General features: G+C 37.3%; 3 protein-coding genes across 3 annotated transcripts; 1 reads left to right on the top strand and 2 right to left on the bottom strand.

The window, feature by feature from the left end:
* Positions 1–16,873: 16,873 nt before the first annotated feature.
* On the bottom strand, positions 16,874–24,168 carry LOC120330241 (uncharacterized). Its single transcript, XM_078118866.1, has 4 exons — positions 24,006–24,168; positions 23,092–23,324; positions 18,995–19,126; positions 16,874–18,102 (listed from the first exon to the last, which is right to left on the bottom strand). The coding sequence occupies exons 3-4, from the start codon at positions 19,077–19,079 to the stop codon at positions 17,279–17,281; spliced, it is 909 nt and encodes a 302-aa protein (XP_077974992.1). The 5' UTR covers positions 19,080–19,126; positions 23,092–23,324; positions 24,006–24,168; the 3' UTR covers positions 16,874–17,278.
* Positions 24,169–25,475: 1,307 nt separating this feature from the next.
* On the top strand, positions 25,476–34,157 carry LOC120330246 (large ribosomal subunit protein eL18B-like). Its single transcript, XM_078118928.1, has 6 exons — positions 25,476–25,529; positions 25,725–25,811; positions 30,750–30,857; positions 31,889–31,987; positions 32,968–33,091; positions 33,945–34,157. Exons 1-6 carry the CDS (start codon positions 25,527–25,529, stop codon positions 34,088–34,090), a joined length of 567 nt encoding a protein of 188 aa, XP_077975054.1. The 5' UTR covers positions 25,476–25,526; the 3' UTR covers positions 34,091–34,157.
* Positions 34,158–35,812: 1,655 nt separating this feature from the next.
* Positions 35,813–62,271, bottom strand: LOC120330220 (uncharacterized). The gene is made up of 24 exons (XM_078118745.1): positions 62,172–62,271; positions 60,044–60,230; positions 59,254–59,426; positions 58,290–58,455; positions 57,233–57,420; positions 54,592–54,711; positions 53,435–53,560; positions 52,844–52,966; positions 51,737–51,865; positions 51,180–51,326; positions 50,316–50,458; positions 49,505–49,601; positions 48,876–49,000; positions 47,792–47,871; positions 47,382–47,466; positions 45,977–46,091; positions 44,920–45,021; positions 44,168–44,284; positions 42,582–42,704; positions 41,898–42,023; positions 40,047–40,116; positions 38,939–39,111; positions 38,134–38,246; positions 35,813–36,924 (listed from the first exon to the last, which is right to left on the bottom strand). Exons 1-24 carry the CDS (start codon positions 62,212–62,214, stop codon positions 36,874–36,876), a joined length of 2,922 nt encoding a protein of 973 aa, XP_077974871.1. The 5' UTR covers positions 62,215–62,271; the 3' UTR covers positions 35,813–36,873.
* Between the last annotated feature and the right edge of the window lie 9,818 nt (positions 62,272–72,089).

Raw genomic sequence — 72,089 nt, 5'->3', positions numbered from 1 at the left:
TTGCTGGAGGCTTTAGATGGTGACATAATATCTTTTTATGCAAAAGATGTTGCAACGAATGTGAAAGATTTTTCCCTGGAGGCGGTAGCAAAACTGAACTACACGTCCACTGGGGGGTTGCCTCATTCATTGCATGTAAAAATTGGGTGTCCCATTGCACTAACCGTAAATATCAACAAAAGTGATGGATTGACGAATAGTACACGGGGTTATATCACCGACATAGAACAGACTAAAGGTATCATATGGGTCAAGTTTGCAGACAGTATCGGAAGAAAAACTGCTGCAATGAATAGATCGAAATATGGAGCAGGTCCAGATGGAAGCGTGCCTATATTACGCTCGAAAACTACATTCAAGCTCGGTATACGAGAAGGTGGAGTTCGTATACAGCGCTCACAATTCCCTGTTGTTGTCGCCTATGCCATAACTGCTCACAAGGCACAGGGACTGACTCTAGAGGAGGTAATCATTGACTTTCAATCATTAAGCAATAGAAAGTCTGCACCATCCGGATGCTTCTACGTTGCAATCACACGAGTCAAAAGGTTATCGAATGTGTACCTCAAATCCTTTAACCGGTCAATGATATCGAGCAGCACGGTCGTACGGGACGAACTCGTTCGGCTGCGAAAAAATGCACCCTACACATTCTATAAACAACCATTATGCATGTATGAGAATCAACTTAAAATTATTTATTTGAACATAAATGGTTTTAAGCATGCTGATCACTTGACTGACCTTAATAACGACCTCAATTTAAAAAATGCTGATATAATCTGCTTGGCTGAAACCAAACTTTGCAAAGGTGACGAAGATCCAGTCGTTAGCGGCTTTTCAATTTGGCATCGCCTAGATCATAGGTTCTCAAAGTGCTCCGTACGGAGCCCCAGGGCTCCGTGAGAGAAACCCAGGGGCTCCGCGAGCTATTCGATTACTTTTTTAAAATACTGAATTGGCTAATTTTACTATTAGTATTACTGAAATGAAAGACTACTATTCTGAAATAACATAAAATACGCGAAAAACTGCCAACTATTCATAAATTGCAGTCGTATTTTTGCGATCTTGGGATTTGTCAAGCTTGATTTTGTTCTTTCGCACTCACGAGCAAGATGTCGCCGTTTAAAAAACAAGAGGTCGGGGCAAAATACGAAAGATGGAAATTTATTTCATTGCATGCGGCTCCGTCGGTAGTTTCAGAATGGAAAAATAGGTACATCGCGCGCACAATTGACTGTGTTTCGGTTTCGCAGTTACTACGACGAATAACCAAAGAAAACCCAACATAACACCAAATTTTTGATTCACAATGTCTATGAACGTGTTTTTAATCTGACGTGAGTCTGCTGAAACAAAACTTATAGTGTTATCTCCCATTTTAAGTTTTAGTTTTAATATTTCAGTATGCCGCTTTTCAATCAAGAAATTTGAGTTGCGGATTTACCTTTTAATATTTATTATTTTTAGCATTTCGTCTCCGGTGACTATAATATGGTAACATATTTTTCACATTGAACTCATAATTCCCCACGAGAACAAAAAAGCAATACTCGTCGTCATTGTGGAACAATACATCATACATGTATATGTCGAGGAAAATTTTTGATTTAGGGAGAATAAACACCGCCATGCTGACGAAAACAATCGGCGATCGTAACAAAATGCAATCGAGTACGTTATTAGCGGCCTTTTAAGTCTTTCAAAAATATCTAAAGGTAAAAGATCCGACCCCTAATTTATTAATATGTTTGTCAAGTATCAAGTTTACAGCTTTAGTATATATAATTCATCTTTTACATTTAGATTCATTTATGACTTGTATTAACCCTATTAAAAGAGGTTAAGCATTTAAAATAAGTACATTACTTTTGACTCACTCAGAAATATTATTCGGAAAGTAACAATTTTAACATTTATTTTGGGGCTCCGTGAATAATAGTCAACTTTTTCAAGGGCTCCGCAACACAAAAAGTTTGAGAACCCCTGGCCTAGATCACGAGGCGAATACCATGGGAATGGCAATTTATATTCGAAATGATACTACATACCTTCCCTCCTTAGAATGCTCTTCTACATGTTCCCAACGCAAGACACAGCGAATACAAGTCGATGTTGGCGAGTATTCGATTTGCTTTACATACTTGCATCCTTATTTTGCTTCTGCAGAATTGTCACTATTATATCAGATAATCAGAAGTAACGATATCATAATAGGTGATTTGAACGTGGATTTCTATACCCAAACTGGTCATAAGAAGTTATCGGATTTTTGCCATTCCACCGGAAGAATATTACCAAACTATGGTGCCACCCATTCAGCAAGCATGATCGATCATATACTCATTCCGAATTGGTATGATTTCGACAATTTACGTGTCACAAGTTTCCTCAATTTCTATTCAGATCATCGTGCAATCGCCATTATTATTTGTTGTTGAATCATGGTTAGGTAGGTAAATAGCAATACTTTGGAAACGTAAATCCATTATATTCCTCCGTAGGCCTACAAGACTTGACCCCACACGAAAATGATTTTTTTTTCATTTCAGCAAGACTGACTTACTTCGCACTATTCTATAGGCCTATAACCTCCAAGCTTTTTTTGAAGAACACACATATATATAAGTACAGAAAAAGCACAAGAGCATGTATTGCATACTTTCAAAACTCGTATAGAAGTTAACCTACATCGCGCTGTCAAGAACATCGCACACAAACCAAGTATATATGCATGTACTACCTTTTATGCCATACTTTATGCAATAAAAGTAAAATGTCTTTATGTAATGAAAGAAATGTTCACTTAGGTTGTGTAGCCCCAATCATATCCGACTTGGGAAACGAAAATAAACTATGTCCACTAAACAAAAGCCAACCGATTTAATTGCTGTTCTCTATGCATGTCGCATCATCGACATCCGATTCGGAGCAGAGCTCAAACTCCGAATAACACCCTGGCTTTTCATCGATTCCACATGTACCTGCTTTCCGTGACGAGTCTTGCAACTCAGTCATTATGTCCTGGCTACCCTGAGTTTCAGAAAACTCTGATTGTGATGAAAAAGCTTCATCCATTTCACCCTTTTTAGTGGGACTTTTGAGGTCTGTTATAGTTCTGTCCATTACTGTTATTTTAGCGTTCCGTGCTTTTATTACACGCTCCTGTCGTTTGTAACTGCTTTCCATTCTTTCAATCAAATACGAGCTGCAGACGCTGATAGTTGTTGTGTCGCTAAAATAGCGTACTGGCTGTCGTACCCTTTTTTACGAAGGTGGTCGGCAAGTGCTTCTACGGAATCTTTTATGAATTCTGCATCACTGCATTACAATCTTTGAAATACGCCGTCATTGCCCCGCAACAAATAATCGTCAGCTAGTGCAAAACCTACTCGCCTCTCGCCTATTTCTTGCGAGGAAATTTTCATGAATTCACTTCCAAGCGCACAAATTAAAGAGATTTAAATCTGAACGAAGTTAGGCCGACCACTAAAGTGCTACAGAGACTAAAATGAATTGGATCCTCGCGATATACTGTATGCCGCGGGCCTGGGTGTCAGCGGAGATCCTGGACGCCTACCGGCTTGTCTGTGTATCTGTCTGTCTGTTTAGATGTAGCGTCTTAACGTCTGGACCAATCTGAATGAAATTTTCTACGTGGGTTGTCCTGCCACCTTAGTATTGTGCGTTTTATGGAAAGTTTGGATGGAGGTTTCGTTTCCATGGAAACAACGAAAAACGTGCCGATCGTTATGAAATTTCAATTTTTTTCACAATTTATCGCCGTTTTCACGCCAACCAAGCCGAAAATTAAAATTCCAAGAACGTGACCTTCCGCATAGCAAAATACTCTTTCCAATAAGTTATCTTTGGTCTCGATACTCCATAAACCGGAGGAGCCTTAGGGATTTTAGTGAAGATTATTTTTTAATTTTCAGCCACAATATACCAGTCACCCGAGTAAGACTACGAAACGCGCAGCGTTTGAAATGAACTCAGCGGAACGGCAGCGTTCAAAATGAACCGGCGTTTTTAGTAGTGTCTCCTATTATCCGTTAGTAAACTGAAATGATGCGGGCCTCGAGCAATGGCGGAGATCCAACTGGGCGTCTACCGGCTTGTCTCTTCTTTTTCCTACTTGCCTGGCCAAAACGAAATATTCGCCACTAGAGGGTTCAATGAGTGTGCATTAAGGTGCATTTCCCCGAACCCTCCTATTGGGCGGGAAAAGTTTAGTCGATGCCAGGCGTTCTGTTAATCTTTACCTTTTATTTTTCAGAAAAAGAAATACCATCTGAAAGCCTCCCCTGCACAAGTAAGTATAAAAAGGTAAGTATCGGTGGGTTGAGGCCTACCAAAAAAAGAATCCTAGTTAGCATCAAAACTTGGAAGATTGGGTAGAATAGCGGTATAGAGTGTTACTCTTATATTGCAGCACCGTGATGTATATGTCACAGCAAAATGTGCGTTTCATGGATATTTATAGTTAATACTAGGTCGATTTTATGTATGTGTTTTCTCGTAGCACAGACTGAACTAATCTATCTGTAGAGCCCGATACCGGTCTTCAATATAAGATGCTATACTGTTGGCGTCATTTAGCATACGGGGAAATATTTTTCACGTCTATTCGTACGAAATTATATTTTTCGCAAGTCTTCTTTCCCGCGTAAGAAGCCAATGAGCATCCAAAACAAAATGACGTCGGTTGCAATTAGCGTCTAGCCCGAAAAACAAGTGAGCGACGCTGAAATATACGGACAGCAAATAGTACATGTATAAAGTCTGTTACAACAGCCAACCGGTACCACAGCGTCCACGACTTGTCGGACCACAAGGTCGCTAACGCGAAAGCGGAACAAATCTTTCCAAGGCGACCAAGCAATAGTCTATTCCAGGGTGGTCCAAACTCGGGCACGCGGGCCACATCGCGGGCCTGCCGCTATATTATCTGTGGCCCGCGTCGCATTTGCGGAGGAGTAAACAAAAAACCGCATTCGGCGATGTTTCGGCATAATATAACCAGAAAAACTTTTCACATATTGCTACATCACTAATGTCACTGAATTGACTAGTGTTATGGCTATCTGAGGCAACTAGCAAAGCTTAATAATGTCCGGATAATAGATAGTCTAAATTGTTAACTGGCTGTCTATCTTTTTGGTCGGAAATATATGCTAACAAAATAGGCTTCACTAAAAATCGAATGAGGAATCTATTAGCCTAGGTTGGCTATGCCTGAAAACGAAATAATAATATTATGACCAAACAATATATTTACATCATGCCGGGTGTTTTTTGCAACCAGCCTAGAGAGGATTAGAAACAATGCTCCCTATATGTCATAAAATTTAGTAAATACCCTCCTGTATCTCAAATTTGGTAATCTATTAATCTGCAGTTAGTTGTAACTTGCGTCGGTGAGAGAGTATGAAATCTTACAATAAACTGACTAAATGTAAATATAGTAAGATTTTTGCACGTACTAGTACGCTTTTTTGTGGTTTTTGCATGTTTAAGCTTGATAAATGACAAGTAATGATTAATGTGTTTGCACAATAAAGGTGTTTGTTTTGTATTACACTGTTTATCTATTCTTGGCATTTTTGTGGCCCGAGAATAAAGAAAAAATAATAGTGTGGCCCGCGAGACCGACAACCTTGGACCACCCTGGTCTATTCTATACAACCTCACTACCACACACGCGCTCACCAAGTTTTTAACGGAATATGAGCATGAAGTTTTTAGGTGTATTTCCCATTGTATTTTTAGTGTGATTTAATTAAATAAATTTTAAAATTTAGTCTATATTTAAAAAGTACAAACCATACTTCTGAATCCATAGGCGGCAATGCAACAGGGGGCTTTCAACACAGGTATATACTCAATGTATCATATTGAAGTGAATTATTTTCTCGTTTATGTTTCCTAGTCTTGTCTACGAATAACTTTTTGTTAATCTACTGCTGTTTCTCTACATCTGACTCGTGGCAGCATGGGCCGTGGCTTGTTATCCTTGACAACGGTGATCCCAGCTCGAGCGATTCATAGGTGCATGGAATCCGTATTTTCCAAAATTGCAGCTTGGTTAACAATGGTTATGCCATTAGGTACATGGTATTAAAACACATTGCAAAAATTGTACGTTTATTGGATTTTTATCTACTTTTTTATGTTTAGTTTCCTTTTGAATTTTTCTTCCTTCATATATATACGTTTTCCTTCAGAAAAGTTTGTAAAAGCTATTTGGTGGTTTCCACATTTTTTAAATTTGTTATATACACATATATATTATTCAATTGTTTTGGTATCTCGTTTTTTTTTTTTTATAAATATTAATAATTAGAAGCATAGGCGTTAACTAAATTTAGTTACTAAGCTGAATCAGCATCGTAGGTGTCGCTGCTCAAAGACCTTTCGTGGTCCCTCTCGACTCCTGTCACACATATAAAGTTCGTCTTTTTTATTTACTTTATATCTTGCCATATTTCGTGATATATTTATATTGATTGTGTTGACGAATAAATGATGATTGATTGATACGTTTTCTGTTTAGGTTAGGTAACTTATCGTCTCACAGTTCTTCACCATCATAACCCAAAATAAGTAGAATAAGATAACGCAGATTTGCAAATTCGGTGTTGTGGCATTGACAGGATAGTACCGAGTCAGTCTCAATGTTTATCCCTGCAAATATCGGACAACAATCCGCCCGAGCATGGACGTGTGAAACCATATCAAGATTATATAGTTGTGGCTTTGAGATGTTTGTAAGGTGTAGCATGTTAGGCTTATATAATATAATGTGTCAAAATAATGATTTGTCATAATCAGAACGTATTGTAGTCCGAAGTTATATTTTAGTGATTCTATGGGTTGTCATAGCAAAGATCGAAACAATAATCGCCGCGGCTTTTAAGAATTCAAAGCAGACTGAGAAGTGAAGCAAAACCACTATAGTACATCATACGTATATTCCATGTACCGGTAGGACATGACACGCCATTGGAGTAGTAAACATCTCACCTGATTTTCATTCGTACTGGCTATGAATGTTTATGATAAATCCGAGAAACAAATAATCCTCGAGTAAAATCATACTTTAAAATTAGCATTGTCAACACGATACTTTTATTAATCTATAGTACAGCAAGTTGCCGACAGCTGACAAGACCTAGCTTAGAGAATTCATATCCTATAATCGCAAGGAATCACTGTACAACTGCTATTGGGTAACAATTAGGTGAATTGATAAAGGGTACTAGGCACTAGGGCAGGGGGGTCCAAGGTTGTTGGCTCCGCGGGCCACAAATTTATTTTTTATTGTTCGCGGGCCACAATAGTGCCTAGAATAGGTAAACTGTGCAATACAAAACAAACAATTTAATTGTGCAAACACATAGTCATCAGACGTAGCCATCCCAAGCTAATAGATTCCGCATTCGATTTTTAGTTTTCTATAGTGCCTACCTATATTGTTAGCATATATTCCCGACCCAAAAGGATAGAAAGCCGGATAATAATTTAGACTGCCAAGCACATCATTCAACTTCGCTATTTGCCTCGGCTAGGCATAACACTGGTCAATTCAGTGACATTAGTGATGTAAGAATATGTCAAAAGATTTTTCTGATTAATTTTATTACGAAACAACACGAAATGCGATTTATTGATTACTCTGCGAATGTGACGCGGGTCACAGGTAATGCAGCAGCGGGCCACATTTGGCCCGCGGGCCTGGGTTTAGACCACCCTGCACTAGGGCATGGGTCTCCAACACGCTGCCCGCGGGCCGCATGCGGCCCGCCAGGAATTTTTTTGCGGCCCGCGTCATGGTGGCATTTTTTCCACAAAAAAATAAAATAGTACGATGTCAACTAATTAGTCTATTAGTGGGTTTCATCGTGTCATTTATCATCAAAAGTTCGGTCCGACAAACTGTAAAAATTGTAGCAAAAATTTCACCCTGTTATTCCACTTTACCGCGTTCATGTTTCAGTCTGTTGTTATATTTCAATTATAAATACAATAATTTCATTTCGCTTGTTCATTGTGACGAAATAAACGAGTTCCGGTCAGTCCATTGTGTCCGAAGAAAGGTTTGCAAAGCTAATTTGTCATAGTTTATCGATGTCGACGGACTAAATGACACTCGTACTTGACGACAAACAGTCTATATTTCTTCATAATTACTATGTAATATTATAAATGTCAATATAAAAATTTGACAGCGAAAATAGCCAAATTAGATGAGCTAGTTTGGCTGATAAATAGCTAAAAACACGTGCATCCTATACTCTCGCAAGGGTGGGGACATGTATGGCTCATAGCTCACGATCTCTCGAGACAAAAAATAAATCAAAAAGTAGTATTCCAACTTATCTTTTAAAACATTCTGGACCATACCAAAAAGGTAAATATATCGGAAATATCGGCCCTAATCTAACCGATACCGATACTTGGCCGATACCGAATAATGGCCGATATTGCCGATACCGATACCGATACATCGGTACATCTCTACTCAAAACTTGAGACATCTAGTCGGGCCACACAAAATATTTAGGTTAACCATGTACACAACGAATTGAACAATTCCAACCGAATTAAACGATGAAACGAATAATGAAAATGAAATAATGAAATGAAAATGAAAAAAAAGGCATCGGCGAAAGATTTAACGAAGCGATACGAGCAATACGGCATTATGTATTTTTACCCCATCAGGAAAAATCAGTGGGTTGTCAAGGACCACACTAAAAGGCTCAGCGGGTCGGGTTTTGGCCGGCGAGCCGCCAGTTTCACACCTCTGCTTAAGTTAACTCATACTGTTAAAAATACAATAAAATCACTGGCATTTACACGTAACGATGACTAGGAATAAGCAATCAATTTACCACAATATATAAAGTATTGGGATTCAAACTAATCGGGAATCATTTCTAGTTTTTACGGAAAATTTACTTAAAAATTAATATTGAAAGCATACATACAAAAATAGCAATTCAAAAAATTAAAACCCTCAACCAAACGGTTATAAAGAGGTTTCTGCTCGGGTGAAAGTATAAACGCTGACAAAATTGGGTTTGGTGAAATAAATGCGGATCATGCAATAACCATCTCTAACAAGAACTTGTAATTTTGATTGAATTAATTATAGTTTGACAAATTGTGAACCTTTTCTTAGTCGTGCCCATATATTATACAACTGTTAAGATGTTGCAAAATTGCAATGTATGAGACTGTTCTGTTGTTAATCTAAAAACTTCGAAATATCAATTAACAAGCACTTATATAAGCTACGTTAATGCTATAAATAGCTTATACAAACAGAAGGTAAGGTGACGAAAAGTTATAAATTTGACCAAGTTTTAATCACTCCATATTCTGAATAATTCAGAGTTGATACTTCTCAATAAAAAGAACAGCCAACATCATATAAATCTGAACACTGAACGCAAACGATTGAATGTGAGTTTACTGAGCCTGGTTAGTGTAGAATTCTTTATTTGAATAATGTACTCCAGGTACAATTACATAAAGAAAATTTACAAATTAAATGTAACATGAAAATACAAGTTTTTGCTGCGATTTCATTAAAAATGCGTCCACAGAGCCGAGCTCGTTGGAAGCGGTGGATTTTTTTGTATTCCTGTGTTCAATTATCTGCATATTCAGCACTCAATTTGGTTTTTGTTTATCTTGTTCCCGCATATGAGTGACAATAGGCGTAGACAGGAAAAAAAGGGGGAGGGTTAAGCTGTTGATGGGCGCCATATGCTTCCAGTCACTTCTTTGCTACTGTTTTTTTGTTGGCCTTACTATGTTACGGGGCACAACGGTGGATAACTGGCAACCCTGAAACTGCATCCTAGCCCGCTAACCTAAACTCTTATGTAAGACCCATTCTAACTTATCAGTAAATTAGTGGTTAGGCAGTAATAGGATGGAAACCATAATTTTCAGCAGTTTAGAAACTTGTCTGTTTTAGTATAGGCATGGTGGTTAACCACATCGGCAATGTAAAACGTTATTCATAGCCCACAATGTGTTTTTTCTGTGCCGTGAGCATTGAATATTGAACACGAAATGGACGTTTTGTTAGTATTGTGTTGTTTAGTTGTGTTGTTCCCACCAGATATTCAAATCAAATCTAAAAAGACATTTAGTGTCTCAATATATACTTTAGGATGGACAAAAACTATTAATTGTGCTATGTCACATGAAAAAGTATTACAAATTATGTTTCATATTTTAGTATTAGTTAACATCAATTTACCAGTTTAAGCAATGGAGTATTCCTATCACAGTGCTTCCTATATTCAGATATTTCTATCATTGAAGGACTCCATAGTCTAGTGATTTTATACCAACATTTATTTTCACCTCAACAAATGTCAATATTGTTTTTTCATTGTATTCTTATCACAGTCTGACAGTATCAAATCATTTATATTTGTTCCTAATATTTTTCTTGTTACCGGTAGCTTACAAGCAGTACGGTACTGGTACTGAGATAACGCGTCAGGACACCAATGGTGAATATTTATTTCAACATCCAGCGTGCTAATTTCACTTTATTTAATTACCTGATCAGTGTCCATTGCTATATCGCTTCATACTGTCATAGCACAACCACGTTGTGGTCAGGTCACCTTCAAAATTCCCCAGTTATTCTACAGAACAACATTTCGCTACAGCTAGGTCTATGCAAACGGGAAATCCCCCGTTATTCGCTGCTATTATGGCACATTTAATGCACGGTAATTTTTAGTAATAATATACAACAATTGCAATTAGTTAGCTCTTTTGTAAAATTTATATGGTATCTATTCGTTGAAACTCTTTCCCCGATCTGTCAAACTAGGTGTTAGAACCTTGGTTGTCGCAGCTCGATAACCAGTTTTGGTTCCCCGCGGCTTCCCTTCCCCAGTAATTTAAATAGCATTTTTTCTATATATTTTTGCATGTGTTTTTTACTGGTTGGAAAAAATAAACTTGACTTGACTTGACTTGACTTAGTATTTCTCTTCTTGTTGCTATCGTATGTAATAATCTTTCTCTTTGACTACGGGACCAATTGCTTAGAGATTTTCAGTGGTTAAACTTTGTACTCATTGTTCGAAGGCTATTTTTTATTTTTTTCAAAAAATTTCGTGGATTTATCCATATCTTATCCTTATTTAGGCGGTTCCGCCCTCGCGTTAGCGATCTTGTGGTCCAGCGAAGTATTGAACGCTGCGGTACCGGTACGCTGCTGTAACAGATTGCGTAACTATGTTACGCCTTGTCGATATATTTAAGCATCGCTCTCTTGTTTTGTTTGGCAAGATGCTGACCACAAACGACGCCATTTTGTTTCAGATGCGCATCGGGTCTTACGCGGAAGGAAAGACTTTCTTAAAATATAATTTCGCGCGAATAGACGTGGAGGATGTTACCCTGTATGCAACAGTGTAGCATCCCTTATACATAGAATACCGATACAATATTGGGCCTTACAGATACAATATACCCCATATACAAAACCAAACTAGTATTTTAAAATGAGGTTTGAAATATCTCATGCCAGTGTTCCGGGAGGTGGCGTTATAGAGCAAAAAATAACTGCCTTCGAAATCACAACCCATAGATGTATCTCAGATGTGTGATACAGTTTTTTCTTGTATGATCCCAAGTCGTTGTGGTTTCAATCTTTTGGTCTGCCCTGTTTATTATGCTATCATGATAAACCCGGTGCTCATCACGACTCCATAGCATAAGTTAAGTATGAAAACGGTAACATATATCGATGACCAAACTACAATTGTTTTCCTGTTCACCGACGTTTGTAAATTTCTAATATATATAACTGGTGCGTTAAAATCCATAGCGACATGGCGTTGTTTGACAAGTTTTGTTCAGTCTAGGTTTTTTTTATTTATTTTTTTTTTATTACAGCCTTTATTATCAGCGGCAAGTCAATCCACGCCATTTTGTTTTAAGCCCATCCAGCCTCAAAGCCAATTATTCCCTGGTGACCACGCGCTATGGGTATCAAACATTATATTGATGCGCTTATGCGTCTACGAAGCCATATTGTTGACTTCCAACCTTTTTGCCTTACACCATGATTATAAAGACAACCAACGCCATTTTGTATCCGAGAACTCATACTAAACAGGCCATCCATATATCCATAAGCGATATGTGCCAATGAGAGTCACTGTTCACTTAGTACTAGTTAGTCCTGGTTATTGGGCACGAAGTGGACATAACGATCGTTTCAATATTATGTTGTTGTTGTTCTTGTTCTTTGACACGTTTTTAAAAAGTCGCTTTTCTCTTCGAATACTGGACCGATTGCTTTGAAATTTTCAGTGGTTGAAGATAAAATTTTTCTTCAGAAGGGCATTACTTTTATTTCTTTTAAAATTTACTGTGGACTTCGAGATATTCGTTTTTTGTGTTCAAAGAAGTGATCAGAAAAAAAAAATAGTGACACCTTGTGGCGATTGCGCGAAGGCATATCAACTGAGAAGCGATCGTAATTCTTGCTCCGCTAAGAGTTGTTTATGGGGAATCGAGATGTTTGGGGTTACCGGTACCTGCAATGCAGCAATGCAACGGTTTGCGATTTCAATAAACTCGAAAGGTTTTTGAGGTTAAGTTAAACTACCGGTACTGTTTCGCTCGGTGTTCAATCAATCAATGTTCACTTTCCATATATTTCAGTATTTGTAGACTGTGGTTCCCGTGTTAAGCGAAAGTGATACCGGTACCGGTACGATAGCTGGGAAAGCTATGACAGTCCCTGTGGCCTGTACGGCACGTACCCGTACCGTTTACAGGTTTACGTACCGTCTTACCGGTACCGTAGTCCGTTACGGTACGTACCGGTACAGCTGTACAGGTACGATATCGGTAGACTAGTACAGTACCGGTATTACTGTACTAGTTGCATTAATTATATTTGTTTAGAGTGTGTGCCTGCATTGAAATTAAGTTTTTGTAATGAGCCAGCATGTCTGCACAGCTGCTATGCCTTTCTAATTTTTCGCTGTTTCGTTACATTTTTTTGGAAACAACATTTGCATAAATACGTATGGTACCGTATGCAGAGGAAGAAACTTCACAAAAATTTCAACATGTGCAGCAGGTTAGTGTACATAAATCAGTAAATACAGAAATATGCAGAGGAAGAGACTTTACAAAAAGGATAAGATTTACATAATTATCCCGATGGAGAGGAAAGCCTATAGAACGGCTTAACCATATTGCGAACCACTGCCTCTTGTCTGGTTACCGGTAAGGTACCATTCCAAGTCTGGTATGGCTGTATGGGAGAAGCATTACAATCTTTGCAATAGTGTTCAACATGTTATGAAATATGGTGGTCGCGGTTTCATCAATGCAAAAAATATTTGCCGGTTTAACAGCGTGATGCAATTATTGCAAATAGTTTTCGTGTCCATATATTTGAGCATTGCTCTCTTGTTATATAATGTCATATTTGATTATAATTCTGGTTTATTTCAGATAATTACAAATGAAAGTTGTGAATCGATAGATATAAAGATCACATTTTAGCTAATCACACTGTTTAAAATACAACAAAATCACTGGCGTTTACATGTAATAGAGACTAAAAATGAGCAATCAATTTACTTCAATATATGAATTATTGAGATTCAAACGAATCGGGAATATTTTACAGTTTTTACGGAAAATTTACTCAAAAATCAATATTGAAAACTACATACAAAAATAGCAATTCAAAAAATAAAAATTAACCAAACGGCAACTCTGGTATAAAGTGGTTTCTCCTGGAGTGAAAGTATAAACGTTGACAAACTTGTCTCGGTGAAATAAACACGGATCATGCAATAACCATCTTTAACAAACACTTGGGCTTGAATTAATTATAGTTTGACAAATCGTGAATCTCTTCTTAGTCATGCCCATATATTACACAACTGTTAAAATTTGCCAAAATTGCAATGTATGAGACTGCACTGTTGCAAATCTACAAAGTTCGAAATAGCAATCAATAAACACTTATATAAGCTACTACTATAAACAGCTTATACATTTATATACAAACAGAAGGTAAGATGACGAAAAACTATAAATTGAACCGATTCCTAATAGCTCCCTATTCTAAATGAGGCGCTCCGGAAGTATGTGCACCAAGATGGCGCACATCCTGAACCCTAACCTAGTATACATACTATGTTCAGATTGTGCACCATCTTGGTGCACACACTTCAGGACCAGGAGCACCCTAAATACTTCAGAGTTACTTCTCAATGAAAATGAACAACCAACATCATATAAATTTGAACACTGAACCCAAATGAGTGAAGAAGCCTTTCACGGAGCCAGGATAGTACAGAATTCTATATTTGATTATAATTCTTATGCTAGAATAAGGATAGTATACATGCAAACTAAAGGACATTAGTAATGAGACGAAAAATCATATATTGTTCATGCATATTATATATAATACAGAGTCGATATTTGGCGATAAACCAGCAAACATAACGTGATTTGCAGAATCACATAAGAACATTGAGCCCAGATGAGCGAAATGTTGAGAGTACAGGTATAAAAACGCCAAAAAAAAGGTTAAATTCAAACATTTTTAAAGAAAATTACAAACCGTTAGATATACTGATTACTCTATAGTTTAAACATACTGTGAAAAATACAATAAAATACCCGGTATTTACATGTAATTGTGAATAATTACAAGAAATCAACTAAACCAAATTAATATGTTTAGTGGAATTGAAATAACTTTTTACTACTTTCTCTACATTCTACACTTCTATAGATATGAGATAATTATTATTATGTTGAAACAAAAATATAAGTTGAGCAAATTTTTGAGCAAGCAACATAATAAATATGCTTCAAGTAAATAGAAACAAATTCAAGTTTGTTTTGGAAATAATCACTTTTTTACCTTTTTTGATATTTTCAATTAATTTTGCATTTTCACCAATTTTGACTTAGGGTTATGCATTTTTATATAAACATGAACATACAGTATAGCGATATTTCTTCTTTATTCGATCAAAAATATACCAAAATAATTAAAATGTCAGTCAAACTGCAATTCAGCGGATGAAAATTTATCATGAAATAAACATAAAATACATTGAAAGAAAGCAAACTCTTCAATCGGAAATATATACAACACAATATCCAAAAAATAAAGTTCACATCATTAAGTAATTTTTTCGATGTTGATTCATAAACTTAAATGAACATAACATGAATGAACCTCAGCCGGTTCCCCGCCATTCTCGGGTTAGTGTCATTTACAAATTAGGTATTTTGAGAGGTACCGCGTGGTGATGCGACGTAAAGTTACCACAGTGCATGATTGCCACCAGGTAAACTCATGTTGATAATAAATGAAGCACAACCAGTGTTAGCAAAACGATGTAATTTGCCGACGTTTCGAATTTCTATTCAGAAAAACTTCATCAGGGCATGGTATGGAAAGGACACAAGTGGATATATATGGAGCAAGAAAAAGAAAAAATATGAAAAAATGTATATGCAATCCCATGCAGCGATTGTTCTTCAGTCTACATTGGAGAAACCAAAAGAAGCCTGGAAACTCGCAGCAAGGAACATCTACGAGATATTAAACAAAAGAAAATTGACAAGTCGGCCCTTTCGAAACACGCCCTTTCTAATAACCATAGCATCGACTGGGAAAACAGCAGGATACTAGAAAAAAAAAACTCAATACAGGAGAAGACTATTTCTCGAATCTTATCACATAAATAAAGAGAAGAATTCGATGAATGACAAAGAAACCACACTTTTCCCGCCTGTGTATAAATCATTGTTTAAATAGTCCCCTTTTTGTTTGAACTTGCGCTTATTTGTTTATTTATATACTATCTTATCATCATCCTTTTAGATTAGAGTTGCACCATGATGATTAATTTTTTTCATATTTTCCTTTTCTTGCTCTATATATATCCACTTGTGTTCTTTCCATATCATTCCCTGATGGAGTTTTTCTGTATAGAAATTCGAAACGTAGGAAAATTACATCGTTTTGCTAACACCGGTTGTGCTTCATTTATTATCAACGTAAAGTTACCATATTGCCCATATATAAATAGCAATTTATAATACCGTATTATGTATGGTAACATTGTCCAGTTAATCCTTGTCAAATAAAAAACAAAAAAGTAAATCAGTTCACCGGTTAGTTATTCCGAGAAGTACAACGCTGCAATGCAAGACAATGTTACAATATTTTTGATAGTTCATGAAATGCTTCACACATGCAGGCGTTATCCATATGAAAGCATACTATAATCACGTATTATATATGGCCCACATTATCAAGTTCAGTTGTTAAATGTAATATATAAAACAAAAGTAAATCACTCTAAATTATCATATGCTAACAGTATAAGATACGCTGAATTTAACGAGAAAGGAAGAAAAAATCTCGATTAAAAAATATTAAAATGTGAACATATCATTATTTCAAGTAAAATTACGAAAAAAAATTTATGTTTTGGTAGTTTTCCTGATAGTATCGACCAAGTGTCGGTTCTTATTTTCGTATAATGAATGCACCATCATAATTCTATCCAATTTAGGGCTTTTGGAATGTCAGTGTTACTTATAAGTCAGTTTCTTTTAGTTCTGTATGAGTGCGCATAATGCACCACCATAATTCTATATAGTTTCAGAAGATTTAGGCACTTTAATCGTGGCTTGTAACTTTGACCAGAAATGAGTGTGTGTGACATTGTAACAAAGTGAGTACAATGTTAAAAATATTCAACGAATCAACTAAAATTTACAAGTAATTGTGTTAGATTATTAAATAAGCTGAACTCGATCCTGATCAAGGATGATCCATAGATGATAATATTTCAGAAATATTGCTTCATTTGTGAACCATGCTTGATCAGTTGTTCATAAAACATGCTATTGAAATAAGAAACTTAAAATTATAGAGAATGGATATGACCCCTCAATGCAAGTAAAACTGCTGATTATTTTAACAGTATTGAATAACACAGCCTTGATTGAATGTAAATGAAAAGTTTAAATATTTTGGAAAGATTTATTTTTCGAGATAATTATAGTAAATTGAGTGTGATTATAACTGGTCTACCCAAGTAAAACTGCTAAATCTTTGAACAGTATCAAATTACACAACATATGTAAATTAAAGGTTTGAATATTTATTCATTGTTTGAGATAATTTCAGTAAATTAGTATTTACCGTGAATATGCGATGTGGATATCAGATTAATTTTGCGAGAGTTTTCTTGAGCCAAGTTTTTGACGACTCAATCCATTTCTCTCTCTTAGCTTCATTCTCAAAATCTGAAGCCTTTTCACGAGCATCAATGGCTTTAATATAATAAGATTCTGATTCTGCGTATTTCTGCAGATTATAATAATCTGCACCGACATTATGCAGCAATCCACCGTAGATTTTATATTTTGAAGCGTTTGATCCGAACTGTTTCTCCAAAACCTCCAGTCCATTCTTTCGTATTTTTATACTTTCCTCATATTTACCTGCCAGTGAATAGTTATATCCAATGTAATTCGAGCACCGAGCCTCTTGTTTTGCTTTATTGACTGGATCAGCGTTTTCTATTGCGCGAATATTATCCAGCATCTCTGTCATGTATTCTATGCCGTAATCTACTCCTATAATTTTAGATCGACCACCGGCTTCTATCAATGGCTCAGTGGCATTATATGTCTTACGGACACAAAGTTGAATCCCATTTATTACGTCATCGGCCGATCTTGTGCGAGCCCTGTAAATATCACTTGCTATCCGAAGCAATATAATAGCGCGAATGAAAGCGGAGTTCGAAATCAAATCGACCGCGAAGGTTTTGACGTCATCAACGTCCACTGATGATGTCCTGATTGCCCGTCTGACGTTATCTATGGCCTTTTCACCTTTCTTTTCTCTTCCAAGTTGTAGATAGCATTCGACCATCATGAGTGCCGTGTCTAGTTCCGTACATTTCTGCAGTTGAGCAAGTTCCTCAAGTAGAGTTGCTGCTTTATCAAACTTGGTCTGTCCAATCAATGCTGCTGCTCTGCCTGGAATAGAAGTTCGGCGTCACTTATTTACTGATTTCTTTACTGACTTATTTCACTGAAATGCATTTTATAGTCTAATAAAATCGATAATTACAGATGTGTCGTTCTCAATAAAAGATATAATAAACCACTTACAGAAGCGAATGCATTTGTATTGCATATCAAGACTTGTCCTTTCCGCGCGTATAAGTGACCATAGCCGTAACCGGGGTCTGAGGGGGCCCCATGCCTCATGCGCAGTACATTCAAAGAAAAATGCATGATTGAGCGTCTTATTGCGTCATTATACGAAAAAGGGTACTTCCGTAGTGTATGTACCAGGTTAGGGCATAATTTTATTCCAATTTTCCTTATTTTAGTTCTATTACGAGTTTGGGGACTGTCTGTGTTAGCCAAGTGAATATACTCTCTGCCCATAGGTTTCATTCCCATTACACAATTTGATCTAAAGTAGGCGAACAAAATTAGTTACCTCCATATTAGTATACTTCTGGAGCGACAAAAAAGATTGGCTTCCCCCTAAAAATTTTGGTCTGGCTTCGTTCTTGTCAGTGGATGATTGTCTTGAGCCCTATTCGTTTAAATAGGATATGTATGATATGTACAAGAGGTCAACTTTAATTTTTTTGAAGGCGTTTTTACGCTTCATATCTGAAAGGAGATGATATGTTTGCTGAACTTTTAACGGCATACTCAAGTGCAATTAGATAAATAGTAGCAAATGTCACTGTTGATAGATTTTCAAGTAAACATTGACTCGGTAAGGGATTTGCAAGTGGCATCGACCAACTTATTCAGAAAATACGCAGTCCCTGCTGAACTGTCTAAATAGGCGTTTTTGACACCAATAGTTTCCGCAATGCTAGGCCTTTATTTTACTTTTTCTACTTACTTCGCAGCATTGAAATCTTCAGAGGGTTATTTCCAGCTTTTGCGGTGTTGAGAGATGGCAGCGGCCTTTGTTTTTGTTCAGCCATTTTGTCTTTTGCAGATTCTCTTGGAATGTCTTGAACTTTGCGATCATCTGGAAGAGTGAGATTTTCGGTGGAAAATATACATAACTAGAGATCATGCTTCAAGTGACCGAATAAATTTAACTACTACTCAGTGGCGGCGCGTGGTCATTTTGACAACCGGGGCAAGCTACTGCGGGACCAAGTCACCCCCATCTACGGGGACAGGATGAGCACTGTAAGTTCTCCCATCATTTTATGAGTATAAACAACCATTACATCGGTAACAACCAATCGGCAAAAGCGACAATTTTTAACGATAAGAAATTGTCTTTAAAACCGGTTCAAGTCAAGGGATAAATAAATATAGACATAGTTCATTTTGAAACCTCTTTCAAAAGGAAAGGCAATATTTACCCAGATAAATACAATGACATATTAACAGAAACTTCGGGAAAGCAGACAAAACCTAAAATAAGGTTTAAAACGTTACTATGAAGAAAGGAAAGTTAATGCAAAGATAAGGACATGCGTCGCTCACTCATAGATATATATGCTGCTAGACTTCTACTGCTTGAACATATATGCAACACGCCGCGGTTTCTTGGAAGCAAAATGCTCAATAACGCGCTGAATAAAGTCATGCATCCCAGAAATAACGCCTCTGTGAATGGATAAAACAGCCAAGGAATTTAATCTATCTTGCTTCATTGTGTTTCTGAGATACGTTTTAATACGCTTCAGCGTGCTGAATGTTCGCTCTGCGTCGGCGGAAAAAATAGGCGTCGTCAAAATGATGTCCAGAAATTTTGCAGACGCCGCAAAGGTCTGCATAACCCATAGAGCGCGCAAGTTGATGTGATGTTCAAAAAAGTTTGATTGGTGTATATACATCGCAATTCATTTTCCAATTTACCCACGTTTATCATGGGGTAAAATTTGGAGACAGTAGCCAACAAATGGATGGGAAATTGACGTGCAAATTTTAAAAAATTTTTGGGGTTCATCAAAGAGAACGCGGCAAGGTGTTCAGTGCGCAGACGATCGCCTATTTGATTCACCAGAATGTCACAGCATTCCTTTGCAGACAAAATCAAACGCTGCGTTGTTTGCCCGCGGCGTAAAGAAGCACTCCATGTGTCGTTGTATTTTATTGTTTCCCGGATACGAGATACAGCATCGCAGAAGTCTGAAATACACGACTGCACAGACGCTCCATCCATTAGCCTTGACTGCAATGCGCCGTATAATACATCCACGTGATAGAATATTGTGGAGAAAAAAGCGAGAAAAAATGAAAACTCACCATCTTCTAGCAGACGCTTTAGACCTGCCGCCTCCCTCACAGAGCGTTCGTCCCAAACCGGAGAGCTCTGAATGCCATTTAAACACTCAATGAGCTCAGACCTAATTTCGGACACGCCCTGCACCACGCGTGATTGGAAGTTCCAACGTGTTGGTGCACAAGCTGGGAGACGGCGGCTACATATCTGGCGAAGGAGGTCAGAGCGCTTCGGCGAAACGGAAAAAAATGAAGAAAACCCCGAAACATTTGCAAAAAATATACGGACGAGAGGGGTATCAAGACACATATTTTTAATAACGAGGTTAAATTGGTGTGCATAACAATGTAAAAAATGCGCATGAGGAAAATCCTCTTTTATATAAACTTGAACACCATGTTCCGACCCACTCATGACTGCCGCGCCGTCATAAGTTTGAGCTATCAATTTTGACTTCGCGTTGTAAGGCTGTAACACTTCTTTCACTACAGCCGATATCCCGCAAGCCGTGCGATCAACGATCGGTACAAAGCTGTGAAATCTCTCGGTAGGTTTACCATCTTTCACAAACCGAAAAATCACAGTCAGTTGGGAAACGCACGTGATGTCAGTTGTCTCGTCAGACTGAATCGAAAGGAACTGGCAATTCTCAATTTCCAGAGCCAAATGTTGTAAATAAATTTTATACATTGAGTCGAGCAAATCATTTTGGATATCCTTTGGATATGTCCATTTCGAAACAGTTGAGGCATCGAGATGATCTCTCAATACTGTATTTAGAGATGCGGTGTATTCCACCATATCCAAAAATACCCCTCTATTAGAAGAGCCAGCCCGTTCATCGTGCCCACGGAGGGACAGCTCGTGACAACCAATGAACTTCAAAACATCTATCAATCGACCGAGAACATGGCGGTTTTTCTCGACGTTTTGGTTGTGCCGACGAATAGAAACCGCGCGTCCTTCATCCAACTGTGCTGCAATATTAACATTTCCGAATGTTCGGTATTTTACTGCATTGTCTAGATGCTCCATAGAAGGTTGATGATCCCTGGCACGCTCGGAAAGATGTTTAAGATCTCTAAAACCAAATTTACACCAACGTGAGTCACGGGCGGTAGCAAAAAGTAGGCAATAAAAACAAAAAAGTGCATTTTTGTGATCGCTGTAACACAACCATTCGTGTTTTTTATACCAAGTTTCTGCGCAAAATGTACGCCGACGCTTTCCTCCGTCATGGGATTGTTCTAGTGAACAATTTTTTGGTTGATAAGGCCCAAGACGTTGTACCTCTAATTTTTGTTCCAGCGGCGGCTGCGAAAACGGAGTGCGAAGTAGTGCATCAACCTTTTTCATTATGAGGTCTAAGGCTAAGAAATGCGAAGCCGGAAAGAAGTGAGGAGCTCAAAAGGAATGTGGAAAATCGAAAGCAAATGGACTAAAGGTCTCTGATTCAAATAGCGAAACAAGCGACAAAAACGAAGGCGAGGAAACTATCAACTCTTCAATCAACCAACGAACGAGAAGGAATGCGTGAATATGTCAACACGTTGTTGTAAGAAACGTCGGCATTGTGTCGTCATAATTTCGGGGCTAGCCCCGATGATTTAGTAAAAGAAACAGAAAACAAATGCGGCGAGTGGAAGATAAAAGAGAGAATACGATATACAATGAGCAACCGGGGCAAAATCGGCGTCGCCCCGTCGACGTTCGGCGAAGGCTTTGCGAGCAAAATATGAACCATGTCGGGAGAATATGGCTAGTGTAGACAGTCTGTGCAACCGACATTGAGATATTTTTCGAATATTTTTTATTATACCGAAAAAACAACCGGGGCATTGCCCCGGTTAGCCTTATTGACGCGCCGCCACTGCTACTACTTATGCCTTAGTTATTGTAACGGTTACTTCAAATCACGGATCAATCGGTATTCTTTAATGCGGAATTATTCATTATAATTATTCACGTCGGCAACTCTTGGCATTCAGTGCTTGTTCGTAACTTAGCTCAGACACCACATCCTTCAGTTTTATATGAGTATACGTAGCATAGAATGTATATTTAAAATTTATGACAAGAAACCTTTAATTTCAGACTGCTGTGTCAACGATTCGCATTCGGGATATTTTAAATTTTGCCTGTTTTCAAACTATTTTCCTATAGGGATCTGATTCTTAGTGGCGAAAAAAAGAAAATCTTCAAAGCATCACCCATGTTTTAGTTTTACTTTGATAAAAACTAGACTTGAGATAATTCATGAAAAGTAATTACCTGGAGGTGTGAGACTTTGTACAATTTTTTTTTTGGGGGGACGTAGTTACATTGTTGGTGTCAATTTTTATTTGCTAATGGCTTAAACCAATGGTTCTAAAATTGGGCCTCGCGACGTTTGAATTTCTTCAATTATGACACACACTATAGATAGGCTTGCGTCGTGCATGCCATTCATTTCTAAGCATGGCTGAGCAACGTTCAGCACTTCGTCTGCCCGTGGACTCAAACGGATATTCAATACTGACATGACGGCAGTTCTCCTCAGGTATAATTGAAATAAAAATCATTGCCAAAGAAGTCCTTTAATAAAAGGTGTCGAGAAATGTTTCACGGGGAGTCGCAACTTGAACATATTTTTTGGAGGGCGTCAAAATCCCAAGATGTTCGTGAGATACTGGCTTAAACAAGCCTTGGCGCAATATTACAACCTTATTTTAATAACTCATAACCGCCATATCGCAACAGAGAACACAACTGACCTTTTTTTCTAATAGTTCCACTCTCAGAAGCCTCGGAAATTTTCGGTAACAAATTCAAACCCTCAACACCTTCAGCGATATTATCTGGTTGAACGTTGTCAGCTGCCTGTTGTTGTTCAACATTCTGTTGTTCAGCTGCCTGTTGTTGTTCGACATTCTGTTGTTCAGCTGCCTGTGGAATATTTATCTGTCCAATCTCTCCTGCAGCAATCTCATTTGTTGTCGTCCTTGCTCTAAATTAAATATGGACATATATATACGTAAGACATTTCAAACTTGCCATATTTGGTTTATCCTAACCGTCCAGTTCGGCTCCAAGTATAAGACTCTGGCATTTAGTCTTTTTGACAAACTTAGATATTATTTATCCAGCGGTGGGATTCAAATTTTTTGTCAGCCAGTTCCACCACAAAAGTTATATTTTTTCAGCCGATTCTGTTACAAAAAGTCATTGACAATAAGTCAATAACCAGTAATGCTAACCGGTTTACTGATCTCGAAAAATTTTGTGAGAAGGTTCTACAGAACCGGTGTGAACCAGCTGAATCCTACCACTGCATTTATCTATCCTTAGAAAATCTACATTTATAGATATATCTTACTCAATCAGATGTCACCAATCGCCACACATACTATCCGAAGAAATAATCGTAACAGTTTTTACATGTATCGAGATTCAAATATTATATTTCAACAATGATTTCAATTGTGTATTTGAGGATTCATGAGATTTCGTTACAATTCGAGAGAAATTAATTTATGCCACCTCCCTGTTTCAAAAATACTCGACACCATCTTTTGTACAATATTTTTGAATCCGTTAATCAGGAAACAGCGTCCTATGTCATAGATTTATTTGTCATTCGGGTTTTCGATCTCATATTCTAGTTCAGTAAATTAGGTAGTCAACTTACTGTACATTTTCTCGTTGAGATTGTAGATTGCTCAAGGAAAAATAAAGGTTATATACATTCTGTTGTTGCTGTTGGTTTTGCTGTCCACCTTCTGCCAGGTCGTCTGCTCACCTGAACTCCCTGGATGTTTCAGCTTTGTAAATCCGATTGTGAATAAAACAGTTCGACTTCAGTAATACTGGGCGAGGCTGTACCAACAAACGAGTCCCACTGCTTTTTAACGTTTTGCACACGTTGGTATAGTTAAAAGTATTGTATTATAAACGCCCGGTGTGTAAACTTGTTAATCGCTGGCGGATTTTTCAGTGAGCAAACACTTAGCGAGAGCAAATATTGTCCAATCTTCATTCAACCGAGACCGAATTAATTGTGTCGCCCACTGCCTTATTTTGCAGATTCGGTCTATTTCCATAAGTAAAAGTTATCAATTTATCCCGGTAGATAGGAAAGACGCCTTAAGTGAAGTACGGTCTCTTGTACGGTCCGGTCCATGTCGAGTACGGGACCAGTTATTTGTTTCTGATGCATGGACTTGCGCTTTCCTTATGGTGCTGACGAGTTCAAAACTGTATACAGTTGGAGGGAAAAGAAGTTAAAAAAATTTAGATGTACTAGTGTTTTTTTTGTTCGTGCTCTACTTCTTTAATGATACACAGGCTCGCCGGTTGCCGCATTGTGCTGAGCTTTACGAATACGCTTGTCGTTGAACCTCTGATTACCTTGCTTGATTTTGTTGGTTATCAAGTGAGCTTCTCACCGCCCCAGCGGGGTTCACGTGAGGACGTAAGTGTTTGTCAGTGCTCCAGTAGTGAAATAAACGAGTTCTTCATTTTGTCGAAATCACCAACAAGAGGTTTCCACGTTTCAAAAAGGTATGCACGACGTAAGGTGCATTAACATGACATTCAGGGCATAACGCCAAATATAACGTTAGTTGTCAGACGCAGTGCACGCTCTACTGCTAATGTAGTCGTCCAAAACATAAAGCAAGAACGAGTTTGTAAATTATCACGACACAATAATCGTGCGAAACTCCGAAATCCCATCATTGGCTTCCTCTTTCATCATATGGCCCCAAAAAAGTAGCCAGCCCAAGATTGAGCATTCAATGCAAATAACTGGTTTACCTACTCCCATATCATACATGAACTGGTAACCGGGCAAGAGTCAGGTTTATTTTTTTCAACCAGCAAAATAATAAAGGAAGCAAATGCTTAAAATATGCCAAAAGTCAAGATCGTATTTTTTACCGGGGAAAGGAAGCTGCGGGTAACCAAAACTCGTTATCAAGCAGCGAAAACCGAGATTCTGGTATCTAATTAATATTTGGAAGATCTGGAAATCTATATTCAATGCATATATATTTTTTGTTTGGTATATTTGATCCATCTTATCGCCCTTCTCCTCCGCTTGTATAAATATCAAATGAAGCAAGAGAGCTCTAGAGCGCTATCAGTGGTTGATTGTATTTTTCAGGTAGCGCCTGAGTAAGCACAGGACGTTCTCTTTTGCCCGGCCACCATGGTGGGTTGAGTTTTGTAATATTTTTCTTTTAAGTATCGTTTATCATCGCAGTATTGGATAGTATTCGAAGTAATTTTTTCAATGTTTCGAATAAAATGATCTTTTAAGATTTCGATTTTAGTAAAATAGTGGCTTTGGAGTTCGATTTTCGTGTCGAAATATGTCTTTTACTGAAGGTGTTTAAATTGCTTACAGGGTATCGATATCCGCCACAACAAGGACCGAAAGGCCCGGAGGAAAGCATGCAAGACAGACGATATCTATCTTCGTCTGTTGGTCAAGGTAATTTTGTTTTTTATACACTAAATCGGAGCATGGGGTCTTAGTGAAGTACCGTTAGCTGAGAAGCAGATAACTTCGGATGACATTTTCAATGCCGTAAAAGCGCCTAACTTCGGACAGTTCCTAACTTCGGACAAAAATTTTAAACGGTCATATCTTGACTAAAAGGCGTGGTATATTGCCAATTTAAAATCCTATATATACATCTAGCCTATTCTTAACCTTTTTAATGTTGCATAATTATCGTAAAAGCAGGTAACTTCGGATGGTTTGTAACTTCGGATGAAATTTTTAATCGTTTTTATCTCGACTAAATTGCGTCATATTGTGCTTATGACAGTTTCTATAGTGAGGACTAGTATATCTAAATCTGTTATCATATTCAATCGCGCAGTTTAATTTATTTTATGATTAAAAAAAATCATGTTTTAACATAAAATTGACACTCCGTTTTCGAGCGGCTCAAATCGTGACTTCTACTGATGCTAACTTCGTCAAAATAGCATCATTCGATAGAGGGCTTTATCAATGTATAAAGAAATTAGACTGATCTCGAGATGTCGTATGAGACCCGATAAAAAATTAAAATTTGAATAATTTTTTTTTATCACAATAATAGCATCTGACGCAAACGTTGAACTTGACGTCACCCTAACGTCGCTCACTACGAGGACGACGTCATGTTGCGTCGTCGTTACAGGTTTGACGCCAGACATTCGGGCGCCGACGAGTTGTCGTAGATTTGAAAATAACAACGATATTTTGTTCGATTGATCAATATCGGCAAAATATACGCATCAACCATTTTCTGTGGATCGTAAATTCATGGCGTCAAATGCTGGAGATGTAATTCAATTAAATTTATTAAAAATTGCAATTAATGAAAAGCATATCCATTTGATTTGACGATTTCATATTTCTCCATTTGGTACGGCAACATGGTTCAAAATAGAAAAATTGTGAGCAGTCGAGAAATATTGCGTAAATATAAAAATATATAACCAGCGATAAATAACAACAATCATTGTTGCAAGTGAGTTCCGATTGGTGAATTTAACGAAAGTAATTTTAACCTGATTCAGACGCCCAATCGAGCCCAATTTTGAATACATTTTTATTAATGTCATACGACCCCCAAAATTTACCCAATATACAATAATTATATACCATTGGAAAGGTCTTTTAGAGTACTATACGCTAGATGTCACTGGAGGGCCGTAAACTAAAACACCTCTTTCAAGAGGTCTCTCGTAACGTCAAAAAATAACAAAAATATTTACACTCTCTCATTCTATCATCTGTTGGACGTGTATAGCTATTGAAAAGCGCAAATGTGACTATACAGTTGACTGCACATTGGTTTTCTCTTTCATATGATACTAAACGCTTTTCGTTAGCTCGTGTCGTTGAAGCGTTTTGAAAATTTTCCGTTTGAGAAGTCACCACATCGAATCAGGCCAGGCTAGGCTTGATAGATCGATCGGTTGTTTGTTTGTGCTTTATCGCGTTGAAAGCTTTTGTGAGTCATAATAAAACATTTATTATGAATCATAAAAGCTTATAATCGTGAGACAAGGAGAATTTGCGAGATAAAACGCCTATGTGAACTAACTTTTTTTCGGTGAGGCAGCTGCGATCAAACGACTCGATATTTTTATACCTTCCTGACGTTGTGAGATGTCCACTCTCCTATGTTATGTAGCATATAAAAGGACCTTCAAAATAAGACCTTATCATACTAGCTTTTGTTATTGGTTAGCGCGCAACGCCAAGGTTTATTGAATTATTTTCTTGCTGTGCGACGTTTTTCTATCGCAGCGGGAAGTACACTCGTGAAATGTAAGCGATATTTTATTACTTCCAAATGTCATATAACGTTCATTCTTATATTGCTGGGTAGGAAATGAGCTATTCTTCCAAACAAGACCATAACAAACATTCCAGACCTCATGGTTTACACACAGCGTCTGAAATTGCGCTAATGCACCCTGTCGCTCAGAACAGGTTAATAAAGTTGCCAATTGCCAAATCGGTGTTTTGTTGTGAATTATGCACGGTCGACATTTAAATAGGTCAATTTAATAAAGAGTGCTGTCATGTGCATGCTCAATAATATATATTGTGCGACTATACATGGTGTGACTGTGGAGTGTAAAAAAACGCTATCAAAACATCATCGGCTATAACTAAATCGACTATGATCGGTGAATATTCGGATCTAAAGTTACGATAAGAGAAATAAAACGAGACATTTTAGTATGAAAACAACTTGAAAGTGCCGCGCCGGAAATCCCACGGTCGACATTATCATCGTCGCTCGCGACGTGGATTGAACATCTGGCATTTACGCAACGACGTATAGCGTGTTTTGTCCTCACGCACGCACTTTTCGCTCTAGTTGCGGTGACGCAGGGAGGGGATACACCCATCCGAAGTTACATATTTATTTGCGTCGTTATAGATCACAGAAAATGAGACAATTAAGACAGAAAAAATGATCCGATCATCGAGAAAATTGTATGTAGATGCAGAGAATTACATCAATGTAATATATTTCAAGTTTGACGCGAATTGGACAACAAACGGCAGAGTTATTGATTAAAATAAAGTGAAATCATCCGAAGTTAGCTGCTTTTTTTTTTGGGTAAAAAACGGAAATATTGCCAAAAAATGATTACAGGATTACCCGGTATTCAACGGCGCAGAGCGTCGCTCCTACTTAAGCTATTGTCGTCAAAATACCATCATTCGGTAGAGGACGATAACAATGTATATAATTCATAAAAGTGATCGCAAGATGTCTTACGAGATTTGAATAAAACTAAAAGTTCTGAATTATGAATTCTGTAAAAATATTGAGATTTTACGCTGCGTCAAAAGTTACGTCAACATCACGTAGAACTTTTTTCGCTCACTTCTGGTCGACGTCACACTGCGTGAATTTTGACGCCCGACATAACGGCCCCAAATTGACTTTCCGTTTATATAAAGACTGCGTTCCAGTGTAATATTTTTGTATTTTTTTTTCGGTCCGTGTGTGAATATATGCTTACTTAATCGACGACGTCAAAAATTGAATATATAAAAACTAGAAAAATTCCAACGTCCATACAGCCATATGGCACTGTATACTGACTAAACAATTATTTTATGCCTCGAAATCGAAATGGCAGTTATTGATTTACAGCCTGGGTGAATTTTATTCACTCGAAGTGTGTTCACTCGAAAGATGTAAACATATGACGATGGAAGTTTCAAATAATGCATTCTCGTCACGAAGTTGATGTTACGTTACGACGTCGATCGAGCGTCTTATCTGCACGCAACAGCGTGATTACATCACCCGCATCGGAAGCCTCTTTCTCTTTGGGCGTCGCATTACGCAGTCAGGAAAATGACTGTCTGAAGTTAGGGCAGTGAAGGATAACGGTCAGATGGCAAGAAAAATTGATTATTTGGGTCTCGTGTAGTTTCGTACCTAACGTACTTCTGGTGGGCGTTGCATAACAATTTTTTAATATGTCAATCCTAACCCCCATCTGATTACGCCATCCAAAAATTAAATCACTACGACATCACAATCACGTCATAGATCTTGCCAAATATACGCATGATTGACCGTAATGGCATTGGCGCGGATGATAAAGAACTGACTGACGTTATCGGTCTCCCTCCTATTGGAATCGTTGCGGGTGCTCGTTTACGCGTCTTGGATGGCAGTTCTTATAGTTTGAAGGGCTCTATTATGTAACTGTGACGTCGTAATGACGTAATTTTTGGATGGTGTAGTCAGGTGGGGGTTAGGAATTAGGATTGATCTAGATTGCACTTCTTTGTAGTTTTTTGCACAACTTCATTTTACTGACGTTGAGGGACAACCATGTCCAGACGTCCCCCAAACTAGGGGTGTCGGATCATCAATAAAATGGGTTTCTTTGAAACAAGACAAAGTCTCTTAATCTGTATAGTGTGCCGTACTGCAAGTATATCGCAAAGATGGCTGTAGCAGTTCAGCGCACCATCCAAATTCCCAGAATGTCCCGTCATTCGGTTCAATAAAACAAACTATCCATGTGTCTCAAGGCGCGTCTGTCATATTCTCATATCTGCTTGCTGATAATAATCTAAATTAATCAAGACTGTCACACATCGTATAAAATACGATTTTGCCCGCCAATAATCATGGCGCATGTAAATAATCATTGAATGGCAATAAAAAATCAACTTCAATAACAATAAATTCCAAGTAATAGTTTCACATATCATGAATTTGATCGGCGCTACATGAGAGCGTGTTTTTGTAGATATAAATCATTACGAGGCTACTGACATCTGCCTGTTATAGTTCTCTCCAAAATTGATTTTCACGATTTTCAATATTTTATTTCTAAATGCGAATACCCGCTGACTACGGATTAATGGTCGATGTCTGAAATAAGACTTGCAAAATATTCACCAAACACCGCCAGGCGAAGAGAGGCGGGACTACACATAACTGTGGAATTTCGCTGTGAACGACCATACATTTTAGTTCATTAAACGCATTACGTTGTTGTGAATTGCACTTTTGGTGCCATGTTTTAATTTCACCATAACCCCACCCCCACGTTGGAAAAATTCTGTCTGCCCCCTGCTATCACATGACCAAAATTAGTGCTTTTTTCAAAATTCACGAATGCCACTGTAGAAAATCATTTTCTTTAGTAAATCAAATTATTTCCTCCTGAGGAATTCAATGATGACATTTTATATCGCGCTTCTTCGTAGTTTTTTACTTTTGTCAATAACGGTAAGGGGTAAGGTATATAAAGGTAGGAAGAGTTATGTGTGACCCCTCAGTTTGGCAACTTTCCATAGCCCTTGCTGAGAAATATTCTGCCCAGTTATGCATCATTGATTCTTCATGCATGATATCACTTTTCAATATTTTTGTTGCAGCTTTACCGTTTCCTGGTCCGTAGGACAAATTCTGGATTCAACAAAGTTGTTCTGAAGCGTCTATTCATGAGCAGAACCAACCGACCACCAATCTCTTTGGCTCGTGTGGTGAGTAGAGGGTTAATTTAAATATAAAATTGGCTTCGACCAAGATCACATCTTATAAGTAGAAAAGACTCATCTTTGAGTTACGGGTGGCTGCTAAAATGCCAATAATTTGAGAATTATAGTGGTGAAATGCATAATAATATAATAAATAATAAATATTTTATACTGTTTTAAAATATTAAACCTTCTCCGCAATCTTGCTTATATATCACATATGTTCCGATAGCAGTTAGTATTGCATTAAAATATGTGCGTTTGTAGTATGTGTACCAGGTGAGGGTTAGGCCATAATTTTATTCATATTTTCCTTATTTTAGTTCTATTACGAGTTCGGGGGCTTTTGTGTTAGCCAAGTATATATACCTACCCTCTGCCCATAGGTTTCAGTCCCTTTACACAACTTAATGTAAAGTAGGTACTTCTGGAGCGCCTTAGACTTAGTGTAACTGCAGCTTCTGACATACTGTTATTAGTGGTATCTTGTACATGGCCTTGCCTTGTTTGGCGTCATATATGAAAAATTATGAACTTTAACCCAACATTCCTCGAGTGAAAAGGAATTTTGCTGGTTTTACTGCGGACATTTGCTGCAGTATTGTTAATATTTTTTATGATTACTATAATGCTTATTCATGAATACCTAATAAATGGCGCTCCGGAAGTATGTGTACCAATATGGAGGTAAATATTTCTCCTATTTTCTATTTCACATAAAGTTGTGTAAAGGGACTGAAACCTATGGGCAGTATGATATTCACTAGGCTAACACAGGCAGTCCCCAAACTGGTAATAGAACTAAAATGAGGAAAATCAGAATAAAATTATGGGCTAATTCTAACCTGGTACACATACTACGGAAGTACCTAATAAATTTCTTGAACTGTACAAAAGTGGGGTGCAACTCGTGCAAACACTACTAGCAAAAAGATTTATTAAAGACTTTATGCGGTAGGCAAAGGAAGGAATTTGACAAAAAAGTTTGGGAAACCACTGCCTTAAACTGCTCATAACTTAATTCTCTTATTTCGTAGGTTCGTAACATGAAGAAAAAGGAACGTGATGGCAAGACTGCTGTTATTATTGGAACGATCACTGACGATCAAAGAATATTTCAAATCCCGAAGATGAAGGTAATGTTTTTCTTTTAGGGTTCTTGGGTTAGGCAAGCTCGGGTACTCCTGTAGTATGTGTACCAAGATGGCGGACATCGGAACGTAGTATGTGTACCAGGTTAGGGTTAGGCCATAATTTCAGGTATAAATACTACGGAAGTCACTTGGCTTGTGAACTCGTAATAGAACTAAAATAAGGAAAAATGAAATGGAATTATCGCTTAACCGTAACCTGGTACACACGTTATGTTCTGCCATCTTGGTTTGCATACTACAGGTGAACCCAAGCTCAACCTAAAGTATTTTGTGCGGCACTTGCTCTTGTGGTGGCAAAAATTCTTTTCATGGAGCCATCATTCGTTCTGGGTTTCAAAGCCTGTCTTAGTTATGTTTTTTGGTAGTTAGTGCTTTATGTTCATTTTTAGATTTGGCTGTACAGGTCTGAAAATGACAAATACACTATTTCATAAAACCTTGAAATGTGACTGAAATTCAACTGGTGTTACTGTGGTGATTAACCTGAAATGCGTTGTCTAATAAATTTGTTTCAGTTTATATTTGTCATATGATATATTCATTTAAGTTCACAAACCGCGATATTCTACATTCAAATTTTAACTAAAGGTTGGTCATGGCCAGGAACCAGGGGGTGACTAAAATTTCTAAATGGTAAATTAGACTGTATCAGTCTGCTGGCCTGGCCGAAAAAGGTGGGTTTTCAAAACATTTCTAGAAAGCATTTCAAGCTACAAAAACTTGCTATGTGTGATTCGTGAATTTTTCTTTTTTCACATTTCAAATGAAAGCGGGGTCCCAACCAACCCTTAAAACCCCACTGGCTTCGCCCTTACTAAAGGTGTTGTAAAAAATTAAGTACTTGACTTGCAAAACGAATTCACTGTATGCAGCCATAGCAAAAAACTTTGTATTCTGGGTTTATTGGGTGTGGCCTTTTGCATCAGTTTTGTGTAGAAATTTAAAAGCTTGTCATTTCTCAGGTCTGTGCTCTTCGAATCACTACCGGTGCTCGAGCTCGTATCTTGAAAGCTGGGGGAGAAATAATGACGTTGGACCAACTAGCAATGCAGGCACCGAAGGGACAGAACACTGTCCTAATGCAAGGTATGTGTGTTAGGGATGCGAATAATATAGGGTGTCCATCAAGTCTTGAGATTTTTCAAAATTTCAAACGGTATTTATCGTATGTAGTTTTGGCCCTCACAGATTTATTAAATGAAGTAGAGAATACTTAAATAATTTCTGATTAAAAAACAACAAACCTGGTTATCAAGATATATTGAGAACTGACTTCATAACAAAACTAAAATTGAAAAAGAGCTTTATGGACACCCTGTATAGTTTGGGACAGGATAATTCTGTTTGTTATATTTGGTATTGTGGTTTTGCTCAACCATAACTTTGCATTGATGGAAAATATCACAGCATGAAAACTATATCATTATTACAAAAATATTATGTAAAAATGACTGTTTTGTAGTGGCCTTTTAATTTTGCTTTCTAAAAGCACTACATACCAGTCAGTATGCGAGAACAAATACAGCTACAAATAACAGATAATAAGGCGAAAATATGTTTTATTCAAAAAACACATATGTGGATGGGATGGGATATAATAAAGAAATGTAAATGTCAAATATAAGGGGGGTAGCGTTATGTGCCCCCAAAAAAATTGTTTACGCCCCTCGTGAGGGTTGCCCCACAGTTTGAGTTTGGTCTAAAAATATGTCAAACTAGGGGTTCAGGGCAATTTCAATTTTTTCTTAAGAATGTTATTTCAACTTGTTGCTGGATCCAAATTTGGTTTTCTACGTTTCCTCTCACCCCAGAATGCGCACCCTGGAGGCCTAACTCACTCTAACCCTTACATGGGTCGCCAGTCTTGGTTGGCACAATTGGTCCCTTGTCCAAAAGTCTTGCCCACTCCTGCTCTAACCCTACTTTTCTATATTCTCAGGACCAAGAAAGGGCCGCAAGGTGTACAAGCATTTCGGATTGGCACCAGGTGTTCCCCACAGCCGAACCAAGCCATATGTTCGCTCTAGTGGACGTAAGTTCGAACGCGCCAGAGGACGCAGAAAGAGTCGTGGATACAAGAAATAATGTGGTTGTATTCTATTACATCACAATATCGATTATGTGGTAATAATAAAATTCACTTACGATGGAATATGTCGTTGTTTTAGTGGAGTTAGTTAAGTAGGGTCATTTAAATATTCAAAAATTAACCTTGGCTTGTTGACCCCTCCAACATATTTACAAGTGGTTTCCAATTTTATTGTGTTGTGGGTTCTCGTCAAATGAAAATATTTCGAGTACTCCTGTAGTATGCAAACCTAGATGGTGGATGCGGAACGTAGTATGTGTACCAGGTTAGGCTTAGGCCATAATTTTATTCAAATTTTTCTTTTAGTTTTATGGACTAGCCAAGTGACCCTCGTAGTATTTGTACCTGAAATTATGGCCTAACCTTAACCTGGTACACATACTTCGTTACGGTGTTCGCCATCTTGGTTCGCATACTACATTATATACCAAATTTCGGGGCATCTGCAACAGGCATTTTGGGTAGCTCATTCGCTAGAAATAAAAAAATGTTTCCACTCCTAAGTGGCTTTTGGAGGTTTACAACCAATGTGCTCTATAGCAGTGTTTTCTGAACTGGCGGTTGCAAACCCGAAGGGGGGGCACGCATTGAATTTTAGGCGTCTCCGAGAGTGCACCAAAGTCACACTTTTGATTCGAAACATGTTTTCTTAACCTAGTGCAAGACTCAAAGAAGTGGCGCTTTTGTTTAAAATTCTTTCAGGAATTCAAAATTAGACTGCCTCCAGACAGTTTGACTCTGATACACACACAAATTTGAAACGTCACCCGGCCTATTTAATACAATGTTTTCTACAACGTACTAGATTAGGTTAACTCTGTAGTTCCAAGAGTTTCCATTCATTTTCGTGAGACTATGTTAATGTGTATACATATATATATTCCTGTTAGGCTCAATTAAGAAACTTGAACTAGACACTAGCTTGGATGTTTAGCCCAGCATTTGAGATAAAATTTGTAAAAAATATAAGAATAGAATGCGAATCTTTTTGGAATTGGAAGTTTTGCCCAATAGTGATTGCATGTGTTGGGGGCATCACTGCGTCGATTTCCAGAAATGCTGACGGCAAAAACGAGCAGTTTTCTCACTTCATGGGGAAATCAATGTTGTATAAAATTGATTGTTTTATATTATTTTGCTCACAAACACGTCTAGTATTTGAGCTTATCCTTGAGTCGCGAGGTTTTACAAAACTTTTTTTTTTAAATTCGGTTCTCTCAAAATGGGCTGACATCCATGGGAGTAGCCTATTTCACCTCGCACGTTGCTATACCCTGGTTATTTATTTAAAACTTTTTTAGAGCTTATGGTATGCTCCTAATCCTCAATATTTCATACTTCATGGCCGCTTATTCTTCTTTCCTATTGTACGATAACCTCCCAAGATCCTATGAAAACGGGCTACCTCGCTTCATCTTTGAAATAGAACATAAATAGTAGGCTGATTAGTTTTAGTTTTGATGTTATAAGGCAGTGGCTCCCCAACTTTTAAAACACCTACATCACTTTGCCTATTTCGATACTCTTTCTCACTACTGATGTTCAGTGATAGCACAACTTGTACTGACTTTTTAATAGTTCGTAATACGAGCATAAATATGAATTGTAATACTGATAAATGAGCCAATATAAGTAACACTACAAGCAGATACAAAATACCCAACCTTCCCCGCTTCCCCACATGAATAAACAGTATAATTCTTTCCCGGCCGGGGAACTTATTTCAAAGTAATGTTGTATTTAATGCTTGTATAATATATTCAAATTTGAGACAAAAAGAAGCAGCTTTTGGAAATCAAAAGATCATGTGATAACTCTTGGTACGATTACGAGACTTAGTAATTAATATTAGGCTCAAATGAATACTTGGAATATTCAAACAAGAATATCGGTCGGAGACCGAAGACATATCGATCGAAACTGCGGTTTCGATTCATGACTCTATAGTGACACCGCGTGTCCCATCACTAATTAATTAATAACTCGCTAATTATACGACATAATTCATCCAAAATAAATAGGCTTCTGGTCCGAGATATGATGAATACACATGCAATGATGAATTTGGAGCAGATTCAACCACGCCTTCGTGAGATATCGCGTGCATCTAACAGACAGACAAATACCCATCAACATACTTGCCGATTAAAATCGATATGTAATGAAAAAACGTGTAACGTCTTTCCACCATTTATAGTAATCGGGGGAATGGTTGACCGATTAACGTCCTTGATATCTTTAAAGCAATACTTATTAACCGAGCGCATATTATACAAAGTTAGGTGTAGCACTGGAATGCCAAGGGCTTCTGATACAATATAGATTCAAGTTAGTGCTGTACGCACACACTCACTCAGAAGTGAAGAAGACTAATCTCTAATCAAAATTGAGGGAGGACATTGGAACACCACGAGCTACTTGTGCATTATTCACGCACTCACTCACAATTGAATGATACTCATATCTGAGCAAAGTTATGGGCACTCACTCAGAAGTAAAGGAGACTCACTGCTGAGCAAAGTTACGGGTACTCACTCAGAAGTAAACAAAACTCATCTGCAGCAAACGCTACGGGCGACCACTGACATACCAAAACTACTGAAACAATACAGAATTATGGTGATGCATTACACGACATTTTTACAATGAGCAAATGTTCATAATAGGAGAATTAATTATTCAAATATGGTCCATTAAGTAAAACGTGGAACGATTCAAGTGAACAAAAATTTCAGCGTTAAATTTATCCTCCCGCTATCTCGTTCGTATGCTTCGAATATTAAGAATTCCTGCTGATCAAATCGTTGACTTGGTCTTCCAGTCTGGAAACCTAAAAGTAAAATCGAGTTAGAATTAGAAAACTAAATAGGAAGAAGTAACTAACAAACTTAAAATGCACTAAATTGGGTTGCCCGGGGCCATTACAACGATTCATAGATCTTTGAATAAATTTAAACTACAAAGATTTGAGTTGTAAGTGCTTCGATACCTATGGATGTTTCCCCGACCATTGTCCGCAGAAAAATTCTCCTTATAATTTACTATTGCAAAATTTTGGATGCTTATTTCGCTAGTGTTTTGGATCGTTGACAAACTAATTTACACGCTCAAAACCATTATTTTATATTAAAATGTACAACCACGTGCCTCTTACACGTACTAGCTAATTTTAGCCTGGTCTATCGCAGCTTTTTCGGAACTGATTTCTGATCCACACAATAAAACTAAAGCTTATCGGAAGACAAAATAACAATTGAAACACATCATTTACTAATTTTTGGAAATAAAACTAAAAACTGACAAATGACACGCAAAACTGCGAAAACGAGGCAATGTTTACAACAGTAGTTCTTGAAGTATGGGTCGCGACCCCAAGCTTAAATTTCGTGCTCCATACTGTATGTATTTGCTGAACGGCGTTTATAGCGCTACCAGTCTCTTTTTTAGAGATCGCCTTCGTCCGTTTTACGTGTTTCGTCACAAAGGATGTTGTGCCACATTATAAAATCTTCCCACAGTACGTTTCTTGTGCCAATATTCCCCACCCCAAAAGGTTCGATGTTGGTGCCACGCGGCCAGAATAAAAAAAAACAATAAAAAGATGCATCAGAACCACTGATTTGAAAGTGTTACCATAAATTAAACTGAGACCGCAATATTTAATTAAAATATCTATCGTTCGCATAAAGTGTATTTTTCAAAAGGTGAAAAAATAAATACTGATTATAGGGCCGCATGAGACCCGCTAAGGAATTTCGTGCGGCCCGTGAAGCATGCAGGTGATCAAGTGTACGTCAGGCTTGAAGGCACAAGTTTTTCTTTAGTGACTGAACAGAGAAAACTGGAGCGCTAGTTTTCTTTATATTACTGGCAACGCAATTCCCACTATTTATTGTTTTGTTGGATCAACAATGGATCCAAAATACCATTGTCTTTGCCTAGTTACGCTGTCTTATCGGCAAACGCATAGGGATTAAGAGTAATCTTACTTTGTGAAGGTTGTTAAAGGTTTGTGCTTTTGTTATTCTAGTAGTCTTACCGTAGCAGCGAGTCTCATGTTTGCCTCGATCAGTTCCTGAACCCTTTGTGTCATTTGTTTCATGGATTCAACGTCAGCTTGCACTTGCTCAAACATTTCACACGAGGGACAATCTGTTACAAAGAGTAAGGTTAGCCCAGCGAATTAGACTTTGCTGCAAGTTTTTTTTTTAAATTCATTAACTTCTCTCCATCTAATTATTATTCACATGATTTTTCAAAATTGCTTTTGCTGTAAAATCCTCTCGATTTGTCTCTTTTCTAATTTATTAAAAATGTTAGCACTCGCTCTTAAGCTCAAGTTGCGCTCGTTCCCAATATTATTTGTTTTTTTGTGACGACAAATAAACGACCGACTGAATAATTAGCAGAAGCCAAATTTCAAATGAGTGAAGAACCAGTATACATATATGTAAACAAGGACACTGCAGTAAAAAATAACTTAAGTGTGCTGTTATACTTTTTTTATGACCTCAGAATGATAAGAAAAAAAAAAGATATCATAACAAGCATAAGCAAGAAGTCGGGCGTGACCTTATTTTTAGCAAATTTTTAGTTTAAATATAAGTTTATTTCGACTCCGTAATCAGCATAACAGGCAATAAAATGATTGGTAAAAACAAAATAAAAAAAACTGATTATGAAATCAGGAGGGCAAACAAAACCTCAGACAAGGTTTGAAACGTACTTGTCACGCCATATTAATAATTTTGTGAATTTTGTTTTTCTTAAACAAATACTTATAAGCGACTGCTAACAAGCTAACAAATCATAAAAAAAAAACGCTGAGGTCAGCAAAAACTCACGCGAACACGAATGGTCATCATCGCCTAGCTTAAAGTCAGCGTCACAAGTACAGTTGTATCCGCCATCAAAGTTGCTACAGGTTTGCCCGCAACCGCCGTTGTTTTTTTGACACTCGTTCGTGTCGTGGCATCTGTCATCTGAGCCGGTCTCATAGCCATCGTGGCAGCCACAACTGAACAATAAAGAAATGCTTAAATACGTGGATAGAATTTATATGACAGGAAGGAGGGTTAATCTTACGTCGAACTACGGCCTCTCGTCCCGTTACCATTTCATGTCGGGTATGGGATTAGTTAGCCATTTTTTGGAAGCATGTATTTGACGGTGGAGCAAGGAGTAACCGAACAGAGGTTACGTGAACCACCTTACGGGGGCGAGAAGTCAGGCAATCCTGTCGCACAGAATTATTTGCCACAGGATTCGAACCTGCGAGTCCACGCAGGGTAATCAAAGCTGCGATGACAGCATATTATATCGCTTCGAACGATGCGCCACACCGCTGTACATGAATGGTTTATGCCGGTAATTGGTAACGGACAATTCTCACATTGAGCTTATAAACAGATTGTCATATTCAAGACGGACTGATATCAAGATTACCACGCTCAAACTGGAATGGTAACGAAATCCTTGTATTCAAATTAGCTTGGTACCAAATTTCCAAATTCAAATTGGGCCGGAAACCAATTCACTATATTCAAATTAAATTAATACTAAATGTCTCAAGTACTGGTAACCAGTGGGCATGTCGGGAAAGCTTGAGCCAGGCAAACAAGATGTGTGTGTGAAGGTAAGTAACGCGCACCGCAACTGGGGACTGGTTATCTTTGGCGTTTCAATAGTTATTGTTGCAAGATAACTTGGTGCTCCATGACTGCCAACTAATTTTGTTGGCCTACTTTGCATGAAGTTGAGTAAAGGGACTGAAACCCATGGGCATGGGTATATTCACCCGGCTAATGCATATAGTCCCTGAACTCGTACTAAAACTAAAAAAGAGAAAATAAAATTATGGCCTGACTTGGTACACACTACGGGAGTACCCAATTTTTGCATCTGGCCCTGACCTGATTACTTCAAACATGACGTTACTACGACATAAATTACCTGAAAGATCCCAGAGTATTTTCACAAACATGATGGCAGCCTCCATTGTCTGTTGCGCACTCATCCGTATCTGTAAATTGTTCAGTAATAATAATAAGAGAAAGTTTTCACCAACAAAATACCGATCTTTATCCGCCATAATTCTTGTGGTATTTACTGTTAGGAGCGAAATCGCCTTGAAATCTGCAGACAAGTGAAACACGCTAATATTACGATAATATTATACAGTGCATGTGTTTTCGAATAAATTCAAACAATATGTATAAAAATATAGAACAGAGGCGGGCAAGGTTTTTGGACCAGAGACCAAAAATTTGACCATTTAGACCAGTGATTCTCAAACTAGGGCTCTCAACAACTTTTCCTGCGGCTCTTGTTAATGCTTTAAGATATCTTACTTTTAAATTTTTTTTCTATTGAAAACTAATCCTTGACTTGAAATTAAAATGCGGAAGTCTATTAGTTAGTCGAATAGATTCCCCCCTGTTTATTTGCGTAGCGTTGACTAATCTACAAGATGCAATAGTGACGCAACATTAAGCGTTTTCGCGGCCACTCGAACACTTTTCACTTGGAAAGATTTTAGACGTGGCTGTAATCATTGGCTTGCTTTCGTGGACCTTGAATCCTCCATGATTACGACCCGCTTTGACAAACTTATTAGAAATTAAAGCAAAATTAAATGGCTGTTAGTCTAGGGTGGGCAAAATCGAATCGAATAATTTAAATATCTTTAACGAACACCGAATAGTCGAATAATGAATATTTTTTTTATACATAACAGGGATCCAGAACGTCGGAGGTCAATACTCAGGTAACGTGGTACCGGATATTCGAATGGTAAAATGCCATTCGAATATTTCATTATTCGAATATTTTGCCCAGCCCTAGTTGTTACGTGTGCTATTGTTGAATTGAAATACTTGCACGTTATTATTTAAATAAAATTACGGGTTTTAATAATTTTTAATTTGAAATTATTTTATCGAAATATTATACAACTAAAACTTTCCGCCGTTTTTGCGCCCCTGACCACACAGCGCCCATGACACGAGCCATGGCTTCCACACCCTAGATACGCTACGGCCTAGACGGGTGGGTCATATAAGTGTGACGTAAAAAGTTACATTTTATGGACAAAATGGCGAGAATGCGTAAAATATGAACAAAAAAGAACGTTAAGACAGCTTATGAAACTTTGCCGGCAATAAATTGAAACTCGAGCGAAAGACGTTTGAGAAGCACGCTGACGAATCGAGTGAGCGAGAAAACTTGGAAGTTTTGTTAATGTCCCCATAAGATGAAAGTCTATTCCATGGCAACCTAAAATACAACTTGCACAGACTACGATCATAATCCAACAAGACTATTTCACCATGCAGATTTCAATAACAATAAGTATGTAGCCACACTCTGTGATGTGGCCGGACTCATCATTCCTCAAAGTTGCCGATCGCTTTACTCTTGTTAAACAAACAATATAATAAGGTCAAAGCAGAGAGCGTTATAAACATTCCCCACTACTGTTATCAGTTATATTAAGATTCTAAATATAAATAACTTTCAGAAATTAGATTTTGTATTAAGTTTTATTAACCAGGGAAAGAAACGTAAAGTTGACAGAGAGTGTCGAGCATTTAAGATTGGATACCGTATTTTATTTTGTAATAATCCGGCCCGCCGAGGACTTCATTTTCCCACATCTGGCCCGCCGACTAATGAAGTTGCCCACCCCTGATCGAGACTGTACTGATTGTACTCTGCCGTTTGGAAACCTCTGGTCTGGTGTATAAAATGGGAGCTAAATTTCAATTTCGAAATTTAAAAAATCGCTAACGTTCCTGTACCCACCTTCGCAAGTGCTGTTGCTGTCTTCGGTGAACTTGTAGCCTTGGAAACAATAGCATCGATAGCTCCCTCTAGTGTTCACACAGCCATCACTACAGTCGGAGATGTTGCGAGAGCATTCGTCAATGTCTGGGAGAGTAATATATATAGGTTATTAGCAATGGTGAGATTCAGAATTTCATTATTTGAAACGGGTTCTATTTTGTATCGAACTCACCAATGATCTTTCATTTTCAGAAAACCATGCCGAACTCATAGCTCTGTAGTATACGGTCTATAATTGACTGTACGACATATTTACGAATGTGTGTCGCAACGTAAGCTATATTACTAGACAACGTCTGTTTCGCACGTAACCCTTTAGGTTTGGGCAAACCTCCTAAATGTCACCGCTGGTTAATGAACATTGGCAAAAAGGTCATTTTATATAATTGCTTAAGAAACATATATTGAATATTATATATGTATATATAACATACAGAGGCCCTTGCATATTAGTGTCTCGTTTTGAGTGAAATGTGTGTAAACTTGCGAAATAAATGAAAACCTATTTTTATGAAATAAATATCCAATGCCAAAACTCGAAGATTCCGGATATTTCGATATATAGTATCTCTTTATATATCAGTGACTTTTCAGAGTCATTTTCAGAAAGAAAACAGCTCAAATAAAACTGTTGCGACTTACCCGAACAAGTATAGTTATCACTAGTCAGTTCATATCCATCGTAGCAGGCGCATTCATAATGTCCAATAAGGTTTCGACATTCCTGATCACACAGCACGGTTCCTGCCGCACATTCGTCAACGTCTGAAATGGAAGTTTGTTAAGTGAGTTCATTTGAAAAATAAAAGTTTATGAAAAAAAAATTCACTTTTCACATATTCGAACACGACCAGCTAAAGCAGGGGTCGGCAACCTTTTGTCGCTAACGGGCCAAAATTAAAGGTTGAAAGACATTGGCGGGCGCACATATGAGTAAAAGTGATACTCTTTATAAAAAATATGAAGCAGTGACACATCTCTCGAATATATTATAGATTTATTTCCTCATTCGAACCATTTGCATTTGGCATCAACTGTTCTGCGTTTTGTTGCCATTTGTCTAATTATAATTAAATTATGGGCTAAATAAACGGGTTCTGGTGAATTTTATACTTGTTAGATTATAATATAATTTAGTCCACACTTGTCTTACAATAAATTCTGTTACGTAAAGAATATAATCGTCAAAACACCTGTTTTGTTACTATATTTCAGTGAGACGTCGCGGGCCGGATTATAGTACTCCGCGGGCCGTAGGTTGCCGACCCCTGAGCTAAAGTTACCAGTGTCGAACCCTGTAACTAGCACTTCGTTGGAATATACAAAAACTACCGGGTACCCAACCCAAAACCATAGTACCTATATTAGCATATAATTGTGACTGCCTCTCAAAAGCTTTGGTATGAGCAAATTTCAGAGCATAATAGCTTCTTTTTATAGCAGTTTTTACTTGACTAGAGTCTTATTCGAAGCGAAAGTCAGGGTACTCCCGTGATGTTACTAGGTTGGGTCATAATTTTATTCCGATTTTCTTATTTTAGTTCTATTACGAGTTTGGGACTGTCTGTGTTAGCCAAGTGAAGATACCTTCTGCCCATAGGTTTTAGTCCCTTTAAACAACTTGATATAATTAAGGCGAACAAAATTAGTTACCTCCAGATTGGTTTATATACTTCTGGAGCGCCACATTCAGGCCAAAACACATATCAATTGCAATTGGTCTAGACCAGGGGTGGGCAAGGTTTTTGAACCAGGGGCCAAAAGTTTTGCACACTTAGAGTGGCGGGCCATGTAAGTGTGCCGTAAAAAATAACATTCTAAGAACAATTTTTACAGTGTTACAAAGCAAAGGTGGAAAACAATAAGCCTCGTGCCAAAACTAAATTTAACCGCAATCTCAACAAATTCCTTGAGCTATTTTCAGCTAAAACATCAAAATTTGGTTTCAGTTCAGTTGTGGCAGCATCACGCGGGCCAGATGAATTACCCAACGGGACGGATTTGGCCCGCGGGCCGTACTTTGCCCATGTCTGGACTAGACCTTTGTTTTGAGTGAAGATTTGGACAGGGTAGGTCCTAAATATCAATGGCAGCTTGTTCAAATCCATGCTCAAAGAGTAGGTCAAGGCAGAGTATTGGTTTAGAATTTTAGATAGAAATAGTGTATGTCTAGATTTGCTTGGCTATGGTAGTTAATACATTGAATAAAAGAGAAAACAAGTCCTTACCTGAGCACCTTAACCCGTCAGCAAGTAAGAAATACCCAGGAGGACAGCTGCATTGGAAACTTCCAATTGTATTTTCACATGTGAACCAACATGGTTTCTGATGACACTCGTTGATGTCTGGAAAAGAGAGTGGAAGATGAATAATCTACTCTAGTGAGACATTAACTATGATAAAAACAAAGATACAAAACGACCGAATAAAACAGTAAAACAACCCGACATGACGTTAGATTTTCAGACCAAATCTTACTCTGTCGAGACCTTGTCGTAGATAAAGTAGAAATTTAAAAAGTCAAGCGTGACTGCATGGGCCAATCAGCGGGCGAAACGAGCTGGAGTTGGTATTTATGAGTTAGCAAGACCCAGGTACTCTATTTTGTAATCAGTTCTATTTATGTTTGTCAATCATTTTGAAGTGGACCATCTCGTACTAGGCAGTATGATCTCCAGCTTTCCATTTCAAGGGTATGGTTTTATTTTATTATTACCGCGATGAAACTATTTTTTAACTTATGAAAATGTCTTATGTTTTTCACTGATGAACTTCACCGGTATTTAAGCCATTTTCTGAATATTCAAACTCAAGTGTGGTGTCACACGATAAAATTAAGGGGGGAGAAAGACTGGTAAACGGACGAAAGGCCGTGGTCTGCTACATGATAATGCCATTTTGTCGGCTTTTCTCTCCCCCGGAAGAATTTTTTATCTTGTATATTAAAAAGACAAGAATACGGTCACTTTATAACACTTACCGACACAAGAATCGTTTCCACTGTCTGCGTATCCGTCGTGACAATCACAACGGTAAGATCCAGGAGTGTTAACGCACTGTTGTGAGCATCCGTGTGTCGCACCTGGAATTCAGCAAATAGTTAAGTGGTAGAAAAACTACGGCCCGCGGCCGCATGTTCATCAAAAAGTATTTTGTACACCCCCGTTCTGATTTTGCAGAAAGCTATGAAAATTCGTTTTTTATGAACATTAACTGGACATGGTGTTTCTTTGCCCTTTGAAAAAAATTTGCGTCGATTGATGTTCTGTCTTTAATTAATATATTTCTTTTGAATTTTTCATTTCAGACAACTTCACATTTAAATTTAGCTAAAGGTGTTTTAGGAAAATCAAGTACTTGTCTCAGCGGCCTTTTGCAAAAATATTCATTGAATCCTGCGCCTCTCAGATTGAAGCGTGCCAAAACCTATAGAAACTAGCTAAAACTCACTAAAACGTTGTGTAAATCATTAAAATGCACCAAAACCTACTAAAACAATATAAAACGCCCTTAGACCCATATATACCCTATCAAAAAAACAGATGATGCTTTTCCCTGGAGGTTGGGTCGGGACTAATTTTTTTTACCTAAAACTAAAAAGCAAGCAGAGGGCAAAGTAATCGTCGAAAAATAACCTAATTCTGTAGGGCTTGGAGTCGTTTTTTAAATCTGGAATTAAAATCCGGAGCGGTAAATTTTTGTCAACCAGATAGCGTTTCCCAAATAGTTCGGATCGGAATATAATTTGTTTTGACGCCGCGTTACTGTGGGTGTGCCAAACTTTTCTGCTTCCCTAAACGAGTTTCTGATATTGATGCCTTTTGTACCCAACTTTAAAAATAATTTGGGGAATAAACAAATTATAAATGTTGTTTTGCACGAGAATCAAAAGTCAAGTGAGAGTGAAATGTTTATATTAATAATGAATAAATCATCAAATTAAGTAGCAAACTTACATGTATAGTCTCCTACAACATGCTTCTCGGGGATACTGCCTTAGACACGCTCCTTCACAAATGAAAACATATAATACTCACCGAAAGTGCCGTTAGCACACTCATCAATGTCCTCGCATATACTTGCATTAACAACATTGAACCCGCTTGGACAAATGCAATGGAAGCTTCCCAATGTGTTAACGCATTCTGCACCCTTGAAGAGAAAGTACAAGCCCAGTAAAATAATGTGTACGCACTACTATATTACTATCACTGACTTCATTTCATATTTGAGAATCGCTCTATTGTACTGTTTTATATTTTCTTTGGCGACGACGTAGCTTACGTCGATATTATACAACAAGTGGTTGGAATTTTCGAATCATTCTGAAATTCATTTGAAACAAAACACATGATCGAAAGTCCAGCACGGGTCAGACGTTTACTACATTGCATATCAAACCAGTGGTTCTCAACTTTTTTATCTTTCGCGACCCACTTTCATTGCCGAAGAAATTTTGTGGCCCATTAACTTTTGCTCTCATACAAGGAAAAAAACTACGAGTAAAACAAAAAATTCTTTTCGCAAAGATAGACACTTCTATTTTGGTATTTAAAATAAAAATTACTATTTAATAACAAAAAACTGCATTTTATTTCATTTTAATACAATCAAATTTAACGAATATAAATAAGTCTAGCAATTTTTAATATTAGGTTGGTCACTCTGACATTTTTCTGTGGCCCAACTATGGGCAATTGCTGTGATCTAAAGTAAACTTTAATAAATAAAAAATACAAGACCAAACAATACATGACACAAATGGAGTCTAACGGGATTTGGGGTCTGAGTTTTTGTAAATCAGAATCTGGTGTAAGTTTACCAGGTTCGGAGATGGAGTCAGAGTCAAATTATTTTACAATCTGAAGTCAAAGACAAAATCGGAGTCAATTTTTTTTGTAAATCTCGAGTCTGGTGAATCCGGTCATGTTCGTAGATAGAGTCAAAGTTAAAGTATTTTACAATCTGGAGTCAAGAACGGAATCAGAGTCAGATTTCTGTTAATCCGGGGTCAGGAGTCGTTTTAAATGGGTCGGAATTGGTATAGAGTGTAAGTTTATCCGATCCCCGCGGCCCCGTTCGGGGCTGAAGTGGTGAGTCTAGGTTGGAGTCAAAACGTTTTTGAATGTGTAAGCGACTCCAGATACAAACCGCCTATATTAGGGGTGTGCAACCTTTAATACAGGAGGGGTCAGATAGAAATAACAGAGTGAAACCACAGGACGCACTTTTAGGTTTTCTAGTAGTTGCATGCACAAAAACTTTCTTTATTGATCTTATGACATGCGTTGTTTGCTTCGCACAAGCATCACTTATCAGATTAAACTAAAACAAAAACTAGTTTCCCGCGCACCATTCAGAAATTGGCCATTCTCCACCGCACAATTTCTCCTTGTGGGCCGCATTACGCCCGCAGGCCACCCTGGCTTATATAGTACTCACCAACTCTTTGTCACACGGTTTATCTTCAACACATTCGTCAATATCTTGACAAACTCCGTCGGTCATCCAGTATCCCGGGAAGCAGCTGAAAACGAAAATATCAGATCGTCATAAGTTTGCTCAAAGCAGGATAGAAGCATGAGTAAAATGAGAGCACTGATAGAAAAGGTTAGGCGTAATGTTTTAATTGGAAGTGAAAAGAGTTCTAATATAAAAGTTACAGTTACAAAGTTACAGAATACTCATAGAAGAGTTTCAAGTTTGGTCAAAGTCAGGTCTTGAGTACTAAACCGAAAATGGAAGGAGCACTAATATTGTTAGGAGAGTTGCAATCTACAATTGACACGTATTATTTACTTTCCTCACTCTCTCTGCAAAAATATTATGCTGGATCAACTCTTTGTCATTACCTGCAAGAATACGAACCCTGGTGGTTGTTGCACTGTTGTTTGCAATTGCCATTAGCGGTGGTTGCGCATTCGTCAATATCCTAAAAAATATAAAAATGCTCATTAAAATTCAAAATTTCAATTCCGACCTCGGGTGAGTTTAAAAATTGGACTCCTGCTACAGCTCAAATATTAAAAGTAACATGCCATGTCATGTTCTTCTGATTCAGTGTATACTGTTCACAGACAATATATTTTATTTTGTCCACTCAAGAACATTACATGCATTGATGGTAATTACATATTATTAGAATATCGGTATAGGAATATCGGTGATATGGCCGAATCGGTATCGGCGCAAAAATGGTATTGGTATCGGCGGAAAAATTGGTATCGGTTTCGGTGGAAAAAATGATATTGGTACTGATCGGTATGGGCAAAAAAAGGTATCGGTATCGACGGAAAAATGGTATCGGTACAGATCGTTATCGTCGGAAAAATGGTATCGGTATAGATCGGTATCGTCGGGAAAATATTATCGGTATCGACGAAAAAATGGTATCGGTACAGATCGTTATCGTCGGAAAAATGGTATCGGTATAGATCGTTATCGTCGGAAAAATAGTATCGGTACAGATCGGTTTCGGCGGAAATGTGGTATCAGTACAGATCGGTTTCGGCGGAAATGTGGTATCGGTACGGATCGGCATCGTCGGAAAAATGGTATCGGTATAGATCGTTATCGTCGAAAAAATGGTATCGGTACAGATCGTTATCGTCGGAAAATGGTATCGGTATAGATCGTTATCGTCGGAAAAATGGTATCGGTATAGATCGGTATCGACGGAAAAATGGTATCAGTACAGATCGGTATCGTCGGAAAAATGGTATCGGTATAGATCGGTATCGACGGGAAAATGGTATCGGTATGGATCGGCATCGTCGAAAAATAGTATCGGTACGGATCGGCATCGGTACAGATTGTTATCGGTTGGAAAATGGTATCGGTACGGATCGGCATCGGTACAGATGGTTATCGGTGGGAAAATGGTATCGGTACATCTATAATTCATACTCTTGTTCATTCACTACCCTCATTACTAACCTGACAAGCAATCCCACTTCCAATAGTCAGTTCGTAACCCGGCAAGCAATGGCAAGTGAACGAGCCGATTGAATTCTCGCAATAATGCTCACACGGTCCCAATCCATCATTTGGTTCACATTCATCTGATAAAAATAAAAAATTAATTATATATAACATTATAAATATTGAGCTAGTGGTTAAAGCGACCCCATTTTAGAATTTGTCAAGTCTCGCAGACCGCCTAAAAAATAACTATCTAACAGCAAGCTACGAATAACAGGTAGTAAGGCAAAAGTATGTTTCATTAAAAAACACGTGAAAATATGTTAATGGAACGTAAATATTCAAAATAGGGCGGGCAATATCAAATCTGACAAATATTTTTATTCCTAATTATCTTCAAGACGCCTCAAAAAATTGTTTACCCCTCCCTTGTGGGGCGCGCCACCGTTTGACAACCACTGATGCAGAGCAAACTGTTTAGAGACAAATCGCTGAGCATCAGAAAAACTCTGCGCTTCTCTACTTTCAGACTGGCATTTGATGGTTCCCTGATAAAAGCGAATGAACAGATATCTTGTTTATAGCCTTGTTTAAAGCAAAAGTGTGGAACACCACCGAATAAAAATTTATATCTGATTACTTACTGATATCTTGACACGATTCCCCATCTAGTCCGTCAGCTATCAGTTCATGCCCCGATTGGCAGTTGCATTTGAACGTACCTGGAAAGTTGAGACATTCCTAGAAAATGGGAATTCAATGTCATTCACATATTCCAAAGCAAAACAGAAATTTTAGGGGAAAACGTGGTATTGACCATAATATATTATCATTAGAATTTACTCAAAACAAAGTCACGAGGTTACTCGGCGATAAATTAAGTTTTTTCGAGAGACCAAGAAAATGGCAATTCAAAAATCGGGGTTTAAATCTATTCCAGATACCTGACGTAAATTCAATAAAACGGGTAGACAAACCCAAGACAAGAAGGATTGATAATTTCTATGCCTGCAAAGAGTTCCTGTCGTTCGCGAAGCCAAAAAATTCAAATTAAAACTGACTTTGGAAGAAGTGTTTACTGATACAGACATCTTGCTATTGAATTTGTTTTTATCTACAAGCAAAATTTTTAAATTATTTACTTAATAGCATTAATTTATTTGTAATAATGTATAGGGTGTCCATGAAGTCTTGAAATTTGTTTAAAATTGCAGAGAGAATTTATCGATACCATATATTGTTTTGGCCCTCACAGGTGTATTAAATGAAGTAAAAATACTACAACAAACTTGGTTAAGTTATATTGAGAACTGACTTCTTAACAAAATTGTAAATGAACTTTATGGACACCCTATATAATATGTTAGTATATACAGCATTTTTAGTTTGAAATGGTTAATGGCGCAGAAGACCACTGATGTTATCAGCGCCATAAAACATATTAACAACAACAACCTGCTGGCATCCTCCGTTATTGGTATCGCATTCGTCGATATCCAAGCACGCTGTATTGTTTGTTGTAAACCCGTCTTCACAAGCTATGCATGAGAATCCGCCTTCAAAATTCACACAGTTTTTGCAATGTGCTGGCATTGCTTCTGTAAAGATATCAGTAATCAGTAGTTTTTTTTCTCATAATACTGAAAGCACATATTATATATAAATTACAATAATTTATGGAATAGCATTTCAAGGTGCGAGGAGCGAAATTTGGGTATTTTGGCAGCGTTACCAATAAGAAAAGTCCCAACAGAAAATAATAATAAAAGATCAGAACTCTATATATGGATATGGAATGAGATTTAATTCATAATTAGAAACAAGTAATTTGTATTAGTTCAAGACACTAGATCTTAACCAGTGGGCCATGGCCCACTGCTGTGCTGGGCCACAGAAAGATTTTGAGATGGGCAACGGAAAAGATATTAATTGAGATATTTATTGAGATATTAAAAATTGCAAGTGTTTTTATTTCACACTAGTTAATTTTGATTTTAACGCAATCAATGACGATGTAATTCTCATTTTGATTATGAACGTTTAAGTGTTCATTTTTGCAGAAAGATCCTGATTCTTCTTGTAGTTTTTCGCTTGCAATAAAAAGTTGATGGGCCACACGAATTTTTGAGTAACAAAAATGGACCATGAAAAAAAAAATGATTGAGAACTACTGGTTTTAGAGAACACATACCCACCCACTTCACCCCCCCATCTGCTTAGCACTTATCTAGCAACCATTTGGATCTGACGAACCAGCTTAATAATTTGTGTCATAGCTTTAGCGGTAACATACGCCAAATATCACCCTCTATCCCTTACCTGCTTGGCATTCATTTATGTCGATGCATCCATTTGGATCTGTCGGATTAACTTGATAACCCTGATAACAAGAGCAACTCCAACCACCCGGATAGTTGCGGCATTCATGATCGCAATTCAATCCTTGAGTCACACATTCGTCGACGTCTATGGTAGAGAAAATAAGAGGGTTTTAAGTCAGAGGGGCAAAATTTGAAAAAAGTTCTTAAGAAAAAGAGTTGGTTTAAGAGTGAGTTTCAAGTTCTTTTCTGTATTTTTGAACTCGTAACTGTTTATCGTCATACTTGTTTAGATACCATTATGAACAACACATTTTTTTGTAATATTTTCAAATAAAAATTGTGGTGAAACTGTTTTTTAAACAAGATAATACTTGAGTTCTTACTGCACAGCTCTTAGAAGGCAAAATTCACAAAGTTGGAGTCAAACCGGATTTGTGAATCCGATAAAACTTGACTCTGCCCGACTATGCATCTCCGAAAAATGCTGTTGTTCGAAGTCGGAGTCAACCTGGATTCGTAAATTCAATGAAATCTGACTATTTTTTCACCACTTACCGTTGCATTTTCTTTGGTTATAACTGAGAATGTATCCTTCATCACAATCACAATAGTAAGACCCCGGATCGTTGATGCATCTCTGCTCACAGCTGTGCTGATATTTCTTGTCAGTGCATTCGTTTATATCTGTATGGTGAAACAGAACATGTGAAATAGGGGAAAACAAAGCCGACACAGTGGTTTAATGATATAGAAAATCTTCAAGTCACTAAGAAAATTATGAATTGAAATGTTCTGAAATGCACTCAAAACTACTAATCAATTCAAAATTGCAAGAGTTATGTTTAGATATGATTTACTGAAATATATGCTAAAGGAAAATTGCAACGTGACATCTTCAGGAAATTGTTAAATTAGTTATTAGTACTCAATAAACCATTTATGGAAAGAATTTCACATTTTTCGTGTTGGAAAAACAAAACGGAATGAGCTTTTCGACAAAAATATCGGGTAATAAAGCACAGGGTGAATGACAATACATTCCTAAAATTGCTGTTGTCAGCGTACGGCAAAAAATTTGACGAACTGAAATTCGGAACTTCATTTTTCTGTGGATGCGAGCCCATAGTTCAGGGATGTAAAATATGATAGAAGCTACTTATTTCATCTTCTAGTACTGAAAATTTGCTGTCGATTCATGGTCCATTAATTATAGATATGAGAGATTTTATCGTAACAACAACAGCAATTTAAACAACTCCCAAAACAATAACAATTGAACAATTTGATCCATACGAGGTTGGCGCCATGGCTTAGCGACTGAAGCGTTAGAATTTACTATCTTGACATTGCAATTTGCAAGTTACATACCTTAACCCCCTACTTCTCATTGACAAGGTTATTGGTAGGTTTTCACGGGTTTTCAATGTTTTTGCAAGGTTTTTGATAGTTTTCCACGTTTTTCATTACGTTATTTGTATGTTTTTAACTGTTTTCGCTAAATTGAGTAGGCGATGCTGATCTAGAAAGATCCTGGTTTCTTCAAATAATAGTAGTGTCTTACCTATCAGTCGATATCATTGAATATTTGTATAAAGTTCGGGACAAAAGGCCTGAATAAGCGTCGTTTGAAACACAATGAACACTTCGTGTCTCATTCGTTACCTGAACAGTTATGCTGGTCTCCCATGATCCTGAATCCTTTATTGCACGTACAAAAATAACCCCCTTCTCCCGTCAGATGGCAATTATGTTCACATCCCGCATTGCCAACAGCACAAGAGCGATCTGAAAGGCAGAAAAGGGTCCAGTTTTCACTCGTTCAAGATATTTTTGTGGAAAAAATATTATTAAAATAGATGCTTTTTGTGCTGTTTTTCTAGTCAAAGTTTGAAGCCATATTCACAAATATATCACAACAAAACACTAAAGTCGTTTCCAATATAGCTTGGAAAGAGAGGATTCAGAAATTAAATGACATCAAGATGGAAAATTAATTACACATTTCACTTTGTTGATTATGAAGTATTTAAACATAATGTGATTTGAAATTTACCGATCATAATAAAATTATAAATACCGCTAGAATAATAAAAAGGGGGCCCATGAGTGCTAATACCCTCGGGAAGAGGGCCATGAGTCATAATAGATTGGAAACCTCTGCTCCACAATATCAAAGATTTCTGAGACTGGTTGTATATCCCTTGTTTGGATCAAAAAGCGTAAATAGGCGTCGAAATCAAGTTAAATTCTTACCCGTGCAATTAAATCCATCGGGAGCTAGGAAAAAGCCGTCTGTACTGCAACCGCATTGAAACGAGCCTTCGGTGTTCTTGCATTGATCAGTGCATCCTCCGTTGTCTACCAAACACTCATTCACATCTGTAATGATTATACAATAGATTATGTGTGTTTATCTTGTGAGACAAAAAGGGAAATGGAAAAATGTATGCTCAGTGAAATAGTAAAAAACGGGGGGAATAAAAAATAAAATCGAGAAGCAAATCGCAAAAGTAACATCACGAAAAAAAGATGTTCATAAAAAAAATGATATATGAAAATGATTCACGAAATAATGAAAGAAAAGAAATTGAGAAACGCAGAAAGAATTCATTGCAGACATACGAACTTGGAATGTCTTTTCAAAGGATGAGGGGAACTGTAAGAAATTAGCGGCTATAATTCCTAAAATTAGAAAGACCAGGGGAAATGTGGAAATGTTTAAAAAGGTCAGAAAAATAATAAAATTGAAAAGAGGTTTGGGGGATAAGAGGAGAATGAATTAAATCAAGCATTTACAAAAGATGAGATAGAATCAAAATAAGGAGCAGAAATGGAGGGAAAGTACGACAAAGGAACTGAAAATTACATTAAAAGAATCAAAAAGAGAATAGATATTTTTCTCGATAGAATATCAAACAAAACAAAGAAGACAGGAAGAAAAGAAATTAAAAATAAAAAGTGTCGGGGAAAAAATTTAAAACATATGTGAAACAGCGAAACGGGATCATAAAAAATAGATGAGTAGAAAAAAAGACACAGGTGTGAATGCCTGAGAGTGAGATAAAATATAATTCAACTTGACCTAAAAAACAATAATCTGGAAAATATTCCAGAGAGAACATAACTTTTGTGCAAAACGTCCTAGATTGCTAAAACTTTTGGATACAGTCCTATATAAATAGAATAGGTTCAATGGCTGATCTACAAGTCACCTTGTAAATATGAGCGTCCAATAAGAGGAAATATAATTATTAGTAGAAGAACTTTTAAAGGCACTGACGGAGTTCCGGTTTGCGTGGTTATGGCGACACGCTTTTTCAACATGTTGTTACAATATTTTAGTGCGCTCAATGTTCATTTGAGATCAATGGTTACTGATACCGAAATGGGGGGAAATATAGAAATCTTACCTGTGCATTGAGCTTCGCCTTTCTTTGCTTGGAATCCTGGCTTGCAAGTACATTCAAGCATACTATCATCGCCAACTCTGCAGCCAATTTCACAAACATCATCCAAGTCTTTACAGGTTTCTGTTCGAACAAAACAAAGCGGAGGTTGATTTTAAAAATTTGATTCTGATTCGGTTTGAGTCTAAAACACTCCTAAAATTTTTACAAAGCACGAGTACCATTGACATGCTGACGCTGAACGGCTGCAGACTGCAGTACTTATTTTTTTCAATTTTGTTGATGTCAACAGGCAAAACGCCAGAGAGAAAAACGAATTCAACCACGCCCAGAAGAATTTTTGCAGCTAATGGCCTTCTAGAAACGACAACAATCTTGGGACTCGTCAAACCGCTAAATCTAAAAACTTTTAAAGCAATTGGTCTAGGGCAGGGCTACTCAACTGGCGGACCGCGGTCCGAATACGGACCTTTCGGATATTCGATTCGGACCGCGTATAATTCTTTATTTTGGATCATTAGCCCCACTTTTGAAATTTCTTTTTATAAAATCACTTTTATAGATTTAAAAATATATATGAAAAGGACAATAACGTCATACCAAACAATCTTGACAATCTTATCATTAGTCGGCCGAGGAATTAAGGATGCCGAAATATAATTTCTGGGAAGTCCGGACCCAAATATGTTTAAAGTTTTGTATGCGGACCTTCGGTAAAAATAGTTGAGTAGCCCTGGTCTAGAGAGTTATAGAGAAAGGAAATTTCGGAAATCGGGGACAAATGGTTTCTTACGTCGGAGTGGTGTGTCATTGTCAACATAGTTTTAACGCTTAGTGCAATGCGGCGACATCGACCCGTCGATATAACAAAAGAACCTAAACGTTCATTCATTTTCGACCTGATGCTGCTTTCCAAGACAACTCAATAAATATAAGTCACCTCAGATTGGGAATAGATAGATTTCCTAGCATCGGGTTAAAAAGTGAATGAACCGCCAGATTCTATTGTTATATCGACTGGTCGATGTTGTCGCATTGCGCTAAGCGTTAGAAATACGTAGATCATGACTCATCATTTAAAGTTGAAAAATTATTTGTCCTCGACTTTTGCCTGTAGGTGAATATTGATAGTTTTGGGAAGCAGCATGTGAACAAAAAATAAATGAATCTCCAGGTTCTTTTGTTGAATGGACGGGTCAATGTTGACACATTGTTTTCAACTTGAAGTCGGGAATTCGATTATGATTTCTACCTATACAACTTTGGGTGCTCCCGAAGTATGCGAACCAAGATGGCGGACATCGGAATGTAATATGTGTACTAGGTTAGGGTTAGGCCATAATTTTTTTTCAATTTTCCTTATTTTAGTCCTATTATCAGTTCGAAGACTAGCCAAGAGCCTCCCGTAGTATTTATACCTAAAATTATGGCCTAACCCTAACCTAGTACACATATTACATTCCGATGTCCGCCATCTTGGTTCGCATACTTCGGGAGCCCCCAACTTTGTCTTCCTTCTTTTTCACAAAAGTTTAATTTTTACCTTTAGTTCGATAATTAAATCTATTCGAATCCGCTCCTCGTTCTTCTTCAGTGGACGAATTAATGGTCGCGAAAGAACCAGATGCAAGGCTGCGAATTCGGTATGTTTACACTAAAGTCGGAGCGGAAGTCATATTTTGCAACTATCCAGAATTGCATTTAAAATTCTGATCTCTCCGGAGATGGGACGCCAAACTTGATATTTCAGTTGTGATCAGAAGTCAAAATTTTCTACAACAGCTCAAAAAAGATTAGATTTACCGAGCGTTCTTGACAGTCTTTTGCATAATAACTTGCCAAAGTTTGTGTTTTTAAATTTGATTTTGTTGAAATTTTAGTTAGATGCTGGTGTCGTAGTCAAAATTTTTCTGAAGCTGGAGTCGTGAAATTTTTATTTTAACTTGGAGCCGGGAGAAGATTATTAATTAATTTTCTCCGACCTAACAGTCCTGCCCATTAACTTCTCGACTTTTTTCATTACACACCTCATTGCCTATTTTGATATTGCTCCCTCAGCGTGTTTAAAAATTTTCGTTTATTAAATGGTTAATTGAAGTGTTTTTTGCTAGTGTTAATCGCCGGTCGCACTTCCGCTTTGGGCCATGTTCACAACACGACGTAAGTACTTCTAGTTGGCGTGGCATAACCATTTTGCATACGTTATTCCTAACTCCCACCTGACTACGTCATTCAAAAATTACGTCACCGTAACGTAATAAGGCCCTCCAAACTTTCTAACTGTCATCCAAGACGCGCAGACAGTCACTCGAAATCGAGCAAGCTACTTCTCTCGTTTTCTCGTCGCAACGATCTATGAGAGAGATCGCTGGCATTGGCGAGTTGGCAAAGATGCCATTTCGGGCGATCGCAGCTATATATTGGCAAGCTCTCTGACATGATTGTGAGGTCGTAGTGATGAAATGTTTGAATGGCGGAGCCAGGTGGTAGTGGGGTATAACATTTGCAAAAAACCACGCGAAATACAAGTACTTACGTCGTTTAGTGAACATGCGCCTACGCTTTTGCACAATTTACTCGTTTGTAACGTGTAACTAAAGAATATTAATAATGCTATATCAAATACAGAGCAAAATCTACTCACGGATAGTTCGATATGTCAATTCGAATCCCCTTCTTGTGCTGCTACGATCGGACACGAAATTGATAGAGGCGAGAGATCCCGATACCAAGTAAGCGTTCCCGTCTAGATCTCCGCATAACTTTTCACCGACTTTGCTTCTGGTAGAGATCGTGACATAGTCCATAACGCAAGATGATGATCGCTCCAACCTGCAAAACGTTATCATTTGCATCTGTTTGGATGAAGGGCATGTAATAGAAATGTTGTGATAATAATCACCAAACACGATCTTGTTATTAGAAGTATGAGTTCAACATGGTTTTTTGAAACAAGAGATGCCACCACCCCCTTCTCCAAAAAAGTTGTATACGTCCCCTCTGTGGGGCGGCTTCATCGTTCGAAAAACACATTTTTAGACGTTAGATAGCCACATGAAATGGGCACCGCATCTGACGACTAGTGTTAGAATTGGCGTTCCGAAACTTATGTATAAGATTTATATAGGCGTGTCATATTAATGTAGCTTTTGTAGTGACAAACACATATTTATGGAAATGAGGGAACTCGTTGTTAGTGGGTTCGATACAAAAAAGAACCCGTTCTTAAAATATTGAGTTTCAGCATAATCTATCTATCTTTGATTCAAAGGAACCACTCAGCTAAACAGGCAGGACAGAAATTCTAAAATATATTAGAACCCGGAAGCATATCGTCACATAAAGATGTTTTCATCAATTAACATAAAACAGATTTATTTGCCGCAAAATGTAAATGCTTGTGCATGATGACCATATCGTGAATATCGCAGCTAATTGAGGTTATTCGCTACATGAATTATTTATTGACAATTTTGTCATTGTGGGTTAAAAATTCCAGGTTCAAAGCTTTACCATCACCTCACTTTGATGGCAATGAAGTCGATGCTTGTGCAGAGCAATATTTATGAGTAAAAAACGTATAATATATATAAAAAGGATGCTCCAGAGGTATGCGCACCAAGATGTCGCACAACCTGAATCCTAACCGGTACACACATTTAAAAAAAAAATTTGGTCTTCTACAAAAACAAATATCTTACTGAAACGTCGGAAACTGAATCAAAATTTGATTTCCAGTCGAAGGCGCAATCTCGTAGTTGCAGTTTACTCTGTTTGGGTAATTGTTGGGGTACAACGGTGACTCAAACCCACCGCTTGATTTTGTAAATGTTGGCTCACATTGACCGCTGAATTGCTCCGACGTTTCTGAAAGGATGAGGAAATGCATATTTAAATAAATGTGAGGATAGGATTTTCATATAAATGCGGGGAAAAAGGAAAGTAGTTAACACGTTATTATCTTATGGTACAACTTCTAGAATGAGATAGCATTTACAAATTTATTCGGGGTTGGGGGAGGCTTAACAATATGGCGAAACAAGGTTTCTTGTCCGGTTGCAGTCTATGTTGGATATGGATTAATGTTTTTGTAGTTGTCATGTTTTTGTTTGCTAGTAACTTTGCCCTATCTAGGCATTGCTTCATTACTGATTTTCTTCGATTTTGTTCAACTTGGATTACTCTAGATTTAATAACTTGCCTTACCTAACCCAAGATGAACTGAATAAGAGATACCTAAACTAAGAATATGATTTATTTATTTATGAATTCTTATTTCCTATTTTAAAACACAGCGAACACTAAAAAACGACAAAAATCGGTGAAGGGAAGTGCAAAAAATACGAAAAACATTAAAACATTGAAAAGCCCCCTTTTACCCCAACAACCCAACAATAACAATACCTAACGTTGAGAATACATGAATGGAAAGTAAATATCCAAAATAACGAGGGCAATATCAAATCCAACAAATATTTCCATTTTTAATTAGCTTCACCCCCTCAAAAAATTGTCTACGCCCCCTTGTGGTGCTCGCCCCACTGTTTGCGAAGCTCTAAAACCTAATATACTAAAAGAATCAAATCAAAGTTCAGTTTCTGTCGTCCCATCATTAACAACAACTCACTTCCTTGTCTACTAAAAACAAACCACTGTCGCACATACTTGTAGCAAATTGCAATATAAAACCAGTTTTATGTAGAGTCCTGTCCGAAGTGAATCTGAGGGTTGCCACATTTCCGTTGGTTTCAAAGGGAGATGGTACCTCATATCCACAAAGCTTTCTCACGGGAGGACTTCCAATAGTCGGGCCGTTGAATACTTCCAGAGAATCAAAGCTGAAAATATAATGGTTGGTTAATGAATTAATGATCGTACCAAAGATTATTTGTCATGTGTTGTCTAGCCCTAGCCGCTCCAAACTTTAAAGCTCGCGACCCCTGCCAATCCATTAAATTTTTTCTGCGACACCTGTTAAGTCGGCATTGTTATGCGAGCGCCCCGTATTAAGAACAATACCATTCTGCTACATTTCCGATTTCTGTGGTCGTTAATTTGAGTCAATGAAATGTTGTTTCTAAAAAGCATTGTATGCGGGAAAAGATGAACTAAAAATTAGCATCTAATTCAGATATACCTTGAAAAAATAGTGCGAACTATAATGGTTCATTCACCTCCGAAAGAGAATTTCGTTACAAAATTTTTAAGCTTGATGGGGGGAAATCTGAGTGTTGACAAGGGCCACACTAAAAGGCTTGGCGGGTCGGGTTGAGAAGTTTCTATGTGGTGTTGGAAAATACGAAAGAATATTTGTCTCACCGAAAATGGCGCAAAAGTGCGTTACAATTGTCAAAAAATTGGGAGAGAGGGAGGGGGCATTCTCCTCAGACTACCTATTTGCTACTCCTATGGGAACGTGGCAATACTTCGAGGAAAAAGCAATACTTTTTCTTACTTGCATCGAGCATGTTTCTCTATGTCAAATTCTGTAAAACTAATTCTCAATCGTTCGGCTCCAGTTCCTCTCAGATGAAACACACAGTTCGCATTACCGGGATAGTTCGTGTCGAATAAGAAATTGATGGTTCGAGTCTGCCCTTGCAAAACTTCGAACGTTTGGTCACAAATGTCCGCTGGTACAGCTGAATAAAATAAAATGAGCATACTTGAAGGATGTAAATATAATGCCTTTTATACGCCTTATTTTTACGCATTCGAAAAGAACACTACGCAATATTATATACACGGTTGACCATCACGTGCTTGATATATAAAGTAATTTTACAATTTCAATTTTGTTGTGAAGGCAGTTCGCAATATATCTTAACTAGGTTTGTTGCTTTTCAATCAGCAATTGTTCGTGTATTTAAGTTCAACTAAACAATGTATGGTATCGATAAATTCCCTTTGCAATGTTTCAAGTCCGTGAGTCTATATTATATCTATATTGTTTGAATATAACCAAAATACCTACGTAGTGGTGATGGTCACGCTGTGCCCATTCTAAAACGGTGCGCCAATAATGCACTTCGTAAATCAATGACCATTACAACCTATTCAATTTGCTAATATTAGCAATCTTGCTACACTTAAAGACCATTTTGTTTTGTTAGTATCAGGTTTGCTTTATTTATATTTTAATTAGGATCATACACATCTCCTTAGAAGTATGGAAAGATTTGGCGCTCCCGAAGTATGCGAACCAAGATGGCGGACATCGGAACGTAACATGGGTAACAGGTTAGGGTTAGGCGATAATTTTTTTCCAATTTTCCTTATTTTAGTCCTATTACCAGTTCGAAGACTAGCCAAGAGCCTCCCGTAGTATTTATACCTAAAATTATGGCCTAACCCTACCCTAGTACACATATTACATTCCGATGTCCGCCATCTTGGTTCGCATACTTCGGGAGCCCCAAAGATTTTTATAAAAACGTAAATTATACACAGGGTTTTCAGAATAAACAAATAAACTATTGCACATGGGTTCTTCGGACCTTTGGTTATTGAGGGAGTATTCGAAATTGCCCATTATCTATTTGTCATCAGTTATCATCTCCTTGACACAGTGCATCTGCACAGACATTAGGAGCGTTGGCAAAACTTATTTGTACTAACTTTGAGTTTCGTCGTTTCGCCGGGTCAGGTCTGACAGAATAGTAAAGCTTATAGTATTTTGTCTTGTAATAGCGCAAATAAACGGCGATATGTTTTGTCTGTAAACTAACATTATTCGTTGCTCAGCTACGCAATACTTCAAAAATAAGTGAGATTACTGAATATAGTTGATTAGCTGGTTTGTTTACATTATAGCTACCAATGCGTTTTGTGTTTACAAATCTATTCTAAGCAAGGTCGCACGGTCTCATACAAAAAGATTAAAAAAACTTACAGTAACGCTACAAACACCCACTAGGCACTTACTATACATACGCTCTTTGTGCGTGCTTAATGCAACTTTGTTTAAACCGAGGTCTCACATAGGAGGGTAAAAGTACCCGTGAAACGGTTAAAGTGACCTACGGGCATGTCGAATCAAATCGAATGGTAAACTATTCGAATCGGTTTAGAATAGAATCCTGTAATCAATGTTCCCTCTAATTATTTGTAGTAAGTGTGCGCAGAAATTTTGGTGTGTGCGCACTTTTTTGGAGATGACTAATATTTGTGCAAAAACCAATGAAGAAATTTTGGCATTCTAACCGGGTAATAAGTGGGCCAACAACAAACTTTCTCAACCTGCCAACCGAGAACATTGTTACATTACATCGAAATACGTCTGTGCGCAGTAAATCTATACGTGTGTGCAGCCTCTGAAAGCTGTGTGTACGCGCACACGAGCACACTTTAGAGGGAACACTGCCTGTAATGTCACCAACTTACTTATTTTTTTGTCCGCCAAATTTCAAAGTGAATCCTTAATTTTGTTGGTTGAAGTTGAAAAAATATGACATGAGCCACTTTGGTTTTACCCCAACGATATATAATCACATATATATAAATATATATATATATATATATTAGGTTCATTTTCTCCATTCTTTTAAAAGTTGCCAAGAATTTTTGATATTATTTGAACTTACCAACGACGGCTCCTATGAATGATAAGACGATAATCCAAAACATTTTATTAAAATATTAAAACTGTAAAATAATTTTTATTTATTATTTTTAACGGGCTACTGGAAATGGAGCTATTCAGTCTAGATTATATTGAGTCTCAGTTTTTTGTTAATGCTGACATTCTGTATTTTTAAAGGTAACGTCCAGTTTCGCGAACTCGCCCTTGGCAAACTGTAATAAGCAATTTGTCTTTCTCTCTGAAAAAATCCTCATTTTTTAGTTGAGCTTGAATTGAGCTAAAATTTATCTTTTTTTATTTGGAAGTAGCCACCGATACTTAAAGATCAAACACCTCCCCCGGTATGAAATATTAACTATGAAGCCATTATTATCATTTTTTGACCAATGGATAATGTTAAAGCAGCCTTCTTTCCGCTTCGAATGAGCATTTAAATTATATGTCCTCCATCTCACCAAGTGTAATAAATTGGATAGGATTTGCATAATCCGAAAACTTAGATTCTGACAATGTATTGTAGCTTACTACATATTAGCTTACTACATACCTCTGCTTTAATAAGGCCCCTGTGTTTGTGGACCTTCTAATCCAGGTTACGGTTCCAAACGTTTTTTTAATTACCCAATTTTAATTTAGAGAGTTTTTTTTTCTTTTCACGTACTAAAGCCTTCATTCAAACTCGTTAGGACATTGTTTAATTGGGTGTAGTAATCAACACCCCCAGTCTGTTCGGAGCTTTTGTTTGGAGCAACAACTCTAGCGCTAGAAAAATTTAGTGTTTATCGGAAAAAGTTGCGATGCACTGCTTTGATTAACTGCCCATAACAATGCGCCTTGATAATTATATAGCCCTACGCAACAACACGTTTACTGTGCATGGATTTTACTTCAGAAAGTACTTTTAGCACTAAGGAATGTCCACCGGTTGGGAACCACTGTTCTGATCCCTCAAAACTCATATTCTACTTATAGCTCTATAAGTAACAGCAGCTTTGAACAAACTCGCTTAAAAACAATCCCTTCCTGACATCGTCAACAGACTCAGTAATGTCGCGTGCTCGTTTCAAGCCATCGACTCATGGGCCGCAGTGCAAAGTGGCACCAATTTCCCAGACTTTTAGAAAAAATAAAAAAGTCAACACGCAATCACTTGATATTCATGTCACAAACACTATTTACCATGTAATTCATAAACACTAAAATTCAATTTATTTTACTGTTAGTTTTTAATAGCTTGCGCAATACGGAAACACTTGATCTCATTCGCTTTCGATTTGTTTGTTTATTTATTATAAAAATTCCCGGATTCCGAAAGTTAAAAAACAATATATGACGTCATTGATATTACGTCACGGGGTTGCAGAACCTCGTACGCACAGTCACAAAATAAAAATTTCTCAGAAAATTGTAACAGAACTGGACTTAGTTCAATTTTCATTGGCGGGTAGTTTTAAAATACCGACCAATTTTATAATTTAACGATTTTTATTACAATATGATCACTCCGAGCATAACATCATCAATATTTCTGGGCCACATCAACACTTTCAATTAAAAATTGTTAGAGCTCATGATAAATTCAGTTTCATTTGTGTGACTACAGTTTACTTTTGATTGTAGTGGCAATAAACGATGATACTGTTTTTTGTTACTCAGGCCTAAATTTTTATTTTCTATTCTAATTATGAAAGTGTAATTATTCGGGGCATATTTTTTTGTTTTTCTTGTCGTTTTTCCCCTTCATGAAAAGTTTAATAAGCCACAGAATATATTGTGCAACGAAAATTGGTCACGGAAAAAAAAGGTTGAGAACCCTTAGTTAGACAAAATGTTACAGAACATAATTCGTTGAATTTCGATGCTTCCGTTTGAATCTAATGGTTTTTGGGGATTTTTGAAGAAAACGACACTCTACTAAACTAATACAAAAAATCTTATTTTAATGATATTTTTATATATTACGATGGAATATACCGAAGATTAAATATACCACTGATTGAGTATGCGATCACAGCGGTTACAGGGTCAGGTTTAGGAACTGAATTCTTTGAGAATGTCTTTAGGAGATAAAACGCATATTAAAGTGCCACCATGATTAGTGTTGTGATGTTGGGTGCGTGTGATCGTATACCTAAGCACAATTTTTGTATAAAACAATTCCAAGTCACTTAATTGACTGAATTATGGGATTTTTGTATCAAGCAAATCTCAAATGTGACATTTGAAAAAAACAGCCTCGCCAAGTTTTCAATAACAAATTAGTAATTATCCATTTAAAGTTCAGGTCAGATATGATTAAAGAATTGGATTTTTTAGCGCAACCTGCATTCCTGGCTCTTGAATTGAATAGAATATTTATTTTCACTCTTGCTACAGCATCCTTGCGACATACGCATCCACCTGCACAAAAGCATAGGGCAAGGAAATGTAGTTTCTCACGTAACCTCAACTGTTAGTGGATAAGAACTATTTTATTTTGAGGGTGGCGGACGTCTTTTTGGCGGGGGATTTGTACCATAATTATGGGCGCTCCAGAAGTATGTGCACCAAGATGACGCACAACCTGAACCCTAACTTGGTACACATACTGTGTTCAGGATGTGCGCCATCTTGGTGCACATACCTCTGTAGCTCCTAATTTTGAAGCTTTCTAAAGCTTGAGATAAAATCTGAAGGGAATCTTGAATCCACTTGATACTCGGACTTGTATTACAATTCAATAAAATACTCAGAGTCGAAATAAATTAGTGGAAAACTTTCCAGGCTATAAATAAAATGCAAAAACATTATGCTGAATTTTTAGAGCAGAGGAAAAATAATAAAAGTAATTTAATTACTTCGATTTTAAATACTTTTCAACGCTGCTTAAAATATTCCGAACACATAATTTTGGACGGCCGAATTTAGTTTTATCAAATTGAGGAAACTCGAGACATTATCGCGATGCTATGAGACCGAAACAACAACAACAAGCTTCGTCAATTTCGGACAATAAATAAAAGGCAAAAATGATATGCTGAAACACTGTAGACCAGGGCTACTCAACTGGCGGACCGCGGTCCGAATCCGGACCTTTCGAGTATTGGATTTGGACCGCACCTAATTATATATTTTGGATCATCAGCCCCACTTTTTGAATTTCCTATTATAAAATGACTTTCATAGTTTTGAATATATACGAAAAGAACTATAACACCATAATAAACAATTTTAATTTGCTACTAATCATTAGTCGGTCGAGGAAGTGCTCGTTTAAGAATGCCGAAATAGCATTTCTGGAAAGACCGGACCCAAATAATTTTGAAGTTTTGTTTGCGGACCTTCAATAAAAATAGTTGAGTAGCCCTCCTGTAGACCACTGTGAAGCTAGTAGCAATTTGACCTTTGTGTGCGGCGAAGCGGAAAGGTGAATATTGGCAGCAGAAATGAAGGAGTGTCATAATCTACATCCGAAAAAATGTAGAAAAACGAATTTAGAATACGATCAATGGGAAGATACTAATCATTTACGATAAATTAACATCTACAAAGCAAAAAATAACAATAAATTACATGATAAACAATGAAAAAACAATAAAAATGACACGAATTTTATTTAACTTCCTTCGAAATAGCAGATGAGCAATTCCTAAATCAAGTCAAGTTGTACAGTAAACAAAACTAAGGAGATGGATGACGAGTTTAAAAAATGGGGAGTCAGCGTACCCCCATAGGAGAACATAAGCCTTCCAAATTTTAAAACCTAGGGTATTCTCATAGCTAAAAAACGTCCTTATTCGGAAAATTACCTATAGCTAAAAAAGCTGATTTAGTCAAATTTCAAAGCCTAGCAGCACATCCTTCCGCCCAAGAGGCATCCGATTTGATTATTTATTATTGAAGAGGTTTATCTGAAGTTATTCACACAACTCGAACCTAAGTCTTGTTTTTATTAGAATCTAGGGTATTATCGAAGCGAAAATGGCCTATTTTTGAAAAATTGCGTATAGCGAAAAAAGCTGATTTAGCCAAATTTCAAAGCCTAGCAGCACGCCCTTCCGCCCAAGAGGCATCCGAGTTGATTATTTATTATTAAAGATGTTTATCTGAAGTTTTTCACACATCTTGAACCTAAGCCTTGTTTTTATTAGAATTTAGGGTATTATCGAAGCGAAAATGGCCTTATTTGGAAAAATTACTTATAGCGGAAAAAGCTGATTTAGCCAAATTTCAAAGCCTAGCAGCACACCCTTCCGCCCAAGAGGCATCCGATTTGATTATTTATTATTAAAGAGGTTTATCTGAAGTTTTTCACACAACTCGAACCTAAGCCTTGTTTTTATTAGAATCTAGGGTATTATCGAAGCGAAAATGGCCCATTTTGGAAAAATTACGTATAGCGAAAAAATCTGATTTAACCAAATTTCAAAGCCTAGCAGCACACCCTTCCGCCCAAGAGGCATCCGATTTGATTATTTATTATTAAAGAGGTTTATCTGAAGTTTTTCACACAACTCGAACCTAAGCCTTGTTTTTATTAGAATCTAGGGTATTATCGAAGCGAAAATGGCCTTATTTGGAAAAATTACTTATAGTCAAAAAAGCTGATTTAGCCAAATTTCAAAGCCTAGCAGCACATCCTTCCGCCCAAGAAGCATCCGATTTGATTATTTATTATTAAAGAGGTTTATCTGAAGTTTTTCACACAACTCGAACCTAAGCCTTGTTTTTATTAGAATCTAGGGTATTATCGAAGCGAAAATGGCCCATTTTGGAAAAATTACGTATAGCGAAAAAAGCTGATTCAACCAAATTTCAAAGCCTAGCAGCACACCCTTCCGCCCAAGAGGCATCCGATTTGATTGTTTATTATTAAAGAGGTTTATCTGAAGTTTTTCACACAACTCGAACCTAAGCCTTGTTTTTATTAGAATCTAGGGTATTATCGAAGCGAAAATGGCCCATTTTGAAAAAATTACGTATAGCGAAAAAAGCTGATTCAATCAAATTTCAAAGCCTAGCAGCACACCCTTCCGCCCAAGAGGCATCCGATTTGATTATTTATTATTAAAGATGTTGATCTGAAGTTTTTCACACAGTTCGAACCTAAGCCTTGTTTTTATTAGAATCTAGGGTATTATCGAAGCGAAAATGGCCTTATTTGGAAAAATTACGTATAGCGAAAAAAGCTGATTTAACCAAATTTCAAAGCCTAGCAGCACACCCTTCCGCCCAAGAAGCATCCGATTTGATTGTTTATTATTAAAGAGGTTTATCTGAAGTTTTTCACACAACTCGAACCTAAGCCTTGTTTTTATTAGAATCTAGGGTATTATCGAAGCGAAAATGGCCCATTTTTGAAAAATTACGTATAGCGAAAAAAGCTGATTCAATCAAATTTCAAAGCCTAGCAGCACACCCTTCCGCCCAAGAGGCATCCGATTTGATTATTTATTATTAAAGAGGTTTATCTGAAGTTTTTCACACAGTTCGAACCTAAGCCTTGTTTTTATTAGAATCTAGGGTATTATCGAAGCGAAAATGGCCCATTTTTGAAAAATTACGTATAGCGAAAAAAGCTGATTCAATCAAATTTCAAAGCCTAGCAGCACACCCTTCCGCCCAAGAGGCATCCGATTTGATTATTTATTATTAAAGATGTTGATCTGAAGTTTTTCACACAGTTCGAACCTAAGCCTTGTTTTTATTAGAATCTAGGGTATTATCGAAGCGAAAATGGCCTTATTTGGAAAAATTACTTATAGCGAAAAAAGATGATTTAGCCAAATTTCAAAGCCTAGCAGCACATCCTTCCGCCCAAGAGGCATCCGATTTGATTATTTATTATTAAAGAGGTTTATCTGAAGTTTTTCACACAACTCGAACCTAAGCCTTGTTTTTATTAGAATCTAGGGTATTATCGAAGCGAAAATGGCCCATTTTGGAAAAATTACGTATAGCGAAAAAAGCTGATTTAACCAAATTTCAAAGCCTAGCAGCACACCCTTCCGCCCAAGAGGCATCCGATTTGATTGTTTATTATTAAAGAGGTTTATCTGAAGTTTTTCACACAACTCGAACCTAAGCCTTGTTTTTATTAGAATCTAGGGTATTATCGAAGCGAAAATGGCCCATTTTTGAAAAATTACGTATAGCGAAAAAAGCTGATTCAATCAAATTTCAAAGCCTAGCAGCCACCCTTCCGCCCAAGAGGCATCCGATTTGATTATTTATTATTAAAGATGTTGATCTGAAGTTTTTTACACAGTTCGAACCTAAGCCTTGTTTTTATTAGAATCTAGGGTATTATCGAAGCGAAAATGGCCTTATTTGGAAAAATTACTTATAGCGAAAAAAGCTGATTTAGCCAAATTTCAAAGCCTAGCAGCACACCCTTCCGCCCAAGAGGCATCCGATTTGATTATTTATTATTAAAGAGGTTTATCTGAAGTTTTTCACACAACTCGAACCTAAGCCTTGTTTTTATTAGAATCTAGGGTATTATCGAAGCGAAAATGGCCCATTTTGAAAAAATTACGTATAGCGAAAAAAGCTGATTTAACCAAATTTCAAAGCCTAGCAGCACACCCTTCCGCCCAAGAGGCATCCGATTTGATTGTTTATTATTAAAGAGGTTTATCTGAAGTTTTTCACACAACTCGAACCTAAGCCTTGTTTTTATTAGAATCTAGGGTATTATCGAAGCGAAAATTGCCCATTTTTGAAAAATTACGTATAGCGAAAAAAGCTGATTCAATCAAATTTCAAAGCCTAGCAGCACACCCTTCCGCCCAAGAGGCATCCGATTTGATTATTTATTATTAAAGATGTTGATCTGAAGTTTTTTACACAGTTCGAACCTAAGCCTTGTTTTTATTAGAATCTAGGGTATTATCGAAGCGAAATGGCCTTATTTGGAAAAATTACTTATGGCGAAAAAAGCTGATTTAGCCAAATTTCAAAGCCTAGCAGCACACCCTTCCGCCCAAGAGGCATCCGATTTGATTATTTATTATTAAAGAGGTTTATCTGAAGTTTTTCACACAACTCGAACCTAAGCCTTGTTTTTATTAGAATCTAGGGTATTATCGAAGCGAAAATGGCCCATTTTGAAAAATTACGTATAGCGAAAAAAGCTGATTTAACCAAATTTCAAAGCCTAGCAGCACATCCTTCCGCCCAAGAGGCATCCGATTTGATTATTTATTATTGAAGAGGTTTATCTGAAGTTATTCACACAACTCGAACCTAAGTCTTGTTTTTATTAGAATCTAGGGTATTATCGAAGCGAAAATGGCCTATTTTTGAAAAATTGCGTATAGCGAAAAAAGCTGATTTAGCCAAATTTCAAAGCCTAGCAGCACACCCTTCCGCCCAAGAGGCATCCGATTTGATTATTTATTATTAAAGAGGTTTATCTGAAGTTTTTCACACAACTCGAACCTAAGCCTTGTTTTTATTAGAATCTAGGGTATTATCGAAGCGAAAATGGCCCATTTTGAAAAAATTACGTATAGCGAAAAAAGCTGATTTAACCAAATTTCAAAGCCTAGCAGCACACCCTTCCGCCCAAGAGGCATCCGATTTGATTGTTTATTATTAAAGAGGTTTATCTGAAGTTTTTCACACAACTCGAACCTAAGCCTTGTTTTTATTAGAATCTAGGGTATTATCGAAGCGAAAATTGCCCATTTTTGAAAAATTACGTATAGCGAAAAAAGCTGATTCAATCAAATTTCAAAGCCTAGCAGCACACCCTTCCGCCCAAGAGGCATCCGATTTGATTATTTATTATTAAAGATGTTGATCTGAAGTTTTTTACACAGTTCGAACCTAAGCCTTGTTTTTATTAGAATCTAGGGTATTATCGAAGCGAAAATGGCCTTATTTGGAAAAATTACTTATGGCGAAAAAAGCTGATTTAGCCAAATTTCAAAGCCTAGCAGCACACCCTTCCGCCCAAGAGGCATCCGATTTGATTATTTATTATTAAAGAGGTTTATCTGAAGTTTTTCACACAACTCGAACCTAAGCCTTGTTTTTATTAGAATCTAGGGTATTATCGAAGCGAAAATGGCCCATTTTGAAAAATTACGTATAGCGAAAAAAGCTGATTTAACCAAATTTCAAAGCCTAGCAGCACATCCTTCCGCCCAAGAGGCATCCGATTTGATTATTTATTATTGAAGAGGTTTATCTGAAGTTATTCACACAACTCGAACCTAAGTCTTGTTTTTATTAGAATCTAGGGTATTATCGAAGCGAAAATGGCCTATTTTTGAAAAATTGCGTATAGCGAAAAAAGCTGATTTAGCCAAATTTCAAAGCCTAGCAGCACGCCCTTCCGCCCAAGAGGCATCCGATTTGATTATTTATTATTAAAGATGTTTATCTGAAGTTTTTCACACATCTTGAACCTAAGCCTTGTTTTTATTAGAATTTAGGGTATTATCGAAGCGAAAATGGCCTTATTTGGAAAAATTACTTATGGCGAAAAAAGCTGATTTAGCCAAATTTCAAAGCCTAGCAGCACACCCTTCCGCCCAAGAGGCATCCGATTTGATTATTTATTATTAAAGAGGTTTATCTGAAGTTTTTCACACAACTCGAACCTAAGCCTTGTTTTTATTAGAATCTAGGGTATTATCGAAGCGAAAATGGCCCATTTTGAAAAATTACGTATAGCGAAAAAAGCTGATTTAACCAAATTTCAAAGCCTAGCAGCACACCCTTCCGCCCAAGAGGCATCCGATTTGATTGTTTATTATTAAAGAGGTTTATCTGAAGTTTTTCACACAACTCGAACCTAAGCCTTGTTTTTATTAGAATCTAGGGTATTATCGAAGCGAAAATTGCCCATTTTTGAAAAATTACGTATAGCGAAAAAAGCTGATTCAATCAAATTTCAAAGCCTAGCAGCACACCCTTCCGCCCAAGAGGCATCCGATTTGATTATTTATTATTAAAGATGTTGATCTGAAGTTTTTTACACAGTTCGAACCTAAGCCTTGTTTTTATTAGAATCTAGGGTATTATCGAAGCGAAAATGGCCTTATTTGGAAAAATTACTTATGGCGAAAAAAGCTGATTTAGCCAAATTTCAAAGCCTAGCAGCACACCCTTCCGCCCAAGAGGCATCCGATTTGATTATTTATTATTAAAGAGGTTTATCTGAAGTTTTTCACACAACTCGAACCTAAGCCTTGTTTTTATTAGAATCTAGGGTATTATCGAAGCGAAAATGGCCCATTTTGAAAAATTACGTATAGCGAAAAAAGCTGATTTAACCAAATTTCAAAGCCTAGCAGCACATCCTTCCGCCCAAGAGGCATCCGATTTGATTATTTATTATTGAAGAGGTTTATCTGAAGTTATTCACACAACTCGAACCTAAGTCTTGTTTTTATTAGAATCTAGGGTATTATCGAAGCGAAAATGGCCTATTTTTGAAAAATTGCGTATAGCGAAAAAAGCTGATTTAGCCAAATTTCAAAGCCTAGCAGCACGCCCTTCCGCCCAAGAGGCATCCGATTTGATTATTTATTATTAAAGATGTTTATCTGAAGTTTTTCACACATCTTGAACCTAAGCCTTGTTTTTATTAGAATTTAGGGTATTATCGAAGCGAAAATGGCCTTATTTGGAAAAATTACTTATAGCGAAAAAAGCTGATTTAGCCAAATTTCAAAGCCTAGCAGCACACCCTTCCGCCCAAGAGGCATCCGATTTGATTATTTATTATTAAAGAGGTTTATCTGAAGTTTTTCACACAACTCGAACCTAAGCCTTGTTTTTATTAGAATCTAGGGTATTATCGAAGCGAAAATGGCCCATTTTGAAAAAATTACGTATAGCGAAAAAAGCTGATTTAACCAAATTTCAAAGCCTAGCAGCACACCCTTCCGCCCAAGAGGCATCCGATTTGATTATTTATTATTAA

This window comes from Styela clava, chromosome 12 (genome assembly GCF_964204865.1).
Source record: "Styela clava chromosome 12, kaStyClav1.hap1.2, whole genome shotgun sequence".
Taxonomy (NCBI): domain Eukaryota; kingdom Metazoa; phylum Chordata; class Ascidiacea; order Stolidobranchia; family Styelidae; genus Styela; species Styela clava.
Note: the sequence above shows the minus strand (reverse complement) of the source record. Positions and strands in the feature narration are given on the sequence as shown.

Coding starts and splice junctions, on each gene's coding strand:
- LOC120330246 (XM_078118928.1), top strand. Junction 30,858..31,888: donor CAATCTCTTTGGCTCGTGTG/GTGAGTAGAGGG, acceptor CTTATTTCGTAG/GTTCGTAACATGAAGAAAAA. Junction 33,092..33,944: donor GAACACTGTCCTAATGCAAG/GTATGTGTGTTA, acceptor CTATATTCTCAG/GACCAAGAAAGGGCCGCAAG.
- LOC120330241 (XM_078118866.1), bottom strand. CDS start 19,079: ATGGCTGAACAAAAACAAAGGCCGCTGCCATCTCTCAACACCGCAAAA. Junction 18,103..18,994: donor GAAGATTTCAATGCTGCGAA/GTAAGTAGAAAA, acceptor CTTCTATTCCAG/GCAGAGCAGCAGCATTGATT.
- LOC120330220 (XM_078118745.1), bottom strand. CDS start 62,214: ATGTTTTGGATTATCGTCTTATCATTCATAGGAGCCGTCGTTG. Junction 58,456..59,253: donor TATATTGCAATTTGCTACAA/GTATGTGCGACA, acceptor TCATCCTTTCAG/AAACGTCGGAGCAATTCAGC. Junction 47,872..48,875: donor GAAGTGGGATTGCTTGTCAG/GTTAGTAATGAG, acceptor TATATTTTTTAG/GATATTGACGAATGCGCAAC.